The sequence below is a fragment of the Phyllobates terribilis genome, unplaced genomic scaffold (assembly GCF_046119375.1).
Source record: "Phyllobates terribilis strain yellow unplaced genomic scaffold, ASM4611937v1 Scaffold_9__5_contigs__length_417890890, whole genome shotgun sequence".
NCBI lineage: Eukaryota > Metazoa > Chordata > Amphibia > Anura > Dendrobatidae > Phyllobates > Phyllobates terribilis.
Genome location: NW_027362769.1, coordinates 386,430,171 through 386,502,259, shown reverse-complemented (window position 1 = coordinate 386,502,259; position 72,089 = coordinate 386,430,171). Strand labels below are relative to the sequence as shown.

General features: G+C 41.5%; 2 protein-coding genes across 2 annotated transcripts; both read right to left on the bottom strand.

Moving 5' to 3' along the window:
• Window positions 1-32,884: 32,884 nt before the first annotated feature.
• Window positions 32,885-56,297, bottom strand: LOC141161213 (uncharacterized). The gene is made up of 4 exons (XM_073645998.1): window positions 55,778-56,297; window positions 36,711-36,834; window positions 35,838-35,905; window positions 32,885-33,386 (listed from the first exon to the last, which is right to left on the bottom strand). Exons 1-4 carry the CDS (start codon window positions 56,211-56,213, stop codon window positions 33,064-33,066), a joined length of 951 nt encoding a protein of 316 aa, XP_073502099.1. The 5' UTR covers window positions 56,214-56,297; the 3' UTR covers window positions 32,885-33,063.
• Window positions 56,298-60,703: 4,406 nt separating this feature from the next.
• RABEP2 (rabaptin, RAB GTPase binding effector protein 2) lies at window positions 60,704-67,385 on the bottom strand. Its single transcript, XM_073648642.1, has 11 exons — window positions 67,121-67,385; window positions 65,467-65,741; window positions 64,573-64,689; window positions 64,398-64,496; window positions 64,009-64,140; window positions 63,704-63,842; window positions 62,994-63,005; window positions 62,839-62,894; window positions 61,347-61,445; window positions 61,163-61,279; window positions 60,704-61,003 (listed from the first exon to the last, which is right to left on the bottom strand). Exons 2-11 carry the CDS (start codon window positions 65,722-65,724, stop codon window positions 60,902-60,904), a joined length of 1,131 nt encoding a protein of 376 aa, XP_073504743.1. The 5' UTR covers window positions 65,725-65,741; window positions 67,121-67,385; the 3' UTR covers window positions 60,704-60,901.
• Between the last annotated feature and the right edge of the window lie 4,704 nt (window positions 67,386-72,089).

Below are 72,089 nucleotides of genomic sequence, written 5' to 3'. Positions count from 1 at the left end.
GCCCCCTATGTACAAGAATATAACTACTATAATACTGCTCCTATGTACAAGAATATAACTGCTATTATACTGCTCCTATCTACAAGAATATAACTACTATAATACTGCCCCCTATGTACAAGAATATAACTATTATAATACTGCCCCCTATGTACAAGAATATAACTACTATAATACTGCTCCCTATGTACAAGAATATAACTACTATAATACTGGCCCTATGTACAAGAATATAACTACTATAATACTGCTCCCTATGTACAAGAATATAACTACTATAATACTGGCCCCTATGTACAAGAATATAACTACTATAATACTGCCCCCTATGTACAAGAATATAACTACTATAATACTGCCCCCTATGTACAAGAATATAACTACTATAATACTGCCCCTATGTACAAGAATATAACTACTATAATACGGCCCCTATGTACAAGAATATAACTACTAAAATACTGCCCCTATGTATAAGTATATAACTACTATAATGCTGCCCACTATGTACAAGAATATAACTACTATAATACTGCCCCCTATATACAAGAATATAACTACTATAATACTGCCCCCTATATACAAGAATATAACTACTATAATACGGCCCCTATGTACAAGAGTATAACTACTATAATACTGCCCCCTATGTACAAGAATATAACTACTATAATACTGCCCCTATGTACAAGAATATAACTACTATAATACGGCCCCTATGTACAAGAATATAACTACTAAAATACTGCCCCTATGTATAAGTATATAACTACTATAATGCTGCCCACTATGTAAAAGAATATAACTACTATAATACTGCTCCTATATACAAGAATATAACTACTATAATACTGCCCCTATGTATAAAAAATAACTATTATAATACTGCCCCCTATGTACAAGAGTATAACTACTATAATACTGCCCCATATGTACAAGAATATAACTACTATAATACTACCCCTTATGTACAAGAATATAACTACTATAATACTGCCCCTATGTACAAGAATATAACTAGTATAATACTGCCCCCTATGTACAAGAATATAACTGCTATAATACTGCCCCCTATGTACAAGAGTATAACTACTATAATACAGCTCCCTAAATACAAGAATATAACTACTATAATACTGCCCCTATGTATAAGAATATAACTTCTATAATACTTCCCCCTATGTACAATAGTATAACTACTATAAACTGCCCCTATGTACAAGAATATAACTACTATAATACTGCTCCTATGTACAAGAATATAACTACTATAATACTGCCCCCTATGTACAAGAATATAACTACTATAATACTGCTCCTATGTACAAGAATATAACTACTATAATACTGCTCCTATGTACAAGAATATAACTACTATAATACTGCCCCCTATGTACAATAGTATAACTACTATAATACTGCTCCCTATGTACAAGAATATAACTGCTATAATACTGCTCCCTATGTACAAGAATATAACTACTAAAATATTGCTCCCTATGTACAAGAATATAACTACTATAATACTGCTCCTATGTACAAGAATATAACTACTATAATACTGCCCCCTATGTACAATAGTATAACTACTATAATACTGCTCCCTATGTACAAGAATATAACTGCTATAATACTGCTCCCTATGTACAAGAATATATCTACTATAATACTGCTCCTATGTACAAGAATGTAACTACTATAATACTGCCCCTATGTACAAGAATATAACTGCTATAATACTGCCCCTATGTACAAGAATATAACTACTATAATACTGCTCCTATGTACAAGAATATCACTACTATAATACTGCTCCTATGTATAAAAATATAACTACTAAAATACTGCCCCCTATATACAATAGTATAACTACTATAATACTGCCCCTATGTACAAGAATATAACTACTATAATACTGCTCCCTATGTACAAGAATATAACTACTATAATATTGTCCCTTATGTACAATAACTACTATAATATTATATAATATTATCCCCTATGTAAAAGATTATAACTACTATAATATTGCTCCTATGCACAAGAATATATCTACTATAATACTGCCCCTATGTACAAGAATATAACTACTATAATACTGCTCCTACGTACAAGAATATAACTACTATAATACTGCTCCTATGTACAATAATATAACTACTATAATACTGCCTCTGTGTACAAGAATATAACTACTATAATACTGCCCCTATGTACAAGAATATAACTACTATAATACTGCCCCTATGTTTAAGAATATAACTACTATAATATTGCTCCTATGTACAATAATATAACTACTATAATACTGCTCCTATGTACAATAATATAACTACTATAATACTGCCCCTATGTACAAGAATATAACTACTATAATACTGCCCCTATGTACAACAATATAGCTACTATAATACTGCCCCTATGTATAAGAATATAACTACTATAATACTGCCCCCTATATACAATAGTATAAATACTATAATACTGCCCCTATGTACAAGAATATAACTACTAAAATATTGTCCCTTATGTACAATAACTACTATAATATTATATAATATTATCCCCTATGTAAAAGATTATAACTACTATAATATTGCTCTTATGTACAAGAATATACCTACTATAATACTGCTCCTATGTGCAAGAATATAACTACTATAATACTGCACCCTATGTACAAGAATATATCTACTATAATACTGCCCCTATGTACAAGAATATAACTACTATAATACTGCTCCTACGTACAAGAATATAACTACTATAATACTGCTCCTATGTACAAGAATATAACTACTATAATACTGCCTCCTATGTACAAGAATATATTTACTACAATACTGCCCCTATGTACAAGAATATAACTACTATAATACTGCTCCTACGTTGGAGAATATATCTACTATAATACTATTCCTATATACAAGAATATAACTACTATAATACTGCTCATATGTATAGGAATATAACTACAATAATACTACTCCTTATGTACAAGAATATAACTACTATAATACTGTCCCCTATGTACAATAACTACTATAATATTATATAATATTATCCCCTATGTAAAAGAATATAACTGCTATAATATTGCTCCTATGTATAAGAATATACCTACTATAATACTGCCCATATGTACAAGAATATAACTACTATCATACTGCTCCTATGTACAAGAATATAACTACTATAATACTGCTCCTATGCACAAGAATATAATTACTATAATACTGCTCCTATGTACAAGAATATAATTACTATAATACTGCTCCTATGTTCAAGAATATAACAATAATACTGCTCCCTATGTACAAGAATATAACTACTATAATACTGCCCCCTATGTACAAGAATATAACTACTATAATACTGCCCACTATGTACAAGAATATAACTATTATAATACTGCCCCCTATGTACAAGAATATAACTACTATAATACTGCTCCCTATGTACAAGAATATAACTACTATAATACTGGCCCTATGTACAAGAATATAACTACTATAATACTGCTCCCTATGTACAAGAATATAACTACTATAATACTGGCCCCTATGTACAAGAATATAACTACTATAATACTGCCTCCTATGTACAAGAATATAACTACTATAATACTGCCCCCTAAGTACAAGAATATAACTACTATAATACTGCCCCTATGTACAAGAATATAACTACTATAATACGGCCCCTATGTACAAGAATATAACTACTAAAATACTGCCCCTATGTATAAGTATATAACTACTATAATGCTGCCCACTATGTACAAGAATATAACTACTATAATACTGCCCCCTATATACAAGAATATAACTACTATAATGCTGCCCCCTATATACAAGAATATAACTACTATAATACGGCCCCTATGTACAAGAATATAACTACTAAAATACTGCCCCTATGTATAAGTATATAACTACTACAATGCTGCCCACTATGTACAAGAATATAACTACTATAATACTGCTCCTATATACAAGAATATAACTACTATAATACTGCCCCCTAAGTACAAGAATATAACTACTATAATACTGCCCCTATGTACAAGAATATAACTACTATAATACTGCCCCTATGTACAAGAGTATAACTACTATAATAGTGCCCCATATGTACAAGAATATAACTACTATAATACTACCCCTTATGTACAAGAATATAACTACTATAATACTGCCCCTATGTACAAGAATATAACTAGTATAATACTGCACCCTATGTACAAGAATATAACTGCTATAATACTGCCCCCTATGTACAAGAGTATAACTACTATAATACTGCTCCCTAAATACAAGAATATAACTACTATAATACTGCCCCTATGTATAAGAATATAACTTCTATAATACTTCCCCCTATGTACAATAGTATAACTACTATAAACTGCCCCTATGTACAAGAATATAACTACTATAATACTGCTCTTATGTACAAGAATATAACTACTATAATACTGCCCCCTATGTACAAGAATATAACTACTATAATACTGCTCCTATGTACAAGAATATAACTACTATAATACTGCTCCTATGTACAAGAATATAACTACTATAATACTGTTCCTATGTACAAGAATATAACTACTATAATACTGCCCCCTATGTACAATAGTATAACTACTATAATACTGCTCCCTATGTACAAGAATATAACTGCTATAATACTGCTCCCTATGTACAAGAATATAACTACTAAAATATTGCTCCCTATGTACAAGAATATAACTACTATAATACTGCTCCTATGTACAAGAATATAACTACTGTAATACTGCCCCCCCTATGTACAAGAATATAACTACTATAATACTGCCCCTATGTACAAGAATATAACTACTATAATACTGCCCCCTATGTACAAGAATATAACTACTATAATACTGCTCCTATGTACAAGAATATAACTGCTATAATACTGCTCCTATCTACAAGAATATAACTACTATAATACTGCCCCCTATGTACAAGAATATAACTACTATAATACTGTCCCCTATGTACAAGAATATAACTACTATAATACTGCTCCCTATGTACAAGAATATAACTACTATAATACTGGCCCTATGTACAAGAATATAACTACTATAATACTGCTCCCTATGTACAAGAATACAACTACTATAATACTGGCCCCTATGTACAAGAATATAACTACTATAATACTGCCCCCTATGTACAAGAATATAACTACTATAATAATGCCCCCTATGTACAAGAATATAACTACTATAATACTGCCCCCTATGTACAAGAATATAACTACTATAATACTGCCCCCTATGTACAAGAATATAACTACTATAATACTGCCCCCTATGTACAAGAATATAACTACTATAATACTGCCCCTATGTACAAGAATATAACTACTATAATACTGCTCCCTATGTACAAGAATATAACTACTATTATACTGCTCCTATGTACAAGAATATAACTACTATAATACTGCTCCCTATGAACAAGAATATAACTACTATAATACTGCTCCCTATGTACAAGAATATAACTACTATAATACTGCTCCTATGTACAAGAATATAACTACTATAATACTGCTCCTATGTACAAGAATATAACTACTATAATACTGCTCCCTATGTACAAGAATATAACTACTATAATACTGCACCTATGTACAAGAATATAACTACTATAATACTGCCCCCCTATGTACAAGAATATAACTACTATAATACTGCCCCTATGTACAAGAATATAACTACTATAATACTGCCCCCTATGTACAAGAATATAACTACTATAATACTGCTCCTATGTACAAGACTATAACTGCTAGAATACTGCTCCTATCTACAAGAATATAACTACTATAATACTGCCCCTATGTACAAGAATATAACTACTATAATACTGCCCCCTATGTACAATAGTATAACTACTATAATACTGCTCCCTATGTACAAGAATATAACTGCTATAATACTGCTCCCTATGTACAAGAATATAACTACTATAATACTGCTCCTATGTACAAGAATGTAACTACTATAATACTGCCCCCTATGTACAAGAATATAACTGCTATAATACTGCCCCTATGTACAAGAATATAACTACTATAATACTGCTCCTATGTACAAGAATATCACTACTATAATACTGCTCCTATGTATAAGAATATAACTACTATAATATTGTCCCTTATGTACAATAACTACTATAATATTATATAATATTATCCCCTATGTAAAAGATTATAACTACTATAATATTGCTCCTATGTACAAGAATATACCTACTATAATACTGCTCCTATGTACGAGAATATAACTACTATAATACTGCACCCTATGCACAAGAATATATCTACTAAAATACTGCCCCTATGTACAAGAATATAACTACTATTATACTGCTCCAATGTACAAGAATATAACTACTATAATACTGCCCCCTATGTACAAGAATATAACTACTGTAATACTGCTCCTATGTACAAGAATATAACTGCTATAATACTGCTCCTATCTACAAGAATATAACTACTATAATACTGCCCCCTATGTACAAGAATATAACTACTATAATACTGCCCCCTATGTACAAGAATATAACTACTATAATACTGCTCCCTATGTAAAAGAATATAACTACTATAATACTGGCCCTATGTACAAGAATATAACTACTATAATACTGCTCCCTATGTACAAGAATACAACTACTATAATACTGGCCCCTATGTACAAGAATATAACTACTATAATACTGCCCCCTATGTACAAGAATATAACTACTATAATAATGCCCCCTATGTACAAGAATATAACTACTATAATACTGCTCCCTATGTACAAGAATATAACTACTATAATACTGCCCCCTATGTACAAGAATATAACTACTATAATACTGCCCCTATGTACAAGAATATAACTACTATAATACTGCTCCCTATGTACAAGAATATAACTACTATTATACTGCTCCTATGTACAAGAATATAACTACTATAATACTGCTCCTATGTACAAGAATATAACTACTATAATACTGCTCCCTATGTACAAGAATATAACTACTATAATACTGCTCCCTATGTACAAGAATATAACTACTATAATACTGCACCTATGTACAAGAATATAACTACTATAATACTGCCCCCCTATGTACAAGAATATAACTACTATAATACTGCCCCTATGTACAAGAATATAACTACTATAATACTGCCCCCTATGTACAAGAATATAACTACTATAATACTGCTCCTATGTACAAGAATATAACTGCTATAATACTGCTCCTATCTACAAGAATATAACTACTATAATACTGCCCCTATGTACAAGAATATAACTACTATAATACTGCCCCCTATGTACAATAGTATAACTACTATAATACTGCTCCCTATGTACAAGAATATAACTGCTATAATACTGCTCCCTATGTACAAGAATATAACTACTATAATACTGCTCCTATGTACAATAATATAACTACTATAATACTGCCTCTATGTACAAGAATATAACTACTATAATACTGCCCCTATGTACAAGAATATAACTACTATAATACTGCCCCTATGTTTAAGAATATAACTACTATAATATTGCTCCTATGTACAATAATATAACTACTATAATACTGCTCCTATGTACAATAATATAACTACTATAATACTGCCCCTATGTACAAGAATATAACTACTATAATACTGCCCCTATGTACAACAATATAGCTACTATAATACTGCCCCTATGTATAAGAATATAACTACTATAATACTGCGCCCTATATACAATAGTATAAATACTATAATACTGCCCCTATGTACAAGAATATAACTACTATAATATTGTCCCTTATGTACAATAACTACTATAATATTATATAATATTATCCCCTATGTAAAAGATTATAACTACTATAATATTGCTCTTATGTACAAGAATATACCTACTATAATACTGCTCCTATGTGCAAGAATATAACTACTATAATACTGCACCCTATGTACAAGAATATATCTACTATAATACTGCCCCTATGTACAAGAATATAACTACTATAATACTGCTCCTACGTACAAGAATATAACTACTATAATACTGCTCCTATGTACAAGAATATAACTACTATAATACTGCCTCCTATGTACAAGAATATATCTACTACAATACTGCCCCTATGTACAAGAATATAACTACTATAATACTGCTCCTACGTTGGAGAATATATCTACTATAATATTATTCCTATATACAAGAATATAACTACTATAATACTGCTCATATGTATAGGAATATAACTACAATAATACTACTCCTTATGTACAAGAATATAACTACTATAATACTGTCCCCTATGTACAAGAATATAATTACTATAATACTGCTCCTATGTTCAAGAATATAACAATAATACTGCTCCCTATGTACAAGAATATAACTACTATAATACTGCCCCCTATGTACAAGAATATAACTACTATAATACTGCCCACTATGTACAAGAATATAACTATTATAATACTGCCCCCTATGTACAAGAATATAACTACTATAATACTGCTCCCTATGTACAAGAATATAACTACTATAATACTGGCCCTATGTACAAGAATATAACTACTATAATACTGCTCCCTATGTACAAGAATATAACTACTATAATACTGGCCCCTATGTACAAGAATATAACTACTATAATACTGCCTCCTATGTACAAGAATGTAACTACTATAATACTGCCCCCTATGTACAAGAATATAGCTGCTATAATACTGCCCCTATGTACAAGAATATAACTACTATAATACTGCTCCTATGTACAAGAATATCACTACTATAATACTGCTCCTATGTATAAGAATATAACTACTATAATATTGTCCCTTATGTACAATAACTACTATAATATTATATAATATTATCCCCTATGTAAAAGATTATAACTACTATAATATTGCTCCTATGTACAAGAATATACCTACTATAATACTGCTCCTATGTACGAGAATATAACTACTATAATACTGCACCCTATGCACAAGAATATATCTACTAAAATACTGCCCCTATGTACAAGAATATAACTACTATAATACTGCTCCTACGTACAAGAATATAACTACTATAATACTGCTCCTATGTACAATAATATAACTACTATAATACTGCCTCTATGTACAAGAATATAACTACTATAATACTGCCCCTATGTACAAGAATATAACTACTATAATACTGCCCCTATGTTTAAGAATATAACTACTATAATACTGCTCCTATGTACAATAATATAACTACTATAATACTGCTCCTATGTACAATAATATAACTACTATAATACTGCCCCTATGTACAAGAATATAATTACTATAATACTGCCCCTATGTACAACAATATAGCTACTATAATACTGCCCCTATGTATAAGAATATAACTACTATAATACTGCCCCCTATATACAATAGTATAACTACTATAATACTGTCCCTATGTACAAGAATATAACTACTATAATATTGTCCCTTATGTACAATAACTACTATAATATTATATAATATTATCCCCTATGTAAAAGATTATAACTACTATAATATTGCTCTTATGTACAAGAATATACCTACTATAATACTGCTCCTATGTGCAAGAATATAACTACTATAATGCTGCACCCTATGTACAAGAATATATCTACTATAATACTGCCCCTATGTACAAGAATATAACTACTATAATACTGCTCCTACGTACAAGAATATAACTACTATAATACTGCTCCTACGTACAAGAATATAACTACTATAATACTGCTCCTATGTACAAGAATATAACTACTATAATACTGCCTCCTACGTAGGAGAATATATCTACTATAATACTATTCCTATATACAAGAATATAACTACTATAATACTGCTCCCTATGTACAAGAATATAACTACTATTATACTGCTCCTATGTACAAGACTATAACTACTATAATACTGCTCCTATGTACAATAATATAACTACAATCATACTGCCCCTATGTACAAGAATATAACTACTATAATATTGCCCCCTATGTACAAGACTATAACTACTATAATACTGCTCCTATGTACAAGAATATAAGTGCTATAATACTGCCCCCTATGTACAAGAATATAACTACTATAATACTGCCACTATGTACAAGAATATAACTACTATAATACTGCCTGCTATGTGCAAGAATATAACTACTATAATACTGCCCCCTATGTACAAGAATATAACTACTATAATACTGCCCCTATATACAAGAATATAACTACTATAATACTGCCTCCTATGTACAAGAATATAACTACTATAATACTGCCCCCTATGTACAAGAATATAACTACTATAATACTGCTCCTATGTACAAGAATATAACTACTATAATACTGCTCCCTATGTACAAGAATATAACTACTATAATACTGCTCCGATATACAAGAATTTAACTACTATAATACTGCGCCTATGTAAAAGAATATAACTACTATAATACTGCTTCCTATGTACAAGAATATAACTACTATAATACTGCCCCTATGTACAAGAATATAACTACTATAATACTGCTCCGATGTACAAGAATATAACTAATATAATATTGCCCCTATGAACAAGAATATAACTACTATAATACTGCCCCCTATGTACAAGAATATAACTATTATAATACTGCTCCTGTGTACAAGACTATAACTACTATAATACTGCCCCTTATGTACAAGACTATAACTACTATAATACTGCCCCCTATGTACAAGAATATAACTACTATAATACTGCTCCTGTGTACAAGACTATAACTACTATAATACTGCCCCCTATGTTCAAGAATATAACTACTATAATACTGCTCCTATGTACAAGAATATAACTACTATAATACTGCCTCCTATGTACAAGAATATAACTACTATAATACTGCTCCTATGCACAAGAATATAATTACTATAATACTGCTCCTATGTATAAGAATATAACTACTATAATACTGCCCCCTATGTACAAGAATATAACTACTATAATACTGCTCCCTATGTACAAGAATATAACTACTATAATACTACTCCGATGTACAAGAATATAACTACTATAATACTGCCCCCTATGTACAAGAATATAACTACTATAATACTGCCCCTATGTACAAGAATATAACTACTATAATACTGCCCCTATGTACAAGAATATAACTACTATAATACTGCTCCGATATACAAGAATATAACTACTATAATACTGCCCCGATGTAAAAGAATATAACTACTATGATACTGCTCCGATGTACAAGAATATAACTACTATAATATTGCCCCTATGAACAAGAATATAACTACTATAATACTGCCCCCTATGTACAAGAATATAACTACTATAATACTGCCCCTATGTAGAAGAATATAACTACTATAATACTGCTCCCTATGTACAAGAATATAACTACTATTATACTGCTCCTATGTACAAGAATATAACTACTATAATACTGCTCCCTATGAACAAGAATATAACTACTATAATACTGCTCCCTATGTACAAGAATATAACTACTATAATACTGCTCCTATGTACAAGAATATAACTACTATAATACTGCTCCTATGTACAAGAATATAACTACTATAATACTGCTCCCTATGTACAAGAATATAACTACTATAATACTGCACCTATGTACAAGAATATAACTACTATAATACTGCCCCCCTATGTACAAGAATATAACTACTATAATACTGCCCCTATGTACAAGAATATAACTACTATAATACTGCCCCCTATGTACAAGAATATAACTACTATAATACTGCTCCTATGTACAAGACTATAACTGCTAGAATACTGCTCCTATCTACAAGAATATAACTACTATAATACTGCCCCTATGTACAAGAATATAACTACTATAATACTGCCCCCTATGTACAATAGTATAACTACTATAATACTGCTCCCTATGTACAAGAATATAACTGCTATAATACTGCTCCCTATGTACAAGAATATAACTACTATAATACTGCTCCTATGTACAAGAATGTAACTACTATAATACTGCCCCCTATGTACAAGAATATAACTGCTATAATACTGCCCCTATGTACAAGAATATAACTACTATAATACTGCTCCTATGTACAAGAATATCACTACTATAATACTGCTCCTATGTATAAGAATATAACTACTATAATATTGTCCCTTATGTACAATAACTACTATAATATTATATAATATTATCCCCTATGTAAAAGATTATAACTACTATAATATTGCTCCTATGTACAAGAATATACCTACTATAATACTGCTCCTATGTACGAGAATATAACTACTATAATACTGCACCCTATGCACAAGAATATATCTACTAAAATACTGCCCCTATGTACAAGAATATAACTACTATTATACTGCTCCTATGTACAAGAATATAACTACTATAATACTGCCCCCTATGTACAAGAATATAACTACTGTAATACTGCTCCTATGTACAAGAATATAACTGCTATAATACTGCTCCTATCTACAAGAATATAACTACTATAATACTGCCCCCTATGTACAAGAATATAACTACTATAATACTGCCCCCTATGTACAAGAATATAACTACTATAATACTGCTCCCTATGTAAAAGAATATAACTACTATAATACTGGCCCTATGTACAAGAATATAACTACTATAATACTGCTCCCTATGTACAAGAATACAACTACTATAATACTGGCCCCTATGTACAAGAATATAACTACTATAATACTGCCCCCTATGTACAAGAATATAACTACTATAATAATGCCCCCTATGTACAAGAATATAACTACTATAATACTGCTCCCTATGTACAAGAATATAACTACTATAATACTGCCCCCTATGTACAAGAATATAACTACTATAATACTGCCCCTATGTACAAGAATATAACTACTATAATACTGCTCCCTATGTACAAGAATATAACTACTATTATACTGCTCCTATGTACAAGAATATAACTACTATAATACTGCTCCTATGTACAAGAATATAACTACTATAATACTGCTCCCTATGTACAAGAATATAACTACTATAATACTGCTCCCTATGTACAAGAATATAACTACTATAATACTGCACCTATGTACAAGAATATAACTACTATAATACTGCCCCCCTATGTACAAGAATATAACTACTATAATACTGCCCCTATGTACAAGAATATAACTACTATAATACTGCCCCCTATGTACAAGAATATAACTACTATAATACTGCTCCTATGTACAAGAATATAACTGCTATAATACTGCTCCTATCTACAAGAATATAACTACTATAATACTGCCCCTATGTACAAGAATATAACTACTATAATACTGCCCCCTATGTACAATAGTATAACTACTATAATACTGCTCCCTATGTACAAGAATATAACTGCTATAATACTGCTCCCTATGTACAAGAATATAACTACTATAATACTGCTCCTATGTACAATAATATAACTACTATAATACTGCCTCTATGTACAAGAATATAACTACTATAATACTGCCCCTATGTACAAGAATATAACTACTATAATACTGCCCCTATGTTTAAGAATATAACTACTATAATATTGCTCCTATGTACAATAATATAACTACTATAATACTGCTCCTATGTACAATAATATAACTACTATAATACTGCCCCTATGTACAAGAATATAACTACTATAATACTGCCCCTATGTACAACAATATAGCTACTATAATACTGCCCCTATGTATAAGAATATAACTACTATAATACTGCGCCCTATATACAATAGTATAAATACTATAATACTGCCCCTATGTACAAGAATATAACTACTATAATATTGTCCCTTATGTACAATAACTACTATAATATTATATAATATTATCCCCTATGTAAAAGATTATAACTACTATAATATTGCTCTTATGTACAAGAATATACCTACTATAATACTGCTCCTATGTGCAAGAATATAACTACTATAATACTGCACCCTATGTACAAGAATATATCTACTATAATACTGCCCCTATGTACAAGAATATAACTACTATAATACTGCTCCTACGTACAAGAATATAACTACTATAATACTGCTCCTATGTACAAGAATATAACTACTATAATACTGCCTCCTATGTACAAGAATATATCTACTACAATACTGCCCCTATGTACAAGAATATAACTACTATAATACTGCTCCTACGTTGGAGAATATATCTACTATAATATTATTCCTATATACAAGAATATAACTACTATAATACTGCTCATATGTATAGGAATATAACTACAATAATACTACTCCTTATGTACAAGAATATAACTACTATAATACTGTCCCCTATGTACAAGAATATAATTACTATAATACTGCTCCTATGTTCAAGAATATAACAATAATACTGCTCCCTATGTACAAGAATATAACTACTATAATACTGCCCCCTATGTACAAGAATATAACTACTATAATACTGCCCACTATGTACAAGAATATAACTATTATAATACTGCCCCCTATGTACAAGAATATAACTACTATAATACTGCTCCCTATGTACAAGAATATAACTACTATAATACTGGCCCTATGTACAAGAATATAACTACTATAATACTGCTCCCTATGTACAAGAATATAACTACTATAATACTGGCCCCTATGTACAAGAATATAACTACTATAATACTGCCTCCTATGTACAAGAATGTAACTACTATAATACTGCCCCCTATGTACAAGAATATAGCTGCTATAATACTGCCCCTATGTACAAGAATATAACTACTATAATACTGCTCCTATGTACAAGAATATCACTACTATAATACTGCTCCTATGTATAAGAATATAACTACTATAATATTGTCCCTTATGTACAATAACTACTATAATATTATATAATATTATCCCCTATGTAAAAGATTATAACTACTATAATATTGCTCCTATGTACAAGAATATACCTACTATAATACTGCTCCTATGTACGAGAATATAACTACTATAATACTGCACCCTATGCACAAGAATATATCTACTAAAATACTGCCCCTATGTACAAGAATATAACTACTATAATACTGCTCCTACGTACAAGAATATAACTACTATAATACTGCTCCTATGTACAATAATATAACTACTATAATACTGCCTCTATGTACAAGAATATAACTACTATAATACTGCCCCTATGTACAAGAATATAACTACTATAATACTGCCCCTATGTTTAAGAATATAACTACTATAATACTGCTCCTATGTACAATAATATAACTACTATAATACTGCTCCTATGTACAATAATATAACTACTATAATACTGCCCCTATGTACAAGAATATAACTACTATAATACTGCCCCTATGTACAACAATATAGCTACTATAATACTGCCCCTATGTATAAGAATATAACTACTATAATACTGCCCCCTATATACAATAGTATAACTACTATAATACTGTCCCTATGTACAAGAATATAACTACTATAATATTGTCCCTTATGTACAATAACTACTATAATATTATATAATATTATCCCCTATGTAAAAGATTATAACTACTATAATATTGCTCTTATGTACAAGAATATACCTACTATAATACTGCTCCTATGTGCAAGAATATAACTACTATAATGCTGCACCCTATGTACAAGAATATATCTACTATAATACTGCCCCTATGTACAAGAATATAACTACTATAATACTGCTCCTACGTACAAGAATATAACTACTATAATACTGCTCCTACGTACAAGAATATAACTACTATAATACTGCTCCTATGTACAAGAATATAACTACTATAATACTGCCTCCTACGTAGGAGAATATATCTACTATAATACTATTCCTATATACAAGAATATAACTACTATAATACTGCTCCCTATGTACAAGAATATAACTACTATTATACTGCTCCTATGTACAAGACTATAACTACTATAATACTGCTCCTATGTACAATAATATAACTACAATCATACTGCCCCTATGTACAAGAATATAACTACTATAATATTGCCCCCTATGTACAAGACTATAACTACTATAATACTGCTCCTATGTACAAGAATATAAGTGCTATAATACTGCCCCCTATGTACAAGAATATAACTACTATAATACTGCCACTATGTACAAGAATATAACTACTATAATACTGCCTGCTATGTGCAAGAATATAACTACTATAATACTGCCCCCTATGTACAAGAATATAACTACTATAATACTGCCCCTATATACAAGAATATAACTACTATAATACTGCCTCCTATGTACAAGAATATAACTACTATAATACTGCCCCCTATGTACAAGAATATAACTACTATAATACTGCTCCTATGTACAAGAATATAACTACTATAATACTGCTCCCTATGTACAAGAATATAACTACTATAATACTGCTCCGATATACAAGAATTTAACTACTATAATACTGCGCCTATGTAAAAGAATATAACTACTATAATACTGCTTCCTATGTACAAGAATATAACTACTATAATACTGCCCCTATGTACAAGAATATAACTACTATAATACTGCTCCGATGTACAAGAATATAACTAATATAATATTGCCCCTATGAACAAGAATATAACTACTATAATACTGCCCCCTATGTACAAGAATATAACTATTATAATACTGCTCCTGTGTACAAGACTATAACTACTATAATACTGCCCCTTATGTACAAGACTATAACTACTATAATACTGCCCCCTATGTACAAGAATATAACTACTATAATACTGCTCCTGTGTACAAGACTATAACTACTATAATACTGCCCCCTATGTTCAAGAATATAACTACTATAATACTGCTCCTATGTACAAGAATATAACTACTATAATACTGCCTCCTATGTACAAGAATATAACTACTATAATACTGCTCCTATGCACAAGAATATAATTACTATAATACTGCTCCTATGTATAAGAATATAACTACTATAATACTGCCCCCTATGTACAAGAATATAACTACTATAATACTGCTCCCTATGTACAAGAATATAACTACTATAATACTACTCCGATGTACAAGAATATAACTACTATAATACTGCCCCCTATGTACAAGAATATAACTACTATAATACTGCCCCTATGTACAAGAATATAACTACTATAATACTGCCCCTATGTACAAGAATATAACTACTATAATACTGCTCCGATATACAAGAATATAACTACTATAATACTGCCCCGATGTAAAAGAATATAACTACTATGATACTGCTCCGATGTACAAGAATATAACTACTATAATATTGCCCCTATGAACAAGAATATAACTACTATAATACTGCCCCCTATGTACAAGAATATAACTACTATAATACTGCCCCTATGTAGAAGAATATAACTACTATAATACTGCTCCTATGTACAATAATATAACTACAATAATACTGCTCCTATGTACAAGAATATAACTACTATATTACTACCCCTATGTGCAAGAATATAACTAGTATAATATTGCTCCTATGTACAAGAATATAACTACTATAATACTGCCCCCTATGCACAAGAATATAACTACTATAATATTGCTCCTATGTACAAGAATATAACTACTATAATACTGCCTCCTATGTGCAAGAATATAACTACTATAATAGTGCTCCTATGCACAAGAATATAATTACTATAATACTGCTCCTATGTATAAGAATATAACTACTATAATACTGCCCCCTATGTACAAGAATATAACTACTATAATACTGCTCCCTATGTACAAGAATATAACTACTATAATACTACTCCGATGTACAAGAATATAACTACTATAATACTGCCCCCTATGTACAAGAATATAACTACTATAATACTGCCCCTATGTACAAGAATATAACTACTATAATACTGCCCCTATGTACAAGAATATAACTACTATAATACTGCTCCGATGTACAAGAATATAACTACTATAATACTGCCCCCTATGTACAAGAATATAACTACTATAATACTGCCCCCTATGTACAATATAACTACTATAATACTGCCCCCTATGTACAAGAATATAACTACTATAATACTGCTCCGATGTACAAGAATATACCTACTATAATACTGCCCCCTATGTACAAGAATATAACTACTATAATACTGCCCCTATGTGCAAGAATATAACTATTATAATACTGCCCCCTATGTACAAGAATATAACTACTATAATACTGCTCCTATGTACAAGAATATAACTACTATAATACTGCTCCTAAGTACAAGAATATAAGCACTATAATACTGCTCCGATGTACAAGAATATAACTACTATAATACTGCCCCCTATGTACAAGAATATAACAACTATAATACTGCCCCCTATGTGCAAGAATATAACTACTGTGATACTGCTCCGATGTACAAGAATATAACTACTATAATACTGCCCCCTATGTACAAGAATATAACAACTATAATACTGTCCCATATGTACAAGAATATAACTACTATAATACTGCTCCTAAGTATAAGAATATACAGTTGTGCTCAAAAGTTTACATACCCCGACAGAATTTTTCCTTTCTTGGCCTTGTTTCAGAGAATATGAATGACAACAAAAAAAACCTTTTTCTCCACTCATGGTTATTGGTTGGGTGAAGCCATTTATTGTCAAACTACTGTGTTTTCTCTTTTTAAATCTTAATGACAACCAAAAACATCCAAATGACCCTGATCAAAAGTTCACATACCCTGGTGATTTTGGCCTGATAACATTCACAGAATTTGACACAAATGGGTTTGAATGGCTACTAAAGGTACCATCCTCACCTGTGATCTGTTTGCTTGTAATCAGTGTGTGTGTATAAAAGCTGAGTGAGTTTCTGGGATCCACACTGACTCTTACATGTTTCATCCAGCCACTGACGTTTCTGGATTGTGAGTCATGGGGAAAGCAAAAGAATTGTCAACGGATTGACGGGAAAAGGTAGTTGAACTGTATTACACAGTAAAGGGATACAAAAAAAATATCAAAATAGCCAAGGAATTGATAATGCCAGTCAGCTGTGTTCAAACTGTGATTAACAAATGGAAATCAGTGGCTCTGTAAAAACCAAACCACAGTCAGGTAGACCAACAAAAATTTCGGCCACAACTGCCAGGAAAATTGTTCGGGATACAAAGAAAAACCCACAAATTACATCAGCTGAAATTCAGGACTCTCTGAAAACTAGAAGTGTGGCTGTTTCAAGATGCACAATAAGGAGGCACTTGAAGAAAAATGGGCTGTATGGTCGAGTCGCCAGAAGAAAGCCATTACTGCGCAAATGCCACAAAGTATCTTGCCTACAATTCGCCAAACAGCACAGAGAGAAGCCTCAAAACTTCTGGAACAAGGTAATTTGGAGTGATGAGACCAAAATTGAACTTTTTGGCCGCAACCATAAACGTTACATTTGGAGAGAGGTCAACAAGGCCTATGATGAAAGGAACACCATTCCTACAGTAAAGCACGGAGGTGGATCGCTGATGTTTTGGGGGATGTGTGAGCTACAAAGACACAGGAAACTTGGTAAAAGTTGATGGTAAGATGAATGCAGCACGTTATCATCAAATATTGGCGGCAAATTTGCACTCATCAGCCCGGAAGCTGCGCATGGGACATACTTGGACGTTCCAACATGACAACGATCCAAAACACAAGGCCAAGTCGACCTGTCATTGGCTACAGCAGAACAAAGTGAAGGTTCTGGAGTGGTCATCTCAGTCTCCTGACCTCAATATCATTGAGCCACTCTGGGGAGATCTCAAGCGCACAGTTCATGAGAGACAGCCCAGGAATTTACAGGAACTGGAGGCTTTTTGCCAAGAAGAATGGGCAGCTTTACCATCTGAGAAAATAAAGAACCTCATCCACAACTACCACAAAAGACTTCAAGCTGTCATTGATGTTAGAGGGGGCAATACACGGTATTAAGAACTGGGGTATGTGAACTTTTAATCAGGGTCATTTGGATGTTTTTGGTTGTCATTAAGATTGAAAAAGAGAAAACACAGTAGTTTGACAATAAATGGCTTCACCCAACCAATAATCATGAGTGGAGAAAAAGTTTTTTTTGTTATCATTCATATTCTCTGAAACAAGGCCAAGAAAGGAAAAATTCTGCCGGGGTATGTAAACTTTTGAGTACAACTGTAACCACTATAATACTGACACCTATGTACAAGAATATGACTACTATAATACTGCCCCCTATGTACAAGAATATAACTACTATAATACTGCTCCCTATGTACAAGAATATAACTACTATAATACTGCCCCCTATGTACAAGAATATAACTACTATAATACTGCCCCTATGTACAAGAATATAACTACTATAATACTGCCCCCTATGTACAAGAATATAACTACTATAATACTGCTCCCTATGTACAAGAATATAACTATTATAATACTGCCCCCTATGTACAAGAATATAACTACTATAATACTGCCCCCTATGTACAAGAATATAACTACTATATTACTGCCCCTATGTACAAGAATATAACTACTATAATACTGCCCCTATGTACAAGAATATAACTACTATAATACTGCTCCCTATGTACAAGAATATAACTACTATAATACTGCTCCTATGTACAAGAATATAACTACTATAATACTGCTCCTATGTACAAGAACATAACTACTATAATACTGCCCCTATGTACAAGAATATAACTACTATAATACTGCCCCCTATGTACAAGAATATAACTACTATAATACTGCTGCTATGTACAAGAATATAACTACTATAATACTGCTCCTATGTACAAGAATATAACTACTATAATACTGCCCCTATGTACAAGAATATAACTACTATAATACTGCCCCTATGTACAAGAATATAACTACTATAATACTGCCCCCTATGTACAAGAATATAACTACTATAATACTGCTGCTATGTACAAGAATATAACTACTATAATACTGCCCCTATGTACAAGAATATAACTACTATAATACTGCTCCCTATGTACAAGAATATATCTACTATAATACTGCTCCTATGTACAAGAATATAACTACTATAATACTGCTCCTAAGTACAAGAATATACAGTTGAAACCAGAAGTTTATATACACTATGTAAAAAGACACATCTACAGGTTTTTCTCAATATCTGACATGAAATCAGAATAAACCTTTTCTGTTTTAGGTCAATTAGGATTACCATATTTTTTAATATTTGCCAAATGCCAGGATAATGAGAAAGAGAGAGAATGTTTTAAGGCATTTTTATTACTTACTGAAAAGTCAAAAGTTTACATACAGTAAGATTACTATGCATTTAAACAATTCTGGACTGCCCATATGATGATGTCATTTGTTTGGAAGCTTCTGATAGAGACACACCTGTGGATGTATTTTAATGCACACCTGAAACACACTGCTTCATTGTGTAGCATCATGGGTAAGTCTAAAGAAATCATCCAAGATATCAGGAAGAGAATTGTGGACTTGCACAAGTCTGGCTCATCCTTGGGTACAATTTCAAGATACCTGACGGTGCCTCGTTCATCTGTACAAACAATTATATGCAAGTACAAACAAGATGGGAATGTCCAGCCATCATACCGCTCAGGAAGGAGACGGATTCTGTATCCCAGAGATGAACATGCTTTGGTCTGACATGTGCATATCAACCCAAGGACAAAAGCAAAAGACCTTGTGAAGATGATGGTGGAAGCTGGTAAGATTGTGTCAATATCCACAGTGAAACGAGTACTGTATCAACATGAAAATATTAGCATGGTCCTTGGGCTGCAAGGAGAGGATTGTTTGCTGTCCAGGCGCACTATGGGTAGGCACCTATGATTTGCAATGTGTGTTTTATGTCTATCAGCATATCTGACTTTGGTCTGGGGGGGGTCTCCCTTGGTGGTATGACCATGCTGATAATTTACTATATACATAAACTTTGATGCACCCTCTTTACAATTTTCTGGAGTGCTGTACCCATATTCCTCCTTTGACTGTGCCTCTACTTGCACATCTTCCATATTGTTATGCACACGCCCGGGCTAAGCGGCGTGTGCGTGTGATTGGTAGTGATTCCACTGGACCGTGCCGGAGAGTGAATGCCTGGAGGGGCGTGACTAAGTATTCACCCGATCCGACCAGGGTCGCACGACGGCATACGACGCCAGTGCACCAAGGAGGAACCGAGCAGAGGGACCAGGTGCTACTCCAGGACAGACCCCGGACACGGCTGTTGACCCACACAGGGGAATACAGGAACAGGCTGGTAGGCTGGCACACAGACTGGAGGGTATAGGCAGGCACGACTGGTATGCAGGCAGGCGGGTATGCAGGCAGGGGGGTAAAGGCAAGCACAGCTAGAGTGCAGACAGGGAGGCACTAGCAGGTAGGAACACAGGCGGGATAGGACCCAGTACACACCGGGACTCAGGAACAATACAGGCAGAGGGTTACAGGCAAGCACAGCTAGAGTGCAGACAAGGCTGAGCAGGGAGGACAGGGCTCTGTTCACACGGAACAGACAGGAAGGGAAAGACAGAGCCAGATACTCACACAGTACTTGCAGAGACAACAAGCAGGAGTTAGGTACGAGTTCAGACTCTGCAGAAAAAGGAAGGGAACGGACATAGAGGCAAAACAGGTAAAGGACAGGAGAGAGTTCAGACTGGAACTGAGTGTACGGAGGAGACCGACACTGCAGAGGGATACAGGAGCGGGTCTGGGAATACGGCCCCCAGAGAGGCGGAACGAACAGGCAAGGAGCGTGTTCAGACAGGACAGACCAGACGCAGGAGCGGGTCTAGGAAATCGGCCACTAAAAGGCGGAACGAACAGGCAAGGAGCGTGTTCAGACAGGACAGACAAGAGAACACAGAAAGGACTCAGTTCAGACACGGGAGCTGATACCGCAAAGCAGGAGACATACAGGACTCAGTTCAGACACGGGAGCTGATACCGCAAAGCAGGAGACATACAGGACACAGTTCAGACACGGGAGCTGATACCGCAAAGCAGGAGACATACAGGACTCAGTTCAGACACGGGAACTGATACAGAAAGCAGGAGACAAGAGACGGGGCCTGGCACCTTCAGAGTGCAAGCACACACTGAAGGAAACACTATGCTCAGGCAGGGATAGAAGGGAGCTGCTGAGCTATATACCAGGTGACAGACAGCAATAGGCTGAGGACGCACAAGGGGTGTGACCCACAGCAGGTACAAAAGGCAGGAAGTGATCGGGCGCCGCCCTTAAGCAGCAGAAACAGACACAAACAGACAGCATGGAGGGAAGCCAGAGAGACATTCTGGACAGGAGATCAAGTGCGCCCTCTTGCACAGTGGGAGATGGACCACCATGCAAGGACGCCGCCAGGTATGTTACACATATCTCCTCCTTATATATAAACCTGGAGTGTTCTATATTGATATACAGTACAGACCAAAAGTTTGGACACACCTTCTCATTTAAAGATTTTTCTGTATTTTCATAACTATGAAAATTGTACATTCACACTGAAGGCATCAAAACTATGAATTAACACATGTGGAATTATATACTTAACAAAAAAGTGTGAAACAACTAAAAATGTCTTATATTCTAGGTTCTTCAAAATAGCCACCTTTTGCTTTGATGACTGCTTTGCACACTCTTGGCATTCTCTTGATGAGCTTCAAGAGGTAGTCACCAGAAATGGTTTTCACTTCACAGGTGTGACCTGTCAGGTTTAATAAGTGGGATTTCTTGCCTTATAAATGGGGTTGGGACCATCAGTTGTGCTGTGCAGAAGTCTGGTGGATACACAGCTGATAGTCCTACTGAATAGACTGTTAGAATTTGTATTATGGCAAGAAAAAAGCAGCTAAGTAAAGAAAAACGAGTGGCCATCATTACTTTAAGAAATGATGGTCAGTTAGTGCGAAAAATTGGGCAAACTGTGAAAGTGTCCCCAAGTGCAGTTGCAAAAACCATCAAGCGCTACAAAGAAACTGGCTCACATGAGGACCGCCCCAGGAAAGGAAGACCAAGAATCACCTCTGCTTCTGAGGATAAGTTTATCCGAGTCACCAGCCTCAGAAATCGCAGGTTAACAGCAGCTCAGATTAGAGACCAGGTCAATGCCACACAGAGTTCTAGCAGCAGACACATCTCTACAACAACTGTTAAGAGGAGACTTTGTGCAGCAGGCCTTCATGGTAAAATAGCTGCTAGGAAACCACTGCTAAGGGCAGGCAACAAGCAGAAGAGACTTGTTTGGGCTAAATAACACAAGGAATGGACATTGGACCAGTGGAAATCTGTGCTTTGGTCTGATGAGTCCAAATTTGAGATCTTTGGTTCCAACCACCGTGTCTTTGTGCGACGCAGAAAAGGTGAACGGATGGACTCTACATGCCTGGTTCCCACCGTGAAGCATGGAGGAGGAGGTGTGATGGTGTGGGGGTGCTTTGCTGGTGACACTGTTGGGGATTTATTCAAAATTGAAGGCATACTGAACCAGCATGGCTACCACAGCATCTTGCAGCGGCATGCTATTCCATCCGGTTTGCGTTTAGTTGGACCATCATTTATTTTTCAATAGGACAATGACCCCAAACACACCTCCAGGCTGTGTAAGGGCTATTTGATCAAGAAGGAGAGTGATGGGGGGCTACGCCAGATGACCTGGCCTCCACAGTCACCAGACCTGAACCCAATCGAGATGGTTTGGGGTGAGCTGGACCGCAAAGTGAAGGCAAAGGGGCCAACAAGTGCTAAGCATCTCTGGGAACTCCTTCAAGATTGTTGGAAGACCATTTCCGGTGACTACCTCTTGAAGCTCATCAAGAGAATGCCAAGAGTGTGCAAAGCAGTCATCAAAGCAAAAGGTGGCTACTGTGAAGAACCTAGAATATAAGACATATTTTCAGTTGTTTCACACTTTTTTGTTAAGTATATAATTCCACATGTGGTAATTCATAGTTTTGATGCCTTCAGTGTGAATGTACAATTTTCATAGTCATGAAAATACAGAAAAATCTTTAAATGAGAAGGTGTGTCCAAACTTTTTCTCTGTACTGTATATATATATATACATATATATGTATGTGTGTGTGTTTTTATGACATATTTGATTAATAAAATTACATTATATTTTAACCTTTGGTGGTTTGTGGCTACTCTATTTGCCCTTGCAGTTTTCAGTATATTTAGGAATAGTACTCCACCCCCCTATCTCTCTGGCTAAATATAGAGGGAGAACAGTATATATAATTTCCTTGACATGTTTTCAACCTGGTTACACATGCCGTGCTTAATGAATATTGCTCTTGTGATTATTTTATAGTAGTCCAGTTTTTTCTTTTATGTCCAATATTAAAGTATCAATATTTGTTTCCACAGGTGGCAGTATAATTATATCCTTGTGCATAGCGGGCAGTATTATTTTGGCTGTTGTCTTGGATGTATATTTACCCTACAGATGTTATATACTTGATTCCTGCAAACTATGTGGTTCATCATCATCTTCCTATTTAGCGTTGACCAATGACCATAAATCATCCCCGAAAGAAAGACAGAGAGCTAACGCTCATTACTTTAGTTACGTTCCCTTTAATATACTGTACAACCATAGGCTGCCAGGACCTGCTGGGAGTTGTAGTTTTGCTATTGCTATTTCATTAGAAAATGACATTACAACAGTGATATACTGTATATAGACTGGAGATCAGAGTGATGGGCACCTCCATGGGGTCCAGCAAGAGGAAGACCAACGCCAAATTGTACTTCTTCCAAGCGCTGATTCCAATAATTTTTTTATAGAATTGATAAAGAAAGTGAAATCAATGTTTCCATATGGAGTCACTTAATGACTATAATCGGAAACTCAAATCAAGTATTAGAATAACAAGATCCCGGTTATTTATAAACCCAAGATGCAAATGAGTATTTTATCCTTAAAAAATGTTCTTTATTGAAAATCATGAAAATGTTAAAAACATTTTAAAATAAATATAATAGAGTGCAACCAATAACGCAGGGTTGTATCACAAATCATCAACTGGCGAAATATTAGACTATATGTCAACTAGTAAATAGCAAGTTTACATACATGTATCCATTAACACCATTAAATTGGTAAATTTTAATATAATCATAACATGCTTATATACAGTACAGACCAAAAGTTTGGACACACCTTCTCATTTAAAGATTTTTCTGTATTTTCATAACTATGAAAATTGTACATTCACACTGAAGGCATCAAAACTATGAATTAACACATGTGGAATTATATACTTAACAAAAAAGTGCGAAACTGAAAATATGTCTTATATTCTAGGTTCTTCAAAGTAGCCACCTTTTGCTTTGATGACTGCTTTGCACACTCTTGGCATTCTCTTGATGAGCTTCAAGAGGTAGTCACCGGAAATGGTTTTCACTTCACAGGTGTGCCCTGTCAGGTTTAATAAGTGGGATTTCTTGCCTTATAAATGGGGTTGGGACCATCAGTTGTGTTATGCAGAAGTCTGGTGGATACACAGCTGATAGTCCTACTGAATAGACTGTTAGAATTTGTATTATGGCAAGAAAAAAGCAGCTAAGTAAAGAAAAACGAGTGGCCATCATTACTTTAAGAAATGAAGGTCAGTCATTCCGAAAATTGGGAAATTTTTGAAAGTGTCCCCAAGTGCAGTTGCAAAAACCATCAAGCGCTACAAAGAAACTGGCTCACATGAGGATCGCCCGAGAAAAGGAAGACCAAGAGTCACCTCTGCTTCTGAGGATAAGTTTATCTGAGTCACCAGCCTCAGAAATCGCAGGTTAACAGCAGCTCAGATTAGAGACCAGGTCAATGCCACACAGAGTTCTAGCAGCAGACACATCTCTACAACAACTGTTAAGAGGAGACTTTGTGCAGCAGACCTTCATGGTAAAATAGCTGCTAGGAAACCACTGCTAAGGACAGGCAACAAGCAGAAGAGACTTGTTTGGGCTAAAGAACACAAGGAATGGACATTAGACCAGTGGAAATCTGTGCTTTGGTCTGATGAGTCCAAATTTGAGATCTTTTGTTCCAAGCACCGTGTCTTTGTGCGACGCAGAAAAGGTGAACGGATGGACTCTACATGCCTGGTTCCCACCGTGAAGCATGGAGGAGGAGGTGTGATGGTGTGGGGGTGCTTTGCTGGTGACACTATTGGGGATTTATTCAAAATTGAAGGCATACTGAACCAGCATGGCTACCACAGCATCTTGCCGCGGCATGCTATTCCATCCGGTTTGTGTTTTGTTTGACCATCATTTATTTTTCAACAGGACAATGACCCCAAACACACCTCCAGGCTGTGTAAGGGCTATTTGACCAAGAAGGAGAGTGATGGGGTGCTACGCCAGATGACCTGGCCTCCACAGTCACCAGACCTGAACCCAATCGAGATGGTTTGGGGTGAGCTGGACCACAGAGTGAAGGCAAAAGGGCCAACAAGTGCTAAGCATCTCTGGGAACTCCTTCAAGATTGTTGGAAGACCATTTCCGGTGACTACCTCTTGAAGCTCATCAAGAGAATGCCAAGAGTGTGCAAAGCAGTCATCAAAGCAAAAGGTGGCTACTTTGAAGAACCTAGAATATAAGACATATTTTCAGTTGTTTCACACTTTTTTGTTAAGTATATAATTCCACATGTGTTAATTCATAGTTTTGATGCCTTCAGTGTGAATGTACAATTTTCATAGTCATGAAAATACAGAAAAATCTTTAAATGAGAAGGTGTGTCCAAACTTTTGGTCTGTACTGTAGGTGAAGTAAATCTACAAGTTAGTACTTCCCTATAACAGAGCTAAATGTTATTTAAAGACAAGGAATATAAATCACAAGCACATATGAGGATATAGTATATGAGCATAAGGGGCCATAGCTATTTTCACCATAAGGTGCTGCAAGAGTGCTTTAGATATTTGTCATATGCATGAATACAATGCCTAGGGCCGCAGGGTGAAGAACACACTGACCACTAATGTGTAAGCAGCAACACGTATAATACAGTTATTTCCATACGAGACTTGGGCATTGTATTCATGCAAATAGCAGGCGAAAGGCCCTATTTTCTATACCCCCCCCCCCCCCCCCGAGGAAGCAGCAAATACCCCAAAGCGCGTTTAGTGTATAGTGTATTTCTCCCTGGTGACCTCCACCATGCCACCATGGGTAAGGGTGAAATATTTATAAATTATATTCAATAATGCACAGGCAATTTGTTATAGGTTACAACCGAGTATAGATGATGTATAGGTTCATTGGGGCTCTGAGATCTTTGTATATACCAGTGACTGGTGCTGTCTCTATTATTAACAGAAACAAATAGAAATGTAGAAGTCTGACGGAAACCAGCAGCTATTTATTTTCTAAAGCCCTTTACACTGCCGGCACACCCAGAACAAATTCCACAAATGTATTTACTGGAAACTTAACCAGAGCAAAAGTGAAAATGATCTGGTACCTTTGTATTTACCCCTTCCACTCTGGTGTATCAGTGCTCATCATCCTTCTTGTCAGTTCTTCTAAATATCATACCTCTGGTCACATCACATTGTACGGTTCCATCAAGGATTGGAGAAATTTGGGATTTTAGTGGAAGCTGCTTTTGTGCTAAATCAGTATCAAGAGCTGAACATTTTCATGCAAATTTAAAGGGAAACTACAGGAAGGAAATTCCTATTTTTATCAATGCAGATGGTTTTACCAAGAAGCAACAAGGAGCGTGCAACATGGGAGAGCTCATCGTTTGACCAGCGGCTCAACCATGCCGCATGGCCGAACTGTCAATCATCAGGAGCACACTAACTCCCTATAATCAGGAAGCCAGGAGGCAGAGGAGCGGTGCGCTCCTGAAGATAGACGCTGGCAATAATGAATGGCTGGTGAATTTACTGCATGTTCTCAAAAAAAAAAAGCATATGTCTAGGTAACACATGTCAAACTCTGGCCCGGGTTTTATTTGTGTTATGATAGTGCTTGTAGCCTAAGGAAAGACAGGAGATCTGTCCCTACAATAGAACTAAGCTAGATCCCTACGATGTAACGGGGAACCTGATCCTGCGATCAGACCCGCTAAAGTCCTCAGTTAGTCTGAACGAAGACCTATAGATGTGAGGGAGGGATCCCTACAAGAACTAGGGACTGGGAGAAAGATGGACACCTCCTAGCAGAAATTGTAGCAGTAAAAAGACAAACAAACAACATAGAACATAGAGGTCAAAAGACCAAGCTAAACTGACTGAGAAAGGTTACAAAGCACCTGGCTAGCTTAAGAGTAGAAATTATAATGAAGTCCAGCATGGCCAGAAGGGCGGAGCAGGATTAAATAGGCAAAAAAGGTCATGTGACCAGCATAATAGAAAAAACCTAACAGGAGAGTTCTACCAGTACCCCCTCTTCTATGAGGATCCTCCCGATCCCCTAGGCCCGGGCTTATCAGTAAACCTCTTGTGAAACGCTCTGACAAGTCTGGAAGCAGAAACATCATCCGCCCTCACCCATGAGTTATCCTCGGGACCGAAACCCTTCCAAGCGACGAGATACTGCAAACTCCCCCTATACCGTCTAGAATTAAGGATGCGGGAAATTTCATATTCCCCGTCCTCCACCACCGGAGGAACAGTGGCAGTGGCGTCTTTATCTGATACATCAGTTTTTTTCAATAGAGAAACATGAAACACCGGATTAATCTTCCAGGAGGTAGGAACCTCCAACCTAACAGCAGATTGGTTAACTACCTGAAGCACCTTAAAGGGCCCTACAAACTTGGGACCCAATTTTTTAGAAGGAATCCTCAACCGCAGATTCTTAGAGGACAACCAAACCATGTCACCAACCGTAAACAAAACCTCTTGACGTTTCCTGTCAAAGTACCTCTTAGATTTTTTGTTAGCCGCCTGAAGACTACCACACACATCCGTCCAAACTCTCTCCAAATCCCCGAAAAAACTCTCCTCAGACACAGCCGATACCAATTTGGAGAATGACCCAAAAGACGGATGTCTCCCAGAACAACAACAAAAAAGGCGAACACCCAGCAGAAGAGGATGTATGGTTGTTAAGAGCAAATTCAGCAAGCGGCAGAAACTCAGACCACCCCTCTTGATTGTCTGCCACAAAACAACGCAAGAACTGCTCAACATCCTGATTCTTCCTTTCTGTCTGGCCATTAGACTCAGGATGATATCCAGATGAAAACGACAAATGAACTCCCAACCTGTCACAAAAGGCACGCCAAAAACGAGCCACGAACTGAGGTCCCCTATCAGAAACAATGTCAGTAGGAACACCATGGAGTCTGACAATTTCCTTGACAAAGGCCTTAGCGAGTGTCTTAGCGCAGGGCAGTTTGATGAAGGGAACCAAGTGACACATCTTGCTAAAACGGTCCACGACCACCCAGATGACCGTGAAACCCTCACAGGAGGGAAGGTCAGTAATAAAGTCCATAGCCAGATGTGTCCAAGGTGCACTAGGAACCTCCAGAGGGCAAAGCAACCCCGCAGCAGGAGTATGAGAAGACTTAGATCTAGCACACACAGTACATTGACGCACCCACTTAATGACTTCCTTCTGCCATCCAGGCCACCAAAAACTGCGACCCATAAGTCTCTTGGTCTCAGAAATTCCTGGATGACCTGCCAACCGAGACTCATGACACTCAACAAACAAAACTCTCATTAACCCTTGCACGCAGTCTCCTGTCGACCCGTATAGCTAATTGCATTGCCTCCTGCAAGTTTCCAGGTGTAGGATGACCAATAAGCAGATCCTTAACCCTTTCACCTAGCCCAGCAAGAAACAAACTTTTCAGAGCTGAATCGTTCCACCCCACCTGAGCAGACCACCGACGTAAGTGAGTACAATAATTTTCCACATTACCTGATCCCTGCCTCAAAAGTCTCAATTCCGTCTCAGCTGATGAGACACGATCAGGATCATCATACAACAACCCCAAAGCAGAAAAAAACCTATCCACTGATCTAAAGCACGGATCACTAGGTTGGAGAGAAGAGGCCCATCCCTGAGGTTCTTTGCGCAAAAGTGACATTATGAACCCTATGCGCTGTGATTCGTCACCAGAGGATCTGGGTCTCAAACGAAAATACAATAAACAAGCATTTTTAAAGGAAAAAAAATGTTGTTGTTCACCAAAAAATAAATCAGGCAATTGTACCTTTGGCTCCACAAAATGCGCTCCAGAACAGCTACTCACGTGTTGTTGGAGCTCGGCCACCTCCAGAGAGAGTCCCTGCAGGCGTTGAGCCAAATCCTGAACCGACACCATGATGGAAACTGGAGGTCTTTCCTTAGAGATATTTTTGGGCTGGACTTACTGTTATGATCTGCTACAAGCACTAAGGAAAGACAGGAGATCTTACCCTACGATAGAACTAAGCTAGATCCCTACGATGTAACGGGGAACCTGATCCTGCGATCAGACCCGCTAAAGTCCTCAGCTAGTCTGAACGAAGACCTATAGATGTGAGGGAGGGATCCCTACAAGAACTAGGGACTGGGAGAAAGATGGACACCTCCTAGCAGAAATTGTAGCAGTAAAAAGACAAACAAACAACATAGAACATAGAGGTCAAAAGACCTAGCTAAACTGACTGAGAAAGGTTACAAAGCACCTGGCTAGCTTAAGAGTAGAAATTACAATGAAGTCCAGCATGGCCAGAAGGGCGGAGCAGGATTAAATAGGCAAAAAAGGTCATGTGACCAGCAAAATAGAAAAAACCTAACAGGAGAGTTCTAACAATTTGGCCCGCGGCACCAGCACCGCCACCCTTATGTGGGGCCATTATTCTGTATGGAGGACTATGTGGGGCCATTATTCTGTATGGAGGACTATGTGGGGCCATTATACTGTATGGAGGACTATGTGGGGCCCATTATACTGTATGGAGGACTATGTGGTGCCCATTATACTGTATGGAGGACTATGTGGGGCCCATTATTCTGTATGGAGGACTATGTGGGGCCCATTATTCTGTATGGAGGACTATGTGGGGCCCATTATTCTGTATGGAGGACTATGTGGGGCCCATTATTCTGTATGGAGGACTATGTGGGGCCCATTATACTGTATGGAGGACTATGTGGAGCCCATTATTCTGTATGGAGGACTATCTGGGTCCCATTATACTGTATAGAGGACTATGTGGGGCCCATTATTCTGTATGGAGGACTATGTGGGGCCCATTATATTGTATGGAGGACTATGTGGGGCCCATTATTCTGTATGGAGGACTATGTGGGGCCATTATAGTGTATGGAGGACTATGTGGGGCCATTATAGTGTATGGAGGACTATGTGGGGCCATTATAGTGTATAGAGGACTATGTGGGGCCCATTATTCTGTATGGAGGACTATGTGGGGCCATTATAGTGTATGGAGGACTATGTGGGGCCATTATACTGTATGGAGGACTATGTGGGGCCATTATACTATATACTGGTTGGCCCACGACTTTGTCCAAGTTTTTAATTTTGGCCCTCTGTGTGTTTGAGTTTGACATCCCTGGTCTAGATCAAACCTAGTCAAAGGTATAGAATTTTTAACCATCTTTGCGCCGAGGATTATGTGTGAACACCTTTTTTTGTGCCATCCAAATGTAAACGTCCAGCAATGTAAAAAAAAAAACGTGAAGAGGACAGGACCTAACTGGTGGTGGAGACTGATGACGTCGTGCCGAAAAGAAGATACGTGCTCTCGGAAAAGTAATAAATTCTACAAACCTCAGCCAAAAGTGAATTTTTAGTTTTATTTTTTAAAAAAGAAAAGTTGCAAAAGTTAGAAGTGGTTCATAAATCGAGGAAAGTATCACCACAGTAAATAAAGCCGCACATGTTACAAGCAGAAGCCCAATGTCCTTTTTGTCCTCGTATCTGCGCTTCTGTGGTCTATAACATGTTCCTTCAGAAGTTCTCTATTTCCTCAGAACTTTCTGCAGTCGATCTCGGGCTTGCTTCAGTCTTGCTGTCTCCTCATTAACCTGCTTAGTAACCTGTTGCACTATTCTCTCAGATGGATCTTCTTCCGACATCTTTTTAATTCGGGACTCCGCTTCTTCAATGCACGTCTGTAGGAACTCCATGATTTTGCGGTCAGTTTCGGGGTTTGGTTCTTGGTTTATCTCAGTGTAGTTTTCCAGTGGGATGAAGTGAGTTGACTGTAACTTTTCAAGCTTTTGGATAAATTCTGCAGCGTTCCCGGAGGACGAGTGTGTGATCACAATGATTGGCCGAATCCCTGTAAGTGCAAAAAAAAAAAATCTCATAGTGAAATGAATCTGGTTTCATAAAGGTAATTGGGACCATCCTACACCCCCTGGAGATCAGGTAAATTACTGGGATGGAAAAATAATTGGGAAACCAAAGAAAGGAATAAAAGACAAAACGAAAAATATTTCTTGTTCTAGACTATACATGTCAAACTCTGGCCCGCAGGGTGGTCTTATTTGGCTCGCAATACCAGAACCACAAATCCTATGTGGGACCCATTATTCTGCATGGAGGACTATGTGGGGCCCATTACTCTGTATGGAGGACTATGTGGGGCTATTATACTGTATGAAGGACTATGTGGGGCCCATTATACTGTATGGAGGACTATGTGGGGCCCATTATTTTGTATGGAGGGCTATGTGGGCCCATTATACTGTATGAAGGACTATGTGGGGCCCATTATACTGTATGGAGGACTATGTGGGGCCCATTATTCTGTATGGAGGACTATGTGGGGCCATTATACTGTATGAAGGACTATGTGGGGCCCATTATTCTGTATGGAGGACTATGTAGGGCCCATTATTCTGTATGGAGGGCTATGTGGGGCCCATTATTTTGTATGGAGGGCTATGTGGGCCCATTATACTGTATGAAGGACTATGTGGGGCCCATTATACTGTATGGAGGACTATGTGGGGCCCATTATTCTGTATGAAGGACTATGTGGGGCCCATTATACTGTATGGAGGACTATGTGGGGCCCATTATTCTGTATGGAGGACTATGTGGGGCCATTATACTGTATGAAGGACTATGTGGGGCCCATTATTCTGTATGGAGGACTATGTAGGGCCCATTATTCTGTATGGAGGGCTATGTGGGGCCCATTATTCTGTATGGAGGACTATGTGGGGCCCATTATTCTGTATGGAGGACTATGTGGGGCCCATTATTCTGTATGGAGGACTATGTGGGGCCCATTATTCTGTATGGAGGACTATGTGGGGCCCATTATTCTGTATGGAGGGCTATGTAGGGCCCATTATTCTGTATGGAGGGCTATGTGGGGCCCATTATTCTGTATGGAGGACTATGTGGGGCCCATTATTCTGTATGGAGGACTATGGGGGGCCCATTATTCTGTATGGAGGACTATGTTGGGCCCATTATACTGTATGGAGGACTATGTGGTGCCCATTATACTGTATTGAGGACTATGTTGGGCCCATTATTCTGTATGGAGGACTATATGGGGCCCATTATACTGTATGGAGGACTATGTTGGGCCCATTATTCTGTATGGAGGACTATATGGGGCCCATTATACTGTATGGAGGACTACGTGGGGCCAATTATTCTGTATGGAGGACTATGTGGGACCATTATACTGTATGGAGAACTATGTGGGGCCATTATACTGTATGGAGGACTATGTTCGGCCCATTATTCTTTATGTAGCACTATGTGGTGCCCATTATACTGTATGGAGGACTATGTGGGGCCCATTATACTGTATGGAGGACTATGTGGTGCCCATTATTCTGTAAGGAGGACTATGTGGGGCCCATTATTCTTTATGTAGCACTATGTGGTGCCCATTATACTGTATGGAGGACTATGTGGGGCCCATTATACTGTATGGAGGACTATGTGGTGCCCATTATTCTGTAAGGAGGACTATGTGGGGCCCATTATATTGTATGGAGGACTATGTGGTGCCCATTATTCTGTAAGGAGGACTATGTGGGGCCCATTATATTGTATGGAGGACTATGTGGTGCCCATTATTCTGTATGGAGGACTATGTGGGGCCCATTATATTGTATGGAGGACTATGTGGGGCCCATTATTCTGTATGGAGGACTATGTGGGGCCCATTATATTGTATGGAGGACTATGTGGGGCCCATTATTCTTTATGGAGGACTATGTGGTGCCCATTCTACTGTATGGAGGACTATGTGGTGCCAATTATTCTGCATGGAGGACTATGTGGGGCCCATTATAGATCTGCATTATCAGTGTCATTCCTCGGACAAGAGTAGTGCCGATTTTGAAAAAAAAAAAGGAAATACTTTTTCTTCTGGTATTAGACAAACCCTTAACTTTCTCCAATCAGAGATTAAGTACAGCATCTTATTGTACGTTAATATTCATAAGAAGGGGGTGGTTCTCTCACTGTCTGACTGCCAGGCAGAGTTGAAGGAGGAATGAGGGAGGAGCCTCTGAGTGGCCGAGTGATGGAGGAATTTGTCCGGTGTAGCTTATATGGCCGACAGTGGTAGATATCAGCCAGCTACTTCCTTATTCAAAAATTAAAGGCAGGAGACATAGCTACTTCTAAAAACTACAAAAAAACACCAGGAGATTAACTGGATGACACCATGAAGTGGTAGACACCTACCTGTGATATTGACCGTCACTTTGCCTACTAAGCCAGTATAACCAAACACCGCCAAGCCGTGCACACCTACCTGTAATGCTGTAAGCGTCTTCCATGAGCCTCTCGATTTCAGCATTTTCAGTCCACTTGTTTTCGCAGCTGAAATAAAATATTTCCTTTCAGACACGTTCCTCTCGATGTAAAAATAAATCGAACCGAGGAGAGAAACACTTCTTTCTCAGCAAACAAGCTTTCGTAAGAGCGTACGTCCATGATTATGTCATCTATCACCCGACGAAAGAGCAAAATGTTTATATATATCGGGTGATTAGATTGTGTGTGCCGGCATAAAAATTATTGTTATTGACAACACATTTTTTTTTATTTTGGCAATGATTTTTTTTTTTCCAGATCATAAGCTTTATTAAAAATAACAATTAGAAATCTTGCAATTCTCACACCGGCCACTGGGGGCTTTTTTAGACTCTAACTTCCTGTTATTCCAGGAAGTGCACATGAACATTAGCTGCAATGATCAGACTCTGGCCCTATCTGTTGTATTGAAGCATCTAATGAGCGTGTGAAAACTCATTGTGAAGGTAAAGGGAGCAAGGACATCACTTATTGTGATTTCTGGATACTGTGTTATTAGCTGTCTACAGAGATGTTATCAAGCATTGTAACCCTGTCTCTGATGACTATGTGACTGCTGAAAACTCTGGAAGTATAATACTAAAATTGCCCTAGTAGTCCGTGTAAAAATGATAAGATTACAAAATTTTTATTTAATAAAAAAAAAAAAAAAAGTGATATGAAAATTGCTAAAAATGATTTAAACAGGCGGTCACATTCTGACGGCTCATTCCCTTTAAGTCATTCATGCCATTCAAACCCCATGTACCAGACCAATCAGAGTCTTCAAAAATGTAATAACCTAAAAAAAAAAATTAAGAAATGGTGTTACCTCTGTACTAACACGGGGACCACGAGATCTGTGGGTTCTCTTCGTTCCTCTTCATTATATACGCTGTAAGCTTCTTTTACGGATATTCCAGTCCAGGTCACTTTCCCCATTTCTCGAAGACGCCCTAACGGGACAAGAGACAGGTGAGGTTGGAGTAACAGACCAGGAAAACTTCTACGTGTGTGACGAGCCTCGGCCACTGTCCAAACCCCTGGGGTCTCCCTGAATACAAGGCTAACTGGCAATGATGTGGGCACAATAAATTCACAAGCGAATATGGTGGTGCTGCACCCTAAAATCAGCTCCAGAACCACGTCTGGAAAAATCGCTCAAAAAAACTGCTTGAAAAACTCCTCCTTTTCTCTCTGTACACAAAGACTTTCTGGTGAGTTTTCAGAGCAGGTTTTTGAGAAGTTTTTGTTGTTTGGATGAGAATTTGGAGAGTTTCCTCTGAGTTTCTACTCCAAAAACTCCCTTGAAAAACTCAGTGTGCACATAGACTTCTATTGAAAAAAAACACTTTCCTGGGCATATGTTCAGGTTTTTTAATGTTTTTTCCACTTTAGGTTTTGAAAAATGCCTGCTGGGAAAAAAAAGAAAATTAGGAAGTGCAGGTCACTTAGTTGAAGCTGCTCCAAACAAGGCACTGTGCACTCAAAATACTGCAAAAAAAAAAAAAAAAAAGCTTTGGGAAAAATAAAAACTTTTCAACACCGTTTCAGAATATTAATATTTACTTCAAAAACTCCACAAGAGAAGCAAGTTTCTTTAAGTGGTTTCCAAGAGAAAGCATAAAAAAACCTTCTGTGTGCCCATACTATAGCCTGAGGGTCTTTTTGCAGAGATTTTAGAGCGGAAACTGAGTAGTAACTCCAAGTTTTTGAGGGAGATTTTGTAGTTTCAGCACCAAAAACTCAGCAAAAACTTGACCTGATGCTCTTAGTTCAGGTCATGAAAGGGCCAAGAATTTCAGCCATAATACAGATCAGAAAATACAGCCCCAATATGGCCGAGTGAACCGTCATTTACTATCTGTTGGGTTATAGAGGCTGTCCATTGCGACTGACTTCCACATAACTGCCAATTGTGTATGCATACGCCAATTATAATGAGGGCAATCTGGGTTACCGCTCTGGGCCCGATACTCAAAGGGGGCCCATGGCCAGATTGCCCCTGGGGCTCTGCTGCCGATGATACATAATGGCAGCGCAGCTCCCGTCCCCTCTGCAGTGATGTGACAGCGCGATGACATCATCAGCTGGCGTCGGCGCAATTACGTCATCGCGCCAGCATGTACGTGATGGCCAGTAGCAGTGGAGCTTCAGGTACCAGAGCAGAGTGCGGCGGGAATGGGAGCGAGGTGAGTATGTCTATATGTTTTTATTTTATTAATGTGTGTATGGAATGTGGGGCTCATACTGTAAATAGGAGGTGATATGGGGGCACACAATGCATACAGGAGGCTATGTGCAGGCTCATACTGTATACAGGAGGCTATGTGCAGGCTCATACTGGATATAAGAGGCTACATGGGGCTCATACTGGATATAAGAGGCAATGTGCAGACTCATACTGTATATAGGAGGCTATGTACGGTCTCATACTGTATATAGGAGGCTATTTGAGGCTCATACTGGATATAGGAGGCTATATGGGGCTCATACTGGATATGAGAGGCTATATAGGGCTCATACTGTATATAGGAGGCTATATTGGGCTCATACTGTATATAGGAGGCTATATGGGGCTCATACTGTATATAGGAGGCTATGTGGGGGCTCATACTGTATCTAAGAGGCTATGTGTGGGCTCATATTGGATATGGGAGGCTATGTATGGGCTCATACTGGATATAGGGAGCTATGTGCGGGCTCATGGCTCATACTGTATATAGGGAACTATGTGTGCACTCATACTGTATATAGAGAGAATATGTGAGGGCTTATACTGTATGCTATGTGCAGACTGATACTGTATATAGGAGACTATAGGGGGCTCATACTGCATATAGGGAGCTATATAGGGTGTATACTGTACATAGTTATGCGAGTGCTCATACTGTATGTATGGGGCTGATACTATATGTATGGGGCTGTGTGGTGGCTCATACTATATATTGAGGTCTGTGAGCACTCATGCTGCATATAGGGGGCTATGTGGGGGCTCATATTGTATATAGGAGGCTATGCGGGGGCATATATACAGTATATACACGGTAGGATAGTCCATGTCCATAGTATGAGGTATACGGATGTTTTGTGGTTTTTAAGGGGTTGCCCACTACTTGGACAACCCCTTCTCATCCCCCACGTTTGGCCCCGATAAAATAAAAAAAGTCTATAATCATCTCCGGTGTTGACGCCGTTCCATATGGTGTCGGCACTCACGGTCTCTGGGCTCTTGTTCGGGTTTTTTTCTGGTCAGATTGTTGAAAAATATTGATGATATATATATGTATACTCCTCAGCCCACTAGTATCTATATTGTATATACTTATATAGGTTCATTACATATTATCTGATCCGCTATAGAGGAGGCCTGGGCAGTTAGAGTAGTGGTCGGACTACATAGGGGCAGTCGCCGAGGAGCGGGGACACCATACCGATTCAACTTAGGGTGCCAACCTCCACTGTCAGGAGGGGCATTGTGAAGGGTAAAACTAGTCCATATCTCCCCTCATTTCTGATTTTTTTATTTTAATCACTGTTTTACCGTGTGAATGTGTGCGCATTTATTTATGTGTGCAGTTATGTCTTCATGTATTGGGGATTTAAATTAACTAAATAGAATTTTTTTAAGGTTTATTTTTGTTATGGTTTACATGTTTAAGGGCCCCATAGGTTGATCGAATTGGTTGTTGATTGTGGGGGCTCATGCTGTATATAGGGGGCTATGTGGGAGCTCATGCTGTGTATATGGGGCTATGTGGGTGCTCATACTGTATAGGCTATGTAAGGGCTCATATTGTATATATAGAGGCTATGTGGGGACTCATACTGTACATTGGAGGCTATGGGGGCTCATACTGTATATAGGGGGCTGTGTGGGGGCTCATACTGTATATAGAGGGCTCATACTGTATATAGGGGCTGTGTGGGGGCTCATACGATATATAGGGGGCTATGTGAGGGCTCGTCTAGTATATAATCGGCTTATCCCGTCTGTCTGTCCAGGAAATCCCACGTCACTGATTGGTCCGGCCGCAGCCAATCAGCGACGCGGGATTTCAGAACAAGATGGCAGCCGTTAGCGGCTCATTTGCCGCACGGAGGTCAGCGGCATGCAGCCGGGAGATGACCTGCGCTAGCCGGTCATATCCCGGCTGCTCGCAGCAGAAGTACCCCGACCGGCAGCCTAGGCGGCGCCGCTCCCCGGTCCTCACTAACACGGTTCGCTGATTGGTCGCGGCCGCGGGAATTACGTGCTGCCTGTGCGTGGTCAGCGATGTTGTCACAAGCAGTATTGACAACATGCCGTAATTACAAAATTCATTAGGGGCCCCGGGGGGATACATTGGGGGGTTAATTTAAAGTAGTGCACAACCCATTTAAACACTGCTTCGCTGATTAGTCGCGCCCGGTCGGCCGCATACATATTCTAGAATACCCGATGCGTTAGAATTGGGCCACCATCTAGTACTGTATATAGGGGACTGTGTGGGGGTTCATACTTATATAGGGAGCTAGGTGGGGCATATACTGTATATAGGAGGATGTCAGCATACTTAATTATGCTCAATATTAAGTCATACAATTATTAAGATTTTTTTATATTATGTTAATATTAATATTGAGCAGAATTAATTTCAGCCTATTGGATCGGCCTCCACAACTGTCATGGTCTCTCATGTGGCCCCTCAGGAAAATTAATTTCCCACCCCTGCTCTATTTTATATAGCGCTATGTTTTGTATGGTGATATACACAAGGGAAAAAATTGTGCGGTGCGCGACGCTATCTCTATCGTTTTCCATCTACGGATGTGCACCAAAGCACTTGCGTGTTACTCACATGACCTATCACATGATCTATCAAAGGGGATCATGTGACCTGTCACATGATACATTCGGTGGGGTGGGGGGGGCGCCTTCTAAACTGCCCGGGGCTCTGGCTAATCTTAATCCACCCCTGTGTGCATGCAACATGATCCGTGCTGCTCATCTCCAGATACTGAAGTATGCAGTGCCGATCACATCACATCTGCACATACCTGCCAGTTATACATGTGACATGGTCAGTGCTGCTCACCTCCAGATGTAGAAGTGTGCGGTGCCGATGACATCACGTCTGCACATACCTGCCAGTTACACACGTGATCAAAATTGTTGGTACCCCTCGTTTAATGAAAGAAAAACCCACAATGGTCACAGAAATAACTTGAATCTGACAAAAGTAATAATAAATTAAAAATCTATGATAATGAACAAGTGAAATTCAGACATTGCTTTTCAACCCTGCTTCCACAGAATTTAAAAAAAAATTAAACTCATGAAATAGGCCTGGACAGAAATGATGGTGCCCCTGAAAATAATGTGACAAAAGGGACATGTTAAATCAAGCTGTGTCCACTAATTAGCATCACAGGTGTCTACAATCTTGTAATCAGTCAGTGGGCCTGTATATAGGGCTACATATACTCACTGTGCTGTTTGGTGACATGGTGTGTACCACACTCAACATGGACCAGAGGAAGCAAAGGAAAGAGTTGTCTCAGGAGATTAGAAAGAAAATTATAGACACGCATGTTTAAAGGAAAATGTTATAAGACCATCTCCAAGCAGCTTGATGTTCCTGTGACTTCTAAAGAGATTAAAGGTTAACTTCAAGTTCAAGGAACATCAGTGTCAGATCGCACCATGCGTCGTTGTTTGATACAAAGTGGACTTCATGGGAAGCGACCAAGGAGAACACCATTGTTGAAAAAAAATCATAAAAAAGCCAGACTGGAATTTGCCAAACTACATGTTGACAAGCCACAAAGCTTCTGGGAGAATGTCCTATTGACAGATGAGACAAAAATGGAAGTTTTTGGCAAGGCACATCAGCTCTATGTTCACAGACGTAAAAATGAAGCATATCAAGAAAAGAACACTGTCCCTGCTGTAAAACATGGTGGAGGCTCTGTTATGTTCTGGGGCTGCTTTGCTGCATCTGGCACAGGGTGTCTTGAATCTGTGCAGGGTACAATGAGATCTCAAGACTATCAAGGGATTCTAGAGAGAAATGTGCTGCCCAGTGTCAGAAAGCTTGGTCTCAGTCGCAGGTCATGGGTCTTGCAACAGGATAATGACCCAAAACACACAGCTAAAAACACCCAAGAATGGCTAAGAGGAAAACACTGGACTAATCTGAAGCGGCCTTCTATGAGACCTGACCTAAATCCTATTGAGCATCTTTGGAAAGAGCTGAAACATGGAAAAGGCAACCTTCAACCACGAGACAACTGGAGCAGTTTGCTCATGAGGAGTGGGCCAAATACCTGTCGAGAGGTGCAGAATTCTCATTGACAGTTACAGGAATCATTTGATTGCAGTGATTGCATCAAAAGGTTCAACAAAATATTAAGTTAAGAAGAACCATCATTTCTGTCCAGGCCGATTTCATGAGTTTATTTTTTTTTTTTCAATTCTGTGGAAGCAGAAAAGCAATGTCTGACTTTCATTTGTTCATTTTCATAGATTTTTAAATTTATTATTACTTTTGTCACATTCAAGTTATTTCTGTGACCATTGTGGGTTTTTCTTTCATTAAACGAGGGGTACCAACAATTATGACCACGTGTGTATACATGTGACATGATCCGTGCTGCTCACCTCCAGATGTAGAAGTGAGCGGTGCTGATGACATTGTCAAGGTAAAATATATATATTATAGAAAATCAATTAGTTTCTTTTAACAGATTACCTAATCAGTGTGAATTAATAAAGAGATGATGGAATAATCTATGTGTATGTATGTATGCAAATGTGTATATGCACATGGATTATGTTAATAGTTAATGAATATATAACTAACAGTTTCTGTTTTTATTGTAGACATGAACAACTAAATGATTTCCTGGGAATGACGCATGCATGTGCATGGCTGATAACAGGGAGATTCATGTTGAGTTGGCAAAGATGGCGCTGAGAGACGACTTCACCCCTCCCATCGGAATTCCTAAGGCGCTACTGAAGCCAAGAGATACATGGATGAGCAAATTGCAGTGTGCAAAGTTATCAGAAAGAGCAATGAATTTTACTAATCCAACCTAGAAGTAGAATACTATATAACCCCATATCTACGTAATAAAGTATGCCATTTTGCGTGGTTCAGTCTCTGAGTGAAGTTTTTCAACCAGATTAGCAAATTTGGTTAATTAGCTTCTCTGCATGCACTCGGACATCTTTAATTTGGAGGAGAGCAGTTACCTAGTGTATCTTAAATTGGTGAAACCTCCACAAATGGTGCCGTGACTGGGATCACACTCGAGGGGACTCTAGGTCTTGGGGTGCCCATCACCGGACCACCTACGGACGAGCCGGGACTGCTCAAAGCGAGAGCCTGATCAACTCTCATCACTGAATACGGTAAGTCTGCAGATTTAATGAATCCGTAGTACTTATTCGTATTTTGAGTGGTCTCCGGTGAGTTTGTGGTGTCTAGATTGGCCCTTAGGGACAGCCCGTGCGACTGGGCGAGTTCCCGCTGTGTGATTCCAAGAACTCTGGTGTGTAGTTGCTCCTGACTAACTGCTGCTCGGTGGTTTCTGAGATGTCCCGTCCCATTAGAATGATCTTTGTACGCAGGGGCGTACAAGTATACACTTGAGAATTTAGGAAAATTTCTTTGTTTATAATGCAGTCACGCGGGGAGTGACGTTGCTGATAAGTCGTGTATTAAGACGCTATTAGGGCGCGGGCATGCAGGGTTAACCAATGCTCTATTAAGACGTGGAATACGCAGGGAGCCAAGTGCATCGTTAAGCCATATATTAAGACGTCATTAGGACGCGGGTGCGCGGGGTGTTCAGTGCTTCATTAAGTCGTAAAAGAATCAATGCAGTACTTGGTAGGGAGTGTAGGGACCTGTTACAATTCTACTTGTGTATCAGCTGCCTGGTCTGATCAAAAGACTAAGGGGACGGGACACCTGGAGCCAAAATCATGGAAAAACTAAAGACATTGTTTGTGTCGCAGGGGTTGCTCGATCAGGAGCGACAGGACCCCAAAGATAGAGTTGCTAGAAGAGAAGGAAGGAAATATGTAGAGAAAACCAAAAAAGTAATGTCATTGTGTGGGTTGTACCCGGGGGGTAGATTACAGTACGAGATGTTGAATGCAGCAATTTGCAAAAACAGGGGAAAACTGGAAGATAATGGGTTGTTGCAAAGTGCATACATGTGGAAAAAGGTTGCGCTGAGTTTATCGAAAGAAGGGTTTGTGGAGATTGAGGACAGGGATAACAAAGGAACATAACTAGTTATTTCTGTTAGAGAGATGCCTCCGCTACCGCCCTATAATAGCGGCGCAATGAATTGTTGGGTGTGTTCTAATTGTGGCCAGCAGAATCCATGGTCTGCAGATTATTGTGTTGCATGTCACGCGCCCCATCCAGGAGGCCCACCCCTCGCTACTACCCAAGCCACTCCTAGTGCCCCATCCTCATCCATTATACTTATGTCTGCCCAAAATTTCAACCCGTCCTGCAACGGCCATGTTACTACACCCATTGCATCACCTCCGGCCTCTGACCAGACGCCAGTGGGTGTGCTCCTTCCCAGTGGCACACACCCTCCCTGTAGTGTGCTTCCTTCCGGTGGTGGCCATCTTGGCGCACCCGGAATACAGGCCACAATACACACTACACCCGGAACATCAACCGCAACATTTACTCCTATACCAGTGGGTCCGGTTGTCACTCCGGATGGTGCGTACTATGTTCCAAAAGACTATGTCCCTCTCTATCCTCATTTGCCTAGTGCCAAAAATCTATTTAATAGTCCAGAGTTCCGGCATGCCCTTAACCGAAGGAGAAATACTATTGAACCGGGGGAGCCGGGGGATGAAGAGGCGGCAGCACCACCAGCACCACCACCATCAGCGTCCACACCAATAAGCGATCCAGAAGGTAAACCGGCTCGTGTGACATTTCGTACACCAATATCAGAATTCTCTCCGGATCGGGAGGATTCCTGTGCCAACCTTTCAGATGAAGAATACCCACAGGTGTGGAAACCATGGACAGAAAGAATGATTATGAAGTCATCAACGGTACTAACAGCAGGTCTGGGGATCTGGTAACACAGCGGGTGGATGCTATAGTTAATGCAGCAAACCCTAGATTACAACATAGGGGAGGAGTGGCCAAGACTATTGTGCAACCCGGAGGTAATGCTATTCAGGATGACTGTAACAGCATTGTACATTCTTCAGGACCAGTCAAGGCTACACACCTGGTAGCCACCAGACCAGGGAGATTACCATGCAGGCTTATCATTCATGCAGTAGGTCCAGTGTATGATGAAGATCATCATGATCAGTGTGTGTGTCACAACTCAGAGCTACAATCAACAATATTCTGAACTTTGCTGGAACAAGGAACCTTAATTCTATTGCTCTTCCGGCTATAAATTCTGGAATGTATGGATTTCCTATGCAAGCCTGTGCCCAAGCAATAGTCCAAGCTATACGGGAGTAGACTCACAATCTACAAGGGATGGGTGAGGATACAGTAGGTGGGGGTAGAGGAGGTCATGCAGTGATGTGGTGGAGCGGCGGTTACTGCAGGTTGTAGGCTTTTCGGAAGAGGTAGGTCTTCAGGTTTCTTTTGAAGGCTTCCATGGTAGGCGAGAGTCTGATATGTTGGGGTAGAGAGTTCCAGAGTAGGGGGGGATGCGCGGGAGAAATCTTGTATGCGATTGTGAGAAGAGGAGATAAGAGGGGAGTAGAGAAGGAGATCTTGTGAGGATCGGAGGTTGCGTGCAGGTAAGTACTGGTAAGATAACCCAAATTAACTATTTCCTGGACAAACAAGCCCACCTCCTGTTGCTGTGTTGCCGGTATCTCCCTCAACATCTTCTCAGTCAAAATCTCCAGTGCCAGATCACCATAATAGATATGTGGCATTCACACCCTCACAAGTTAATCAAGTGATTAGTCAACTACCTGACCCAGACAGACACCCTATGGCGTTCTACAGAAGAATCAGACAAATTCAACAAACTTATTCAGCCACTTGGAAGGATCTTCATGAAATCACTAGCATTAGAGCGGGAGATGCCTTTTGGCCAATAATTCAAGTAGCTCTGCATGACAGCCAAGTGACAGACAAGGAGACTTACCAATCAGGAGGAGCTTTTGGTCAACAACTTCAGCAATGGGCCAAGGAGCGGCTCACAGACTACCAGTGTATCGGACTGTACTCAAGAATCAGGGGAGAATGTCGAAAAATTTTACAGCAGAATCCATACTCTGGTCAAGGATCAAGGGTTCGATGAAGCTCAGAGGATCCAACAGAATCTGCTAGTCACTTCATTTGTTAGGGGACTCAAAGAGTAAATCTCAGCGAAGATTACAGACTCCAGACCAGAATATGTGGACATGTCCCCGTGAAAGGTACTCCTCATTGCTAAAGCTATAGAGAAACAATTGAATGCTGTACCAAGGCCTGCTCCAGGGCCTACTCCAGCACCTACACCGACTCCTGTTCCTGATCCTGCTCCAGCTGCTCTAGCAGTCTATCAACCTGCAGATAATCAACAAGAACAGTTGCCATATTCCCCAGGATACCCACAACAACTATACCGCTCACCCCTGTCGCAGAGTGCATCTTCTTACAGTCACCACTGTACTTACGAGAGCTTCAAATCAGCAAGATATCTTGAGTAAACAGTATTTTTTTCTTAATACTGGATAAACATGAGATACAATTCAGTGTCACACAGTCCGTGTGCTGCTGACATAACACATTCAGGAAAAAAAAAGAAAAACAGGAAATAAAAACAACCAACAATTGAGAGCTTTCCTCCCCCACATTACAGCAAGCATATAACTTTACACACTATCGCCATCTGCTGTCTGGTTAGTATAAAGTCCTCCTTTCACTTATAATAAGTCCTAATCTGTTGCATATGCCAACAACCCCCACAATGGATGGGTCCTCCACAAATGTACAGATGACCGAGTTTAAGACTAAGGGAACCAATCTGTCATCGTTGTAACCAACCAGGTCATTTCAGAAGAGGATGTCCAGAGAATAGAGGGGATCCTTTCTAAGGCTCGATGACACTCTCCTACAACCCGCAATTTGAAAGAAGAGATTCTCCACGCTACCAAGGGAATCCACGGTACTCCCGCCAAGAGTATAGACAGCCATCACGGCAGCCACCACAGAGAGAGTATGAGACAATGAGTATGAGATCAGTAATACGGTCAAGAGATTTACCCCATGAATCGCTTATATCTGATGATTTCCTTTCATGTGTGGGAGTGGATGGAAAACCATACTCATCCCGACTAACATTTCCATTGCCTATTGGGAAAGAACAGAAGCTGCTGGCCAGATTGCTCGTTTCAGACACCTGCCCGCTTAATTTGTTGGGAGCAGATCTACTCCAGAAGTCAAATGCTCAGATATCATATGATGAGAATGGAATGCATCTAGATGTCTCCACTCCGTTATCATTAGAGGAACAAACAAAGGTACATGCCCTCCCTCATCCAATTTGCAACAACCGCCATACCACAGCATTATCTTGACTGCATACTACCTGAACTCTGGTCTCAAGGTCCTGATGATATAGGCCGGCTGCCTGTCCCGCCAGTCCAAGTTTTCCTGAAAGAAGGTACTCCATTGTTTCCAGTGAAGAAGAAAACTGCAAGAGGAGAACCGGATAAATTTAGGATGGTGCAAGATCTGAGAACTGTGAATGCAGTTACAATCCTGGAGACCCCAGTGGTGCCAAATCCACATACATTACTCAGTGAAATTCCCCCTGAGGCAACGTATTTTACAGTAATCGACTTTGCAAACGCCTTCTTCAGTGCGCCTCTGCATCCAGACTGTCAGTATCTTTTTGCTTTGACACACAGAGGAGTACAGTACACCTGGACCGTTATGACTCAAGGAGCTCAGAACTCTCCTCATCACTTCACACTGGCCTTAACTACTTGTCTCCAACCCTGGAAGAGTGAGGACCCTGAAGTCACATTGATACAATATGTCGATGATCTACTCGTCCCGATGACCAAACTTGCCACAGGTTCAGCTATTCTTTGCTCCAATTTCTGGCCACCATCGGATGCAAAGTTACTCTGCGAAAGCTACAATGGTGTTCTACCAAAGTTGTGTTTTTAGGTCATTGCATATCCCAAGGTACCAAGCATCTCACTGAAGAGTGGAAAACTGCCATCCGTGACATCCCGTACCCGATAACTGTCAAACAACTCCAAGCTTTCCTGGGAATGGTCTCATACTGCAGGCAGTGGATCCCTAACGCGTCAGTTCTCATGCAACCTCTATATGACGGGTCCACTCTTCTGAGCTTGACCTGCATTTTGACCAAGAAGCTGAGGATGCAAAAGGACCAGTTGAAAGAACTCATCATTTCAGCCCCTGCACGGGGGATTCCCAACTATGAATTTCCATTCTTTCGTTTTGTCTCTGAAGCGTGTCGCCACGCCTCAGGAGTTCTGGCACAATATCATGGAGGCCACATGAGACCCATCGGATATTATTCCAGGAAATTGGATCCAGTGGCGCAAACAGCTCCAACATGTCTCAAAGCAGTGCTGGCAGCTACAGAACTCCTCCGCAGAACAGCAGATGTTGTACTTGGCCATCCTACAACTATACTGGCCCCTCATGATTTGAAAGCTATCCTTGCACAAACCCAGCACAACCATCTATCTATGCAACGTCGTGGCAGAATCCAATGTGAGCAACTTTTACCAGAAAATATAGCTCTTCGGTGATGTACTGTCTTGAACCCCTCCACTCTGCTTCCTCTGTCAAGGGGGGACTGCTCTGAAGACTTAGGGGGGACCTCAGAAGACCATGAATAACCTGATTCAAGTGACCATGATTACCTTGCGGTCATGAAGGCAGAAACCTCTCACCTACCTACTGTCATTGAGCAGCCACTGCCTGAAGCGGATCTGATACTGTATACTGACGGGTCCAGATATGCAGATGAATATGGAATTTACCATACCGGATATGCGGTGGTGTTCCCACCAACGGTTGTTTCTGCTGGACCACTGCCATCTTATATGTCAGCTCAAGAGGCCGAACTGTATGCTCTGACCGAAGCATGCAAGTGCGCAGAGAGTCGAGTGGCCGATATGTACACGGACTCGAGGTACGGATTCGGGATTGCCCACTACTTTGACCTGATATGGGCCCTGAGGGGCTACAAGACAGCCAGTGGAGCTCCAATCCGGAATGCAGCGGCAGTGAGAAGTCTGCTAGAAGCTCTGAAGTTACCTAGGCAAGTGGCTGTGATCAAAATTAAGGCTCATGGGAAACTGAATTCAGAGGAAGCCAAGGGGAATCATTTGGCTGACATTACAGCAAAAGCAGCAGCTATGGAACCAATATCTCCAGAGGAAGCAGAGGTGTCGGGGGGTACGGAGGTGTTTGTGCTCACCAGAAGTCAGACACAACGAGGGGATGAGGAAGAAACGGGAATGAGAAATTTGGGGTTGGAAGAAGAAGAGGAGGAAGAGGAGGAAGATGAAGAGGAGGAAAGACTGGAAGAGAATCCGACACACAGGACTTTAGTGGACCGGCAGAATGGGGTAACGGAAGAAGAAAAACAAGGATGGATCGGACGGGGAGGAACGTTTTGTAATGACGGAATCTGGAGAGTGGGAAGAAGAATATGTCTGCCAAGAGCACTGTATCCTGCAGTGGTTCAGTGGGCTCATGGAAAGGTACATTGAGGGAAAAATCAGATGATTTCAGCTATCAATAAACTCTATATTGCACCCGAGATCTCAGTTCTTGCTGCAAACTATACTAGAAGCTGTGAGATTTGTAACACTTGTAATCCCGGAAGAACAGAACATGTGCCAAAGAAGAAACTGGCAAAGTCACGGTATCCTTTCCAGAGAATCCAAATTGATCATATGCAATTACCCAAGTGTAGAAGATATGAATATGTTCTGGTGGTGGTGGATATGTTTTCCGGCTGGACAGAAGCATACCCAGTAGCCAACATGACCGCTAGCACTACAGTGAAAAGGCTTCTGGCAGAACTTATCCGCAGATTGGGGGTTCCAGAAGTGATTGAAAGTGATCAAGGACGCGCCGTCACTGCAGAAGTTACCAAATCAATCTGGGAGATGATTGGGGCGGATTTGGGCCTGCATACTCCTTATCATCCTCAAAGTAACGGCAAAGTTGAAAGGATGAATGGCACTTTGAAAAACAAAATTCCTAAAGCCAGTAAAGAATTGTCACTTCCATGGCCGGAGGTGCTGCCTATTGCCCTATACTCAGTCCGAAACACCCCGAGACAACCCACAGGGCTCACACCATATGAGATCTTGTTTGGGGGGCCACCTAGAATGGGTCAATATTACCCAGAGCAGCTTAGTTCAGGGAATGATAAGCTTGTGAATTTTGTTGTCGGACTTGCAAAAGAGTTAAAACTAAAACACATGCTCCAGTGTACTCTTCTATTCCAGACTCAGATCTTGAACCAGGTACTCACAGCATCCAGCCTGGAGATTTTGTCTGGATAAAGAATCACGTGCCAGATTTGAAGGGCCCTGCCAAGTGTTGCTTACATCACCTACGGCTGTGAAGGTCAAAGGCCGAACATCATGGGTCCACGCATCCCATTGCAAGAAGGTGGTCTCAGACCAACAACCCTGATGTTCCTTTGTCTGATGACAGTAGCTGGGGGGGAAGCCTTTGTTACGGTAACACATGCATTCCAAGCAATTATTACTAAAGAGAATGATATTCCAGTTTTCTGGTACAACACTTCCTTGAATGTGGTGACTACTTTCCAATTTGATTACTGTGGAATAGTATCTTGTAGGGCGTATGAGAGATTGAGTAGTGACTGATTAAGAGCTTTGTGGGTGGACGCTGACCAATATATCTGTGTCACTGACAAGCACTGGGGACAAAAATGTGATTACTGGGGCGCTGTAGGGTGGGCCACAGGTGACTACGACTGGGGAATGTGCCTTAACTAAAGCAATAATGTCTGTATACCTTATATCTGAGTCCCAGGAATCCAAAGAGGAAATAAAGGGTGCGTTTGCAGGTACATACAGGGCTAAGAGAGAAGTTAACCCCAAAGGCAGTTTTGACCCATATATATATATATATATATATATATATATATATATATATATATATATATATATATATATATATATATATATATATATATATATATATATATATATATATATATTATTATATTATATATATATATATATCTCGGAGTGCCTAGGGGGGTGCCAGACGAATTCAAGGCCCGAGACCAAGTGAAGGCGGGATTTGAGACCATAATACCCATAATAACCGTTAACAGGAATGTAGATTGGATAAATTACATGTATTATAACCAACAAAGATTTGTCAATTACACCAAAGATGACTTACAAGGGATAGCTGACCAACTAGCACCCACATCTACCATGGCCTTCCAAAACAGAATAGCTCTGGATATGTTACTTGCAGAGAAAGGAGGGGTATGCAAAATGATAGGTGAGCATTGTTGTACTTATATCCCAGACAATACCGGCCCCACAGGGGAAGTTACTAAGGCTCTCAAAAAATTGACAGATTTAAGAACTGGAAAGGAATTCAGGTGTCTGATCCCTGGAATAAATATTTTTCTTGGATGAGAGATTGGAAGAGTAGGTTAATCCAAGGGGGAATTATTTTACTAAGTGTGATAATTCCAATTAGTGTATTGCTAATCTGTGTGATTCCCTGTGTTAAGAGGATAATTGCCAAAACAGTGGATGCAGCAGTACCTGTCAGCGTCTTGTCCGAAGAATCTAATGAAGAGGCCTATGAACAAACTGTTCCCCTTACAACAAAGGTGCTGTACCAGAGAGATTACCGGAGGTAAATGGGTTTGTAAAATTAATGTCCATATTTCTCTTTTAGGGGAGGCCCTTGATTACCCAGTCACTAGATCTTTTAGGTACTCCATCCCTTTCCTGTAGGTCTTCGTTTGAGTTAGATTTAGGAAACGTCGGTGGGTCCGTCTAAAAGGGACGGGGTGCCCGGCACACCGTAGGGTTCCAGAATAGCCTTAACATAGGGTCAATTCCTTCTCCCACTCTGATTTTTAGCATATGGATATTAAAAGCAAATAATTGATTTTAGGGGGGTCTGTCAAGGTAAAATATATATATTATAGAAAATCAACTAGTTTCTTTTAACAGATTACCTAATCAGTGTGAATTAATAAAGAGATGATGGAATAATCTATGTGTATGTATGTATGCAAATGTGTATATGCACATGGATTATGTTAATAGTTAATGAATATATAACTAACAGTTTCTGTTTTTATTGTAGACATGAACAACTAAATGATTTCCTGGGAATGACGTATGCATGTGCATGGCTGATAACAGAGAGATTCACGTCGAGTTGGCAAAGATGGCGCTGAGAGACGACTTCATCCCTCGCATCGGAATTCCTGAGGCGTTACTGAGGCCAAGAGATACATGGATGAGCAGTGTGCAAAGTTATCAGAAAGAGCAATGAATTTTACTAATCCCACTGTAAGGCAGCACTAGTCATCATATTGGGGGATACTCGCTGCACCGGGTAAATTAAGCACACGTGCAATGTCCTTCCGGTATTTCACAATGCGGCCGTTTATTAATATCATAAACCGCAGTTCACACAGTCCATCTTAGCTTATCACCGGCATGTTTACACACTTAACATCCGGGAGTCTCTCAAGTAGCAGACAGGCCCAAGTGACAGCCTTCAGCAAGGTAATAAAATAGCAATGTCCATATCAATGTCCATATAACACAGTGTATTACCTTTGCCGGGTTTAGCTGCTGCAGTCCGTTACTCCGCCACCACTGTGGCTTTGCGGCTTCCCAGGTAGGGGGTCTCCAGCCGTCGTCCCGTCTAAGGCTACTGGAATGTTTCACTCACACACATCCCGTCTGCGCCTTTCTGGACTCTTCACCAAGCCTCTGCCTTCCAAGGCCACTAGTATCCACACAGGATCCAGTCTCGACCTTTCAGGTACCAGGCTTCACTCCAAAGCCGCTGCCTTCCAAGGTCACTGGTATCTACACAAAATCCAGCCTCGACCTTTCAGGCTGCCAGGCTCTACTCGGCCTCTCTAGGCCTCACACGGTCGGTGGCCCACACACACGGGAACAGGCCTCATGCCTCTCTCACAGAACACATCTGTCTCAAATTACCAGGGTTTATATATCCTGTGCACACACACACACACATACTGACAGGACCTTGCTGATGTCACAGTCATGTGATCAGTCAGCTGTGTGTATAGGTCCTGTGTGCTGTCCCAGTCATGTGTACAGCCCTTTACTGTGCATACAGGACCTGTATGATGTCACAGTCATGTGACCAGTCAGCTGAGGGAAAGGTATATGGTCAGGTAAAACACATCCTAGACCATTACCGTAATGCAAGCACGTCGCTGCATTACACCACCTAAAAGTAAAATACTATATAACCCCATGTCTACGTAATAAAGTATGCCATTTTGCGTGGTTCAGTCTCTGAGTGAAGTTTTTTAACCAGATTCGCAAATTTGGTTAATTAGCTTCTCTGCATGCACTCGGACATCTTTAACCCCTTCGCAACCTTGGGTTTTGTTGTTTTTGCTTTTTCGTTTTTTGCTCCCCTTGTTCCCAGAGCCATAGCGTTTTTATTTTTTGGACAATATGGCTGTGTGAGGGCTTATTTTTTGCGGGACAAGTTGTACTTTTCAACGCCATTACTAGTTTTACCATATCGTGTACGGGAAAACGGGAAAAAAATTCCAAGTGCGGTAAAATTGCAAAAAAGTGCAATACCACAGTTGTTTTTTTTTTTATTTTTTTTTTACCACGTTCACTGAATGCTAAAACTGACCTGCCCTTCTTATTCTACAGGTCATTACGAGTTCATAGACACCAAACATGTATAGGTTATTTTATATTTAAGTGGTGAAAAAAATTTCCAAAATTTGGTTAAAAAAAAAATAGCGCCATTTTCTAAGACCCGTAGCGTCTCCAGTTTTCGTGATCTGGAGCTAAGTCAGGGCTTATTTTTTGCGCGCCGGGCTGACGTTTTTATTGATAACATTTTGGGGTAGATCCGATGTTTTGATTGCCCGTTATTGCATTTTATTGCAATTTTGCGGCGACCAAAAAACGTAATTCTGGCGTTTAGAATTTTTTTCTCGTTACACCGTTTACCGATCGGATTAATTCTTTTTTTATATTGATAGATCGGGCGATTCTGAACGCGGCGATACCAAATATGTCTATGTAGGTTTTTTTTTTTATATTTTATTTTGAATGGGCGAAAGGGGGGTGATTAAGGCTATGTGCCCACGTTGCATTTATGAAGCAGAAAATTTCTGCTGCATAAATACAAGTCCTCTCCCGGAAAAACGCATGCGGAATTCCGCACGCGTTTATCGCGCATTTTTCGCGCGTTTATCACGCATTTTCCACATGCGGAATTGCCTTGCGTTTTTTATGCATTGGACAAAGGCAATTCCGCTTGCGGAAACGCAAAATTAAATGACATGCTGCGGATTTTTGAACGCGGCATAAACGCTGCGGAAAAATCCGCAGCATGTGCATAGAACTTGCGGAATCCCATTGGGGACCATGGGGTGCGGATATACATGCGTTTTTCAAGCGTTTACGCTGCGGAAATTCCACAGCATATACGCTTGAAAAATGCTACGTGGGCACACAGCCTTAAACTTTTAGATTTTTTTTATATTTTTAAAAACATTTTTTTTGCACTTACTGCATGCTTCTATAGTCTCCATAGGAGACTAGACGCAGCAGTTGTCTGATCGTCTCTGCTACATACAGGGGACGAGCAGATCCCCAGCATGCAGCAGAAATGGTCCTGTGCTATGAGCGCCCACCACTAGGTGGCGCTCATAGCGACCAGATCATGACAACCACAGGCGTCTGCTGCAGACCCTGGGTTGTCATGCACGCCCATCGGTGACCCGCGATCACGTGACGGGGTCGCCGATGGGCGGGGCTTATGACGCGCAACCCGGAAGCGCGCGTTAAATGTCGCTGTCGGAGATTGACAGCGGCATTTAACATGTTAACAGCCGCGGGTGGATCGCGATTCCACCCGCGGCTGTTGCGGGCACATGTCAGCTGATTCTCACAGCTGACATGTGCTCGGTTCAGTGAGGGCTCAGCGCAGCAGCCCTCACTGAACGGGGGGTACACAAATGTGTGTACTAAGACGTCATGGGTTGGAAAGGGGTTAATTTGGAGGAGAGCAGTTACCTAGTGTATCTTAAATTGGTGAAACCTCCACAACATCAGGTCTGCACATACCTGCCAGTTATACATGTGACATGATCCGTGCTGCTCACCTACAGATGTAGAAGTGTGCGGTGCCGATGACATCACATCTGCACATACCTGCCAGTTATACATGTGACATGATCCGTGCTACTCACCTACAGATGTAGAAGTGTGCAGTGCCGATGACATCACATCTGCACATACCTGCCAGTTATACATGTGACATGATCCGTGCTACTCACCTACAGATGTAGAAGTGTGCGGTGCCGATGACATCAGGTCTGCACATACCTGCCAGTTATACATGTGACATGATCTGTGCTGCTCACCTCCAGATGTAGAAGTGTGCAGTGCCGATGACATCACAACTGCACATACCTGCCAGTTATACATGTGACATGATCTGTGCTGCTCACCTCCAGATGTAGAAGTGTGCGGTGCCGATGACATCAGGTCTGCACATACCTGCCAGTTATACATGTGACATGATCCATGCTGCTCACCTCCAGATGTAGAAGTGTGCGGTGCCGGACAACCCCTTTAAGGTGTTCTGTCTGGATACTCACTGAACTGGGCGCGCGCCTCCAGCACCTCTGTTGGCTTCAGCTTGTTGAACCCCCGGTTATCGATCATCACTAATTTCCTCGTCAGTTCAAATTCCCTTCTCTCCATGGTCATTCCTCCAAAATTCGATCCAGAAGGCGCCGTGTTGTTGTATCCTCCGCCATTCATTACACACAGGCAAGAATTAATGAGCGACGACTTCCCGTGACCGAGCATCCCAAACATCTGCAGGACGACTCTCTGCACCCCATGGTTGATGTTCCCCAAAGTGGAACCCGGATAGTATTCAATAATCCTCTGCTGCTGTGATGAAGAAGCAGTCGCCATCTTGAAACCCCTGCTCTCCACACAATACATGGTCTGGAAAACTGCAGCTGCTCCAACACAAAGTGAAAGTAACTTTGGACAGAGGGCAGAAAAGAGATCAGCTGAGAGCATTCAGGGCAGGATCATACATTTAAAGGGGAAACGTCATAATTCAGACACGGTGCTTACTGTGCCATGTCCCCGGGCTTTGGTCCTCCTTTCAAAAACAGCGCCACCCCTGTCTAAAGGTTGTGTATGGAATTGCTGCTCAGATTAGTTTATCTCAATGGAGTTGAAGTGCAATACCAGACGTAAATTAAGTTGACTGAAATATTTTCAGATTTTATTTCACTATATACATTTGGGGTATTGCATGGTGATGAAAACTTTTACTGTTTGCTAATCTGTCACTAGTAGGATAGCATGGATTATCAGGTCTGTGGCAGGACAATTATGTTTTCCCTAATCAATAGTGCTCCGAGTACCCTTCACCGGTCCAGTATTGAACCCCTTATAGCCCAAGCACATGGAGTGTAGCTTAAGAAAATCCTGTAGTGATTACACTTTACTCTATGGGGTTTTAGGTTATTCTGAATTTTGCTGCAATTAGACAAAAGTTACACATGGATGTATATATTTTATTACTCCAACTATAGAGCTAACTGTATGCCACCACCAACCCTACCCCTAAAAGCACACTGTACCCCAACCCTAGTACCACCTCTACCCTAGCTCTAATCCTAATCCAACCCTAGTACCACCTCTACCCTAGCTCTAATCCTAATCCAACCCTAGTACCACCTCTACCCTAGCCCTAATCCAACCCTAGTACCACCTCTACCCTAGCTCTAATCCTAATCCAACCCTAGTACCACCTCTACCCTAGCTCTAATCCTAATCCAACCCTAGTACCACCTCTACCCTAGCTCTAGCCCTAATCCAATCCTAGTACCACCTCTACCCTAGCCCTAATCCAACCCTCGTACCACCTCTACCCTAGCTCTAATCCTAATCCAACCCTAGTACCGCCTCTACCCTAGCCCTAATCCAACCCTAGTACCACCTCTACCCTAGCCCTAATCCAACCCTAGTACCACCTCTACCCTAGCCCTAATCCAACCCTAGTACCACCTCTACCCTAGCCCTAATCCAACCCTAGTACCACCTCTACCCTAGCCCTAATCCAACCCTAGTACCACCTCTACCCTAGCCCTAATCCAACCCTAGTACCACCTCTACCCTAGCTCTAATCCTAATCCAACCCTAGTACCACCTCTACCCTAGCTCTAATCCTAATCCAACCCTAGTACCACCTCTACCCTAGCTCTAATCCTAATCCAACCCTAGTACCACCTCTACCCTAGCCCTAATCCAACCCTAGTACCACCTCTACCCTAGCTCTAATCCTAATCCAACCCTAGTACCACCTCTACCCTAGCTCTAATCCTAATCCAACCCTAGTACCACCTCTACCCTAGCTCTAGCCCTAATCCAATCCTAGTACCACCTCTACCCTAGCCCTAATCCAACCCTCGTACCACCTCTACCCTAGCTCTAATCCTAATCCAACCCTAGTACCGCCTCTACCCTAGCCCTAATCCTAATCCAACCCTAGTACCACCTCTACCCTAGCTCTAGCCCTAATCCAATCCTAGTACCACCTCTACCCTAGCTCTAGCCCTAATCCAATCCTAGTACCACCTCTACCCTAGCCCTAATCCAACCCTCGTACCACCTCTACCCTAGCTCTAATCCTAATCCAACCCTAGTACCGCCTCTACCCTAGCCCTAATCCTAATCCAACCCTAGTACCACCTCTACCCTAGCTCTAGCCCTAATCCAACCCTAGTACCACCTCTACCCTAGCTCTAATCCTAATCCAACCCTAGTACCACCTCTAATCCTAATCCAACCCTAGTACCACCTCTACCCTAGCCCTAATCCAACCCTCGTACCACCTCTACCCTAGCTCTAATCCTAATCCAACCCTAGTACCACCTCTAATCCTAATCCAACCCTAGTACCACCTCTACCCTAGCCCTAATCCAACCCTCGTACCACCTCTACCCTAGCTCTAATCCTAATCCAACCCTACTACCGCCTCTACCCTAGCCCTAATCCAACCCTAGTACCACCTCTACCCTAGCTCTAATCCTAATCCAACCCTAGTACCGCCTCTACCCTAGCCCTAATCCAACCCTAGTACCACCTCTACCCTAGCTCTAGCCCTAATCCAACCCTAGTACCACCTCTACCCTAGCTCTAATCCTAATCCAACCCTAGTACCACCTCTAATCCTAATCCAACCCTAGTACCACCTCTACCCTAGCCCTAATCCAACCCTCGTACCACCTCTACCCTAGCTCTAATCCTAATCCAACCCTAGTACCACCTCTAATCCTAATCCAACCCTAGTACCACCTCTACCCTAGCCCTAATCCAACCCTCGTACCACCTCTACCCTAGCTCTAATCCTAATCCAACCCTAGTACCGCCTCTACCCTAGCCCTAATCCAACCCTAGTACCACCTCTACCCTAGCTCTAGCCCTAATCCAACCCTAGTACCACCTCTACCCTAGCCCTAATCCAACCCTAGTACCACCTCTACCCTAGCCCTAATCCAACCCTAGTACCACCTCTACCCTAGCTCTAATCCTAATCCAACCCTAGTACCACCTCTACCCTAGCTCTAATCCTAATCCAACCCTAGTACCACCTCTACCCTAGCTCTAATCCTAATCCAATCCTAGTACCACCTCTACCCTAGCCCTAATCCAACCCTAGTACCACCTCTACCCTAGCTCTAATCCTAATCCAACCCTAGTACCACCTCTACCCTAGCTCTAGCCCTAATCCAATCCTAGTACCACCTCTACCCTAGCTCTAGCCCTAATCCAATCCTAGTACCACCTCTACCCTAGCCCTAATCCAACCCTCGTACCACCTCTACCCTAGCTCTAATCCTAATCCAACCGTAGTACCGCCTCTACCCTAGCCCTAATCCTAATCCAACCCTAGTACCACCTCTACCCTAGCTCTAGCCCTAATCCAACCCTAGTACCACCTCTACCCTAGCTCTAATCCTAATCCAACCCTAGTACCACCTCTAATCCTAATCCAACCCTAGTACCACCTCTACCCTAGCCCTAATCCAACCCTCGTACCACCTCTACCCTAGCTCTAATCCTAATCCAACCCTAGTACCACCTCTAATCCTAATCCAACCCTAGTACCACCTCTACCCTAGCCCTAATCCAACCCTCGTACCACCTCTACCCTAGCTCTAATCCTAATCCAACCCTAGTACCGCCTCTACCCTAGCCCTAATCCTAATCCAACCCTCGTACCACCTCTACCCTAGCTCTAATCCTAATCCAACCCTAGTACCGCCTCTACCCTAGCCCTAATCCTAATCCAACCCTAGTACCACCTCTACCCTAGCTCTAGCCCTAATCCAACCCTAGTACCACCTCTAATCCTAATCCAACCCTAGTACCACCTCTAATCCTAATCCAACCCTAGTACCACCTCTACCCTAGCCCTAATCCAACCCTCATACCTCTACCCTAGCTCTAATCCTAATCCAACCCTAGTACCACCTCTAATCCTAATCCAACCCTAGTACCACCTCTACCCTAGCCCTAATCCAACCCTCGTACCACCTCTACCCTAGCTCTAATCCTAATCCAACCCTAGTACCGCCTCTACCCTAGCCCTAATCCAACCCTAGTACCACCTCTACCCTAGCTCTAGCCCTAATCCAACCCTAGTACCACCTCTACCCTAGCTCTAGCCCTAATCCAACCCTAGTACCACCTCTAATCCTAATCAAACCCTAGTACCACCTCTACCCTAGCCCTAATCCAACCCTAGTACCACCTCTACCCTAGCTCTAATCCTATCCCAACCCTAGTACCACCTCTACCCTAGATCTAATCCTATCCCAACCCTAGTACCACCTCTACCCTAGCTCTAATCCTAATCCAACCCTAGTACCACCTCTACCCTAGCTCTAATCCTAATCCAACCCTAGTACCACCTCTAATCCTAATCCAACCCTAGTACCACCTCTACCCTAGCCCTAATCCAACCCTAGTACCACCTCTACCCTAGCCCTAATCCAAACCTAGTAGCACCTCTACCCTAGCCCTAATCCAACCCTAGTACCACCTCTACCCTAGCCCTAATCCTAACCCAACCCTAGTACCACCTCTACCCTAGCCGTAATCCTAACCCAACCCTAGTACCACCTCTACCCTAGCCCTAATCCTAACCCAACCCTAGTACCACCTCTACCCTAGCCCTAATCCTAACCCAACCCTACTACCACCTCTACCCTAGGCCAACCCTAAGTGTCTGAGCTACACCACTACCAATACACGCCAGGTGCCAAGACCTTGATGTTTTCCTGTAGTTGAAACCTTTGAGCGACTTTTGACCGTGTTACAGTTGATACATTTTCCCTGAGGAAAGCATTGTGGTGGAGATTCACACAGAAAAAAATAAAAATAAAAATTACATTTCAATAGTCACAAGAAACCTGCAGCTTAAAGGGATGTTACAGTGTTTGATTTATGCATTACAGACACATGTGATATAAAAGAGCCTTTAATAAAGTGTAACAGCAGTTAGTGGTCGTTAGTAGTCACATAATCCTCCGCTCTCTATGGGTTTCATTCCAGTTTTCCCACAGGCGGATCATTAATATTAGAGAATGCGCACCCTGGTGGCAGGACACGGTTATTAGAGCATATATTGCACCCTATATACACGGTATACAGCGTGCGGCCTCATCCCATAGTCTCCGCAGTCCCGTGACTCAGGCGTCGCTCAGTTGGCTGACGTCTGTGAAACGCGTCCCCTCCAAGATGTCGTGGACGTCCTCCATGGAAGTCGCTTGTCGGATTTTCTCCAGGCTGACCTGTCGGGTGATCAGAGGTCGTTAAAAAGTGAGACACAAAAGATTAAAGCTGTATACCATATTTCCCTATGACAACACTTCCGGTCATGAGCTTAGGCAGTGTTATCACAGGGACGTTGTGCATTATTAGCTGTATGGGGGGTCCGGACAGCAGATCACCTGCAGCTTCTGTGACAGGCGCACAAAGTCCCTCTGCACCTCCTCGCTGGTCCTCAGCTCCGTCTGCAGCCTGGACACCTTGTTCCGTTCATCACCGAGAGCAAGATCCAGAGACGTCTGCGGACAGAGACAAGATGAGAAGACGCGGAGTGCCGCGCGGACACCGAGCGGGGGCGTCCGGTACCTTCTCCTCCTTCTCCTGCTGCAGAACCTTCTCCTGGTCCCCGAGAGACTCCCAGAGCTTCTGCACCTGACCCTCCAACTCCTGCAGCTGCAACTCCGCCTGGAGGGAAAGAAGCGCATACATCACTTTATCCTTAAAAAAAAAAAAAAAAAAAAGTAGACCACCCCTTTAAATTAAAACACAATCATTTCAGGTTAAAAATATTTTTTTTGCAATTGGGATGAATTAAAAAAAATATGCAGCATTTGGCTGTTACAGGCTTCATTTCTTGCACATTCAACTTTGATATGGTCTGTGGTCATAAATCAGCTGAACTGAACCCCGGAAAAGACAGATTTTTTATTCTTTAAAAAAAAAAAAAAAAAAAAAAAAATCAGACTTTCAAAAAGAGCTCACTGACAGATTCTCAGTTAACTCATTGTGCAGCCTGCAATAGATTGTGCAATACAGAAGATATAGAAAGTAAAATGGTGCAAAATTTCTAAATGAACCCCCCCAGTTCCAAAAAATGTATATTTTTTTAGCCCAAAATACATGTATTTACGTAACAAAAAGTGTCCTCAAAAGTTGACAACTCCTTAAAAAAGGACATGAACACTTTTGGGGAATTATTATTTTTTTAACTTTAGTGCATATTCTTTAAATATTTTGCTCCCATTTGCCTTTATTGGACCTTTTTTCCCCCTTGCCCTTTCCTGGCAGCAGAATGAATTAACAATGAATCTATCAGTGAGCTCATTCTGTAAGAGAGTTTGTAACATTTTTTTTTTTTTTTTTATCTTCTCAACTCAGTTGATTTAGGATCACATGAATGATCTAATCATAAAGCGACACAGAAAAAGCCAGACAAAACTCCATCAGTACAGCTCACTGGCAGATCCTCAGTTAACTCATTCAGCAGCTAGGTGTGTGTGTGTGTGTGTGTGTGTGTGTGTGTGTGTGTGTGTGTGTGTGTGTGTGTGTGTGTGTGTGTGTGTGTGTGTGTGTGTGTGGGGGGGGGGGGGGGGTTAGGGGGGACAAAAAAAAAAAAAAAGACTGTAAAAGCTAACTAGTTGTAGCCTAAAAAAAAAACATCCAGCAAATCATCATTTACTGTAAATCTCTAGGTTCCTGCACAGAGAGCACCCAATGTCTGAAGAAGCAGAGCTGCAGTGTAAAGCACTGGGGAGGGTCACAGAAACAGTCTGCATCATCCCGAAATCATGCAGCTGAGCTGAAGTCACAGCTTTTCATTATTAGAGGAACGGAAATTGCCTGTGGTCATAAAAGCTGCAGTTTAAAGCATGGAGGATGAGCAAAGCAAAAAGAGCTGAAAATATTTCTCAACTGCTCATAGTGTGATGAATCGGTCAAAAAGATCCCATAGAAATAAGTAATCTGTTAACCCTTCACTACTTGGTGGTCGCCAGGCTCAAGTCCCACTGGCGGGAAAAATCTGTGACTGAGGAGGCCGAGGAGATGGCAGAGGATGAAGGGGCTTCTCTTATCTCACCTGCTTCCTGTCCTGCTGTATCCGCTCCATCTCTGTCCTCAGGCTGGAGAGCGTGGCTGCAAGAGCAGAGGCAAGTAGTGAGGGGCAAGAGCCGAACCGAGCCCTGCCCCCACCCAAAGATAGAGATAGATAGATAGATAGATATATCCACCTACCTTCCATAATCTCTGTAACACCGCGATCAGGACGTCACAATGAAGAGGAGGAAAAAAAAAAAAGTCAGTAATACACTGGAAATAAACCGCATGTCATAAAGCGGTGATACTTTATTTTTAAAACCCATGCCCTTTTTATGAAACCAATTATCCATTTTATTAAGTGTAATGTGTACAAAGAATTAATATACATTTTTTTTTTTTTTTTTTTTTTTTTTAAATACATTTGGACTAAAACTAGTCATAAGATTTCGGGGTGGCTCGAGCGACGGATCTAATTATTTTACTTAATGCCGGATTTTATTTATTTATTTAATACATTTTTGGGTAAATATTTAACTCCATGAGGCCACAAAAAACGACTTCTGGGGAGGCAGGATCCATTTTATTTATTTTACCATTTTCTATTATGACTGGGGCAAAATTTGGGTCATTTAAGCCCCACTCCAGGATGGTTCCCAAAATGCCATGGAAAGCCACCAAAACGCACATGGCCGTGGGACGGTTGTGGCAATGTCCTAACAAAATTGGGTTTGTCAGCATGTATGGGGCATCCGGGGGGTTGGGAGCACCAGGGAAAAAACAACCCCAGTCACTGGCAGAGCTGATCTGGGCATCACGGCGACATCCAATATGGGCAGTGACTGGTCAGTCCATGTGCGGCCTACAGGGATAGACGGGTGCCCACCCCACAGACTGAGCCCATTCACCCCTCTCCTCGGTGTGGGTGTCCGCTGCCCTCCTCAGCTGCTCCTCCACCTCTTGCTTTGCCACTTGTTCAGCTTTCAGCTCCTCTTGCAGAGAGACGATCTCTATACACAACCGCTCCTGTCTGTGCTGCGCCGCTCTCTGGAAAACAACAGCATAAGATACTACAAAAACACTGAGTAATACGCCCAATCAGTGTAGTTTAGGGCACCCGTGGCGCCATATTTACGCCAGGAGAGTCTGTGCCTGGACCTTATATCTCGCAGGCTTTAGCAGCTGCTGACTGACGCTGTGCACACTGTAATACCTGCGGGGATGAGAGCTGCGCGTTCTGCCCAGCAGGGGGTGCTTCTACACTTAGTGTCCTCAGCTTCTCGTTCTCATCATCCAGACAGTTCACCTCCTGACACATGCGGCTGAAGGAGGCCGTCAGGGCGGCCTGGATGGAAAACACAGAAGAAAAATAAAAAGCATAAACCAGGATGCAAGGAGGGGACATTAGTGGTGATCCCTGTTGTTCCACTGCTCAATTATCAGAATAGATCCTGATTATCGGACATTGAAACCTAGAAATGCTCCGATCCGGATGGTCGGCTCAATGCCAGGCAGCTAGCGTAAAGCATCAGGTTAGGCGAGGAGGAGACCAGAGCGGTCAGAGTGAGGTATAAAACGTCCACAGCCTGGAGCGGATCTCACCATTTTCTGTGAGGTCTTCTGCTGGGTGTCAGACAGGGTTTTCTGCAGACCTTGCAGGATTTCCTCGGAGCTCTTTATCTGCTCCAGTAACTGCTTCACCTGCAGGAGACCGGGCAGCCGATGAGTCCATACTGTGACACATATACATGCGCCATACATCTATACAATGACTTGCCTGGTTAGCACAGTCCTCCGAGCTGCACCTCAGGGCGTCCTGCAGCGCCTCCTTCTCCTGCGTCACCTTCTCCAGCCGCTCCGCGGTGCTCTGCAGTGCCGCTCTCTGCTGCACCCACTGCCCCAAAACACAGAAATGTTACTACTGGTGCCCCCCATGATCACTACCACTCCACACGCCTCTTGTATTTATTGCCTTAACGCATCTGTAAAGTGAAGCAACTTATAGAAACATCACAAACTATTGTCTTTCTGCATACAGCTCCTATACGTCTCCATGGTAACAGACTACGAGCAAACACTGTAGTCAGATCCTGCAGTCATACGTCTTTCCAAAATACTAAGGAAGAAATGTGACTACACAGGGCTTGTTTGTAGTCTGTTACTAAGGCAACACAGATCTTTATACAGATTCCATACAGATCTATGCGTTTCCTTGGTAACAGACTACAAACAAGTCCTGTGTAGTCTGACCTGTCACGTTCCTTCCTTCTTGCCCAGTTTTTTTTGGACTGCAGGATCCAACTACGCAGGGTTTGCTCGTAGTCTGTTGCCAGGGAAGGATGTAGGGCTGTAGAGAAGCTGTATACAGATGTGTTGCCTTAGTAACAGACTACAAACAAGCCATGTGTAGTCTGATCAGTCACATGACTTCCATCCAAAAAATATAATCATAAGTCTTGCTAAAGAAAGTAGTGAAGGAGGGCACGCATGGGTGGGAATGTGGCGGCACTATCTGACTACGCAGGGCTTGTTTGTAGTCTGTTGCTATGGAAACAGATCTATATAGGATTTTTGCATAGATTCATATTTTTATTTTAGATGAGCTTTTTTTTTTTTTCTACCCAGAGACACAATGAACCAGAGGGGCTGGCAGAAGCCTGGCCCCCGTTACCTCCTGCTCGGACAGCAGCTGGTAGCCCGCCGGAGGGATGTAAATGCACTCGGGGACCAGGGTGGCTGTAGAGATAATGGAGGCCGTGTCCTCCTGGCCCTGGATCAGCCTCTCCCCCGGAAAAGAGGAAATGGAGACGCAATCGAAGCCTCGTGCAAAGGCCTCGGTCGTGGCCAGGAGCTCGTGGTCATCACAGGGGCCCTCAAGAGAGGACGTGAGGGGGTCCTGCCCAAAGCTGCCATCTTCTGACTCTGACATCGACACACAGAGGTTTCCTGGAGAATGAGATTGGATAATAGGACAGAGTAATGGGAACGGAAACCAAATATCAAGGGTAATGGAGAGGCCGGCCGCGTGCCTCTGCTCCACTGTATCCAGCCGGGAGGTCACGTGACCACTGCCGACCATGACTGGCTGCAGCGCTGACGACACGTCATGACTGAACGCCAACATCTAGCTCACCCAGGCTCCAGTTATCACGTGTGACAGCTCTGGGCCCGACCCATCATGGCATTTTAGGTTTCCTGTTTTTATACTTGTTCGCCCGTTTTCTTCCTTATTCGCCATTTTGGCTGCGGTTCTGATTTTTCATATATTTGCGGCCGATTCATTATTTTTATACTTTTTTTTTTTTTTTTTAAAAAGTGGCAGAATTTTTGCACAAGTGTCCTCTTCTCCCAAAAAATCCTAAAAATACATTTGTTTTTGGATTTTCATGAACCCCATGCGCATTTTTTTTTTTTCTTTAAGAAATTAGTGCAAAACTACAGCAAAGACAAAAAAAAAAAAAATATATAGAAAAATAAAGACATAAAAAAGGAGCCTGCTTGTGACGCCCCGGGATCCCGCTGGTGACGCCCCCCCCGGGATCCCGCCGGTGACGCCCCCCCCGGGATCCCGCTGGTGACGCCCCCCCCGGGATCCCGCTGGTGACGCCCCCCCGCCCCCCGGGAGCCCGCTGGTGACGCCCCCCCCCCCCGGGAGCCCGCTGGTGACCGCCCCCCCCCCCGGGAGCCCGCTGGTGACCGCCCCCCCCGCCCCAGGAGCCTGCTGGTGACCGCCCCTCCCGGGAGCCCGCTTGTGAGGCCCCCCCCCCCCGGGATCCCGCTGGTGACCGCCCCCCCCGGGAGCCCGCTGGTGACCGCCCCCCTCCCGGGGTCCCGCTGGTGACCGCCCCCCTCCCGGGGTCCCGCTGGTGACCGCCCCCCTCCCGGGGTCCCGCTGGTGACCGCCCCCCTCCCGGGGTCGCGGCTTTTATCTTTCATTTTAGCAGCAAAGACACAAATAAATCTGCGGTAATATTTGCGCATTTACGATCAGATTTTCCCGCAATCTTGTCCTTGGAGCATCTTCAGTTTGTGCGATTGTAATAATTAATTATGCAAAATTAATCCGCAAACCCCACCCCCATGCAGGATTAGATACATTAACCCCTGCACTGCTGGCATCATTAGAGCGTCAGCTCCTGGGATCGCCGCTCTTGCCTGGGTATTACCTTTATATATTATTGTGATTTAATTCCTGCACAGAGACTTTCCTGCCTAGAGGAGAGGGACTACAAATCCCAGCATGCAGGTGCATTCGCTATCACGTGCACATAACACATTGTACCGGCAGCTCTGCTGCACATAACACAGGCAGACCCTGCACTTACCTTGCCTGCAGCCTTCTCCGCTTGCACTGAGATTCAGGGGGCGCCTCCACTTCTACTTTCCTTCCCAAACCTCCAACTTTCCTCCCGAACAAATCCGCATCCGCATGGGACACGTTTCCGTATCCGCTCGGGAATCTCCGTCAGCGCTCGGCTGTGAGGACGCCAGTGACTTCGGTAATTTCCGGCAACGCTCAGGCTCCTCTGGTCTCTTATTGTCTTGGAGGCTGCTCGTGACTTTCCGGCGCCTCAGCTCAGACAGTTCGGCAATTTCCGGCAGAGGTGACCAGTCCTTTATATGAGCTCCAGGCAGCAGTTCTATAAAGCATCTTATCAAGATTGTGCAGCATCAGAGGGGAGGCTGCAGAGAGGGGAGGCTGCAGGAAGGGAGGCTGCAGGAAGGGAGGCTGCAGGAAGGGAGGCTGCAGAGAGGGGAGGCTGCAGAGAGGGGAGGCTGCAGGAGGGGAGGCTGCAGGAGGGGAGGCTGCAGGAAGGGAGGCTGCAGGAAGGGAGGCTGCAGAGAGGGGAGGCTGCAGGAAGGGAGGCTGCAGGAGGGGAGGCTGCAGGAAGGGAGGCTGCAGAGAGGGGAGGCTGCAGGAGGGGAGGCTGCAGAGAGGGGAGGCTGCAGGAAGGGAGGCTGCAGGAGGGGAGGCTGCAGGAAGGGAGGCTGCAGAGAGGGGAGGCTGCAGGAGGGGAGGCTGCAGAGAGGGGAGGCTGCAGGAGGGGAGGCTGCAGGAAGGGAGGCTGCAGGAAGGGAGGCTGCAGAGAGGGGAGGCTGCAGGAAGGGAGGCTGCAGGAGGGGAGGCTGCAGGAAGGGAGGCTGCAGAGAGGGGAGGCTGCAGGAGGGGAGGCTGCAGAGAGGGGAGGCTGCAGAGAGGGGAGGCTGCAGGAGGGGAGGCTGCACATTTTTGCAAGGCTCACCCTTTTATTTATGGAGATAAGCAGCTGCCAGATAAATCCAGTGCCGCTTATCTCTCTGTACTATTAGTACAGTGCTGATATAATGGTACTGTCATTATATATATATATATGGCTTCGTGCACGGTCTGTTTTATGGTGTTTCCTACAATAACCGACAAGAAAAGTCCACATCCTCCCTGTGTGAGATCGACAAACAGGATGCAGCTGGGTGTGACCGACGGGCGAGAGGAAGACCCTCCACACCCCACTGCCCCCAGCCCAGCGAACAGTCTTCTCTAAACTCTACAGAAACCAGCTCCAACCTGGGACACACAGGGTTAATGCAGAACCTTATCATGTATCTCTGTATACAGGGAGCGCCCCCTAGTGGTGGCTGCAGACAGGATCTTATCATGTATCTCTGTATACAGGGAGCTCCCCCTAGTGGTGGCTGCAGACAGAATATTATCATGTATCTCTGTATATAGGGAGCTCCCCCTAGTGGTGGCTGCCGGCAGGATCTTATCATGCATCTCTGTATACAGGGAGCTCCCCCTAGTGGTGACCGCAGACAGAATCTTATCATTTATCTCTGTATACAGGGAGCTCCCCCTAGTGGTAATGCAGACAGAATCTTATCATGTATCACTGTATACAGGGAGCTCCCCCTAGTGGTGACTGCAGACAGGATATTATCATGTATCTCTGTATACAGGGAGCTCACCCTAGTGGTGGCTGCAGACAGAATCTTATCATTTATCTCTGTATACAGGGAGCTCCCCCTAGTGGTGGCTGCAGACAGAATCTTATCATATATCTCTGTATACAGGGAGCTCCCCCTAGAGGTGACTGCAGACAGAATCTTATCATGTATCTCTGTATACAGGGAGCTCCCCCTAGTGGTGGCTGCAGACAGAATATTATCATGTATCTCTGTATACAGGGAGCTCCCCCTAGTGGTGACTGCAGACAGAATCTTATCATGTATCTCTGTATACAGGGAGCTCCCCCTAGTGGTGACTGCAGACAGGATCTTATCATGTATCTCTGTATACAGGGAGCTCCCCCTAGTGGTGGCTGCAGACAGAATCTTATAATGTATCTCTGTATACACGGAGCTCCCCCTAGTGGTGACTGCAGACAGGATCTTATTATGTATCTCTGTATACAGGGAGCTCCCCCTAGTGGTGTCTGCAGACAGGATCTTATCATGTATCTGTATACAGGGAGCTCCCCCTAGTGGTGAATGCAGACAGAATCTTATAATGTATCTCTGTATACACGGAGTTCCCTCTAGTGGTGACTGCAGACCGGATCTTATCATGTATCTCTGTATATAGGGAGCTCCCCCTAGTGGTGGCTGCAGACAGGATCATATCATGTATCTCTGTATAAAGGGAGCTCCCCCTAGTGTTGGCTGCAGACAGGGTCTTACCATGTGTCTCTGTATACAAGGAGCTCCCCCTAGTGGTGGCTGCAGACAGAATGTTATCATGTATCTCTGTATACAGGGAGCTCCCCCTAGTGGTGGCTGCAGACAGGGTCTTATCATGTATCTCTGTATACAGGGAGCTCCCCCCTAGTGGTGGCAGCAGGCAGAATCTTATCATGTATCTCTGTATACAGGGAGCTCCCCCTAGTGGTGACTGCAGATCGAATCTTATTATGTATCTCTGTATACAGGGAGCTCCCCCTAGTGGTGGCTGTAGACAGAATCTTATCATTTATCTCTGTATACAGGGAGCTCCCCCTAGTGGTGACTGCAGATCGAATCTTATTATGTATCTCTGTATACAGGGAGCTCCCCCTAGTGGTGGCTGTAGACAGAATCTTATCATGTATCTCTGTATACAGAGAGCTCCCTCTAGTGGTGACTACAGACCGGATCTTACCGCGTATCTCTGTATACAGTGAGCTCCCCCTAGTGATGACTGCAGACATGTTCTTATCATGTATCTCGTATACAGCGAGCTCCCCCCTAGTGGTGGCTACAGACAGGATCTTATCATGTATCTCTGTATACAGGGCACTCCCCCTAGTGGTGGCTGCAGACAGGATCTTCTCATGTATCTCTGTATAGAGGGAGCTCCCCCTATTAGTGGCTGCAGACAGAATCTTATCATGTATCTCAGTATACAGTGAGCTGCCCCTAGTGGTGGCTGTAGACAGGATCTTATCATGTATCTTTGTATACAGGGCACTCCCCCTAGTGGTGGCTGCAGACAGGATCTTCTCATGTATCTCTGTATACAGGGTGCTCCCCCTAGAGTGGTTGCAGACAGCATCTTATCATGTATCTCTATACAGTGAGCTCTCCCTAGTGGTGACTGTAGACAGGATCTTATCATGCATCTCTGTATACAGGGCACTCCCCCTAGTGGTGGCTGCAGACAGGATCTTCTCATGTATCTCTGTATACAGGGTGCTCCCCCTAGTGGTGGCTGCATACAGGATCTTATCATTTATCTCTGTATACAATGAGCTCCCCTAGTGGTGGTTGCAGACAGGATCTTATCATGTATCTCTGTATACAGGGAGCTCCCCCTAGTGGTGGCTGCAGACAGAATGTTATCATGTATCTCTGTATACAGGGAGCTCCCCCTAGTGGTGACTGCAGACAGGGTCTTATCATGTATCTCTGTATACAGGGAGCTCCCCCCTAGTGGTGGCAGCAGGCAGAATCTTATCATGTATCTCTGTATACAGGTTGCTCCCCCTAGTGGTGGCTGCAGACAGAATCTTATCATGTATCTCTCTATACAGGGCACTCCCCCTAGTGGTGGCTGCAGACAGGATCTTCTCATTTATCTCTGTATACAGGGCGCTCCCCCTAGTGGTGGCTGCAGACAGGATCTTCTCATTTATCTCTGTATACAGGGCGCTCCCCCTAGTGGTGGCTGCAGACAGGATCTTATGATGTATCTCTGTATACAGAGAGCTCCCCCTAGTGGTGGCTGCAGACAGGATCTTATCATGTATCTCTGTATACAATGAGCTCCCCTAGTGGTGGTTGCAGACAGGATCTTATCATGTATCTCTGTATACAGGGAGCTCCCCCTAGTGGTGGCTGCAGACAGGATCTTATCATGTATCTCTGTATACAGTGAGCTCCCCTAGTGGTGGTTGCAGACAGGATCTTATCATGTATCTCTGTATACAGGGAGCTCCCCCTAGTTGTGGTTGCAGACAGAATCTTATCGTGCATCTCTGTATACCAGGAGCTTCCCCTAGTGGTGGCTGCAGACAGAATCTTATCATGTATCTCTGTGTACAGGGAGCTCCCTCTAGTGGTGGCTGCAGAGAGAATCTTATCATGTGTCTCTGTATACAGGGAGCTCCCCCTAGTGGTGGCTGCAGACAGAACATTATCATCTCTTTCTGTATACAGGGAGCTCCCCCTAGTGGTGGCTGCAGACAGAACATTATCATCTATTTCTGTATACAGGGATGTCCCCCTAGTGGTGGCTGCAGACAGAACATTATCATCTATTTCTGTATACAGGGAGCTCCCCCTAGTGGTTGCTGCAGGCAGAACATTATCATCTATTTCTATATACAGGGAGCTTCCCCTAGCGGTGGCTGCAGACAGAATCTTATCATCTATTTTTGTATACAGGGAGCTTCCCCTAGTGGTGGCTGCAGACAGAACATTATCATCTATTTCTGTATACAGGGAGCTCCCCCTAGTGGTGGCTGCAGACAGAACATTATCATCTATTTCTGGATACAGGGAGCTCCTCCTAGTGGTGACTCAATGCAGATGTTTTGGAATTCTGTATCACAAAATTTGAGCTTTGACTGCTGTAAAGAAGGTTGGTTTTATTTCGAATTAAAATGTAAAAATTAAAAAGGTCAGAAATTCACATCCATATGTAATTGTCTCCATAAAAGGAATATTTATCATTATCAGCTTCTACTGCGGTCGTAAAAAGAAGAAGAATAAACCGGGATCGTCTGAGGTGGTTTAGTTCATTGAAGAAAAAAGCCGCTTCTTGTTGTTCGCCCGTCGCGGCCTCCTCTTCCTTCTGTTTTATTTTTAGTGGTCTTACACACCAGCATTACGGGAGGGCGC

Bases quoted from the DNA above. Each gene is read 5' to 3' on its own strand.
- RABEP2 (XM_073648642.1), bottom strand. From the start codon at position 65,724: ATGTCAGAGTCAGAAGATGGCAGCTTTGGGCAGGACCCCCTCACGTCC. The intron at 64,690-65,466 runs GTAACGGGGGCC...GTTTTGGGGCAG, and splicing joins AGCTGCTGTCCGAGCAGGAG to TGGGTGCAGCAGAGAGCGGC. The intron at 61,004-61,162 runs GTGATCTGCTGT...ATCACCCGACAG, and splicing joins GCCTGTCACAGAAGCTGCAG to GTCAGCCTGGAGAAAATCCG.
- LOC141161213 (XM_073645998.1), bottom strand. From the start codon at position 56,213: ATGCTCTCAGCTGATCTCTTTTCTGCCCTCTGTCCAAAGTTACTTTCA. The intron at 36,835-55,777 runs GTGAGTATCCAG...TTGTCCCGTTAG, and splicing joins GGAGGCGCGCGCCCAGTTCA to GGCGTCTTCGAGAAATGGGG. The intron at 33,387-35,837 runs GTAGGTGTGCAC...TTGCACTTACAG, and splicing joins AGACGCTTACAGCATTACAG to GGATTCGGCCAATCATTGTG.